Source organism: Canis lupus, chromosome 12, assembly GCF_048164855.1.
Source record: "Canis lupus baileyi chromosome 12, mCanLup2.hap1, whole genome shotgun sequence".
NCBI lineage: Eukaryota > Metazoa > Chordata > Mammalia > Carnivora > Canidae > Canis > Canis lupus.
The window spans coordinates 65931951-66004039 of record NC_132849.1 but is presented as its reverse complement, the minus strand read 5'-3'; positions in this window follow the sequence as shown (position 1 = coordinate 66004039).

The following is a 72089-nucleotide window of genomic DNA, read 5'->3' as shown; positions in this document are numbered from 1 at the left end:
GGGTTATGTCTGTGTATGGTTAGAGTTTGGGTCTTGGCATGTGCCTCACTGGGACTCCTAGTGTCTTGGGCAGTTTAGTTTTATGCACTCTATTTAGGTTTTGGGTTCAAAGATAGCCTGACTCCACCAAGTCAGTGGCCTCCCCAGAGAATCAAAATCCAGGCTTCTGCTGGGGTCAGAATAGACAGGGCAGGCTTCTCCCGAGCTGAGCTAAGGAGGGGATTTGTGCCTCTAAATACTCTATTTGGATTTTCAGTTGCCTTTCTGATTTTATCTCTTGTGTGCACATGTTTCATCAATCATACCAATTATCATTTTAAAATTTTACTTGAATTCCTGTTTGTAAACACAGTATGATATAGTTTCAGGTTTACCACATAGTGATTCAATCCTTGGATACAACTCCTGGTACTGGTCACAGGTGCCCTCCAGTATCCCCATCCCCTGATTCCCCATCTCCCCCACCTTCCTTTGGTGTTGATTAGCTTATTCTCTGTGGTTAAGAGTGTGTATCTTGGTTTGCTTCTCTCATCCCCCCTCTGCCCCTTTGCCAGTTTGTTTGTTTTTTTAAAATTCACATGTGAATGCCATTGTATGGTATTTGGTATCTTTCTCTGAGTGACTGAGTTCATTTGGCATAAGTCCTTTCTACTTTTCCCACGTCATTTTAAATGGCTTCATTTCATCCCTTCTGATGACCCAGTGATGTCACAGTGTGTATATTTAGCACATCGTCTCTGCCCATTCTTCTGTCGATGGACATCTGGGCTGTATCCACTGATTGGCTTTTGTTGATAACACTGTTAGAAACACTGGGCTGCGTGTTCCTCTTCCAATCTACTAAACTACTTTTGTATCCTCGTGGAAAATACCTAGCTGTGCAATTTTGGAATCGTAGGGTAGCTCTATTTTTAACTTCTTTTTATTTTATTTTTATTTATGATAGTCACAGAGAGAGAGGCAGAGACGCAGGCAGAGGGAGAAGCTGGCTCCATGCACCAGGAGTCCGACGTGCGATTCGAACCCGGGTGTCCAGGATTGTGCCATAGGCCAAAGGCAGGTGCCAAACAACTGTGCCACCCAGGGATCCCCGATTTTTAACTTGTCGAGGACCCTCCAAACTGTTTTCCACAGTGGCTGCACCTGTTCGCATGCACACCAGGAGTGTAACAGGGCTCCCTCTTCTGCATAGCCTCACCAACACCTGTTGTTTCTTGTGTTGTTAATTTTAGCCATTCTGATGGCTGTCAGGTGACATCTCATTGTGGTTTGCATTTCCCTGATGATGGGTGACGCTGAGTGTCTCTCCGTGTGTCTGGTGGCCATCTGGATGTCTTGTCAGAGACAAAGTCCATTCACCTCTTCTGCCCATCTGTAGTTGGATAATTTGTATTTAGGATGCTGAGATTTATATTTGCTTTATGTATTTTGCATACTAACTGTTTATTGGATGTGTTGTTTACAAATATCTCCTTTCATTTTGTATGTTGCCTTTTAGCTTTGGTTGTTTCCTTCACTTTGCAGAAGCTTTTAAATTTGATGAAGTCCCAATAGTATTTTTGCTTTTGTTTCCCTCACGTCAGAGGCATATCTAGAAAGAAGACCCAATGGCCAATATCAAAGATGTTGCTGCCTATCTTTTCTTCTTTGTATATGGTTTCAGGTCTCACATTTAGGTCTTTCATCCATTTTGAATTTATTTTATATATATATGGTGTAAGAAAGTGGTCCAGTTTGATTCTTCTGCATTTGGCTACCTGGTTTTCCCAACACCATTTGTTCTTATCCTGGGGTCAGGGTTAGGGTTTGTTGAAGAGACTGTCTTTGTGCCATTGGATATTCCTTCCTGCCTTGTTGTCGATTAATGCATCATAGAGTTACAGGTTTGTATCTTGTTTTGGCTTTCCATTCTGTTCTATTGATCTAAGCGTCTCCTGTTGGGAGATTCTTGATTGATGATTCAATTTCTTTGCTGGTTATCTGCCTGTTCAAGTTTTTTATTTCTTCTTTTTCATTTTTGCTATCTTATATATTTCTAGGAATTGATCTATTTCTTCCAGGTTCGAGGTTGCTGGCATATAATTTTTCTTAATGTTCTCTTATAATCGTTTGTATTTCTGTAGTGTTGGTTGTTATTTCTCTTTTCTCATTTGTGATTTTATTTGGGTCCTTTCTCATTTTTTATATTTTTTCTTTTTAAAATATTTTATTTATGTATTCATGTGAGACACAGAAAGGCAGAGGTAAAGGCAGAGGGAAAATGAGGCTCCAGCTGGCCCTGATGGTGGACATGATTCCCCAGGACCCCGGGATCATGATCTGAGCCAAAGCAGATGCTCAACCCCTGATACACCAAGGTACCTTGCTGATTCAATTCCTTTGCAAATTATGGGTCTGCTCACATTTTCTATTTCTTCCCATTTCAGTTTTGCTCATTAGCACATTTCTAGGTATTTGTCCATTTCTTCCAGGTCCCCCAGTTTGTTAGCGTATAATCATTCATAGTATTCCCTTATAATTGTCTAATTTTTCTGGTGTTGATTGTGATCTCTTCTCTCATTTGTGATTTTATTTATTTAGGTCTTTTCTCTTTTCTCGTTGATAAGGCTGGCTAGAGCTTGATCCATTTTATTAATTATTTTGAAGAACCATGTCTTTGTTTCATTATTCCATTCTACTGCTCTGTTGTTTCTGTATTGTTTATTTCTGCTCTCATCTTTATTTTTCCCTTCTTCTGTAGGCTTTAGGCTTTTTTTGCTATTCCTTTTCCAGACTCTTTAGGTGTAGTGTTAGGTAGTGTATTGGAGACTTCTTGTTTCTTGAGGTAGGCCTGTATTGCTATTCTACTTCCCCCTTAGGACTGCCTTTTCTACATCCTAGAAGTTTGGAGAAACATGTTTTCATTTTAATTTGTTTTAAATTTCCTCTTTAATTTCCTGTTTGCTCCATTCATTCTCTAGTAGGATGTTCATAATCTCCACGTATTTTTGGTCTGTCCAAATTTGTTCTTACTGTCGACTTCGAGTTTCATAGCGTCGTGGTCGAAAATGTACAGGGTGTGATATCAACCTTCTTGTACCTGTTGTACCTGTTGAGGGCTGATTTGTGGCCCATGATATGACCTGTTCTGGAGAATGTCCCATGTGCACTTGAAAGGAATGTGTATTCTGCTTTAGGTTGAAATGTTCAGACTATATCTGTTGAGTCCCTGTGGTCCAGTGTGTCAAGGCTATTGTTCCCCTGTTGATTTAATGCATAGATGATCGGTTCATTGATGTAAGTGGGTGTTAACATCTCCTGTCATTGTATTATTATCAGTGAGTTCCTGTATGTTTGTTGTTAATTGGTTTGTATATTTAGGTACTCCCATGTTGGCAGCATAAATATTTATTTGTTGGAACTTTTTTTTAAAATAAATTTATTTTTTATTGGTGTTCAATTGACCAACATACAGAATAACACCCAGTGCTCATCCCGTCAAGTGTCCCACTCAGTGGCCGTCACCCATTCACCCTCTCTTCCCGCCCTCCTCACCTTCCAGCACCCCTAGTTCATTTCCCAGAGTAAGGAGTCTTTATGTTCTGTCTCCCTTTCTGATATTTCCCACAGGTTTCTTCTACATTCCCTTATATTCCCTTTCACTATTATTTATATTCCCCAAATGAATGAGAACATACACTGTCGTTCTCCGATTGACTTACTGCACTCAGCATAATACCCTCCAGTTCTATCCACGTTGAAGCAAATGGTGGGTATTTGTCGTTTCTAATGGCTGATTAATATTCTATTGTATACATAAACCACATCTTCTTTATCCATTCATGTTTAATGGACACCAGGCTCCTTCCACAGTTTGGCCATTGTGGACATTCCTGCTATAAACATCGGGGTGCAGGTGACCCGGCATTTCATTGCATCTGAATCTTTGGGTAAATCCCCAACAGTGCAATTGCTTGATTGTAGGGAAGGTGTGTTTTTTCTTTTTTTTTTCTTTTTTAAATTTATTTATGATAGCCACACTGAGAGAGAGAGAGATAGAGGGGGGGGGCAGAGACATAGGCAGAGGGGAAGCAGACTCCATGCACTGGGAGCCCGACGTGGGATTCAATCCCGGGTCTCCAGGATCGCGCCCTGGGCCAAAGACAGGCGGCAAATTGCTGCGGCACCCAGGGATACCTTAGTTCTAATTTCAAGGCATTATGGTCTGAGAATATGCAGGGGACAATCCCAATCATTTGGTATCGGTTCAGACCCGATTTGTGACCCAGTATGTGGTCGATTCTGGAGAAAGTTCCATGTGCACTTGAGAAGAATGTGTATTCAGTTGAGTTTGGATATAAAGATCTGTAGATTTCTGTGAAATCCATCTGGTCCAGTGTATGATTTAAAGGTATCGTTTCTTTGGAGATGTTTTGCTTAGAAGACCTATCGAGGGTAGAAAGAGCTAGATTGAGGGGATCCCTGGGTGGCTCAGCGGTTTAGCGCCTGCCTTCAACCCAGGGTGTGATCCTGGAGTCCCGGGATCAAGTCCCACATCGGGCTCCTTGCGTGGAGCCTGCTTCTCCCTCTGCCTGTGTCTCTGCCTCTCTCTCTCTCTGTGTCTATCATGAATAAATAAAATCTTTTAAAAAAAAGAGCTAGATTGAAGTAACCAAGTGTAAGTGTATTATTATCTAAGTATTTCTTCACTTTGTTTATTAATTGGTTTAAATATTTGGCAGCTCCCACATTCGGGGCATTTATATTGAGGATTGTTAAGTCCTCTTATTATATAGATCGTTTAAGTATGATTTAGTGTCCCTCTTCATCTTTCTCTACAGTCTTCGGGGTAAATTTTAGATTATCAGGTATAAGAATGGCTACCCCTGCTCTCTTTTGAGGACCCTTTGAATGGTAAATTTTTCTCCAACATTTCATTTTCAGGTTGTAGGTGTCCTTCTGTCTAATATGAGTCTCTTGTAGACAGCAAATAGATGGGTCCTGCTTTTTTATCCAGTCTGAAACCCTACGCCTTTTGATGGGGTCATTAAGCCTGTTCACGTTCAGAGTTACTATCGACAGATATGAGTTTAGTGTCATCAAGATATCTTTTCAGCTCTTGTTTTGTGGATTGTTCCACTGAACTTCTTCTTAAAGGGGAATTTTAAGAGTCCCCCATAAAATTTCTTGTAGAGCTGGTTTGGAGGTCACATATTCTTTCAGTTCCTGCCTGTCTTGGAAGCTCTTTATCTCTCCTTCCATTTTAAATGAGAGCCTTGCTGGATAAAGTATTCTTGGTTGCATGTTCTTCTCATGGAGGACCCTGAATATATCCTGCCAGCCCTTTCTGGGCTGCCAGGTCACTGTGGAGAGGTCTGCTGTTACCCTAGTGCTCCTTCCCATAAAGGTCAGGATTTTCTTGTCTCTTGCTGCTTTAAGGATCTTCTCTTTATCTTTGGAATTTCAAGCTTCACGATTAAATGTCGAGGTGTTGGACAGTTTTTATTGATTTTAGGGGGGATCTCTCTATTTCCTGGATCTGAATGCCTGTTTCCCTTCCCAGATTAGGAATGTTTTCAGCTAGGATTTGTTCAAATACATATTCTGGCCCTCTGTCTATTTTGGCACCATCGGTAACCCCAATTCCACGTAGGGTTTTCTTCCTCAGGCTGTCGTTTATTTCCCTTAATCTGTCTTCCTTGTCTTTTAATTGTCTGTCTCTTTTTTCCTCAGTTTCTCTCTTTGCCATCAACTTGTCTTCTATGTCACTCACTCGTTCTTCCACCTTGTTATCCCTCGTCGTTAGGACTTCTAGTTTGGATTGCATCTCATTCAATTGATTTTTCATTTCGGCCTGATTGGATCTAAATTCTGCAGTCATGAAGTCTCTTGAGTCCTTTATGCTTTTTTCTAGAACCACCAGTAGCTGTATAATAGTGTTTCTGAATTTGCTTTCTGACATTGAATTGTAATCCAGATTTTGTAACTGTGGGAGAGACGACTGTTTCTGATTCTTTCTTTTGAGGTGAGGTTTTCCTTCGAGTCATTTTGCTGAGTGATGAGTGGCCAAGACAAATTGTATTGGGAAAAGGAGAAAAAGAGAGGAGAGAAGGAAGGAAAGAAAAGAGAAAAACGAAAAAGAATAAAGGAAGAAAGAAGGAAAAAAGAATAAAAAGAGAAAGAAAAAGAAAGAAAGGGAGGAAGTGGAGGGCGAAGCAATCATAAATAAAAAAAACATGGGGGGTATCTTCTGATTCTGTATACTTTAAGTTCCTTGACTTCCCCTGGAACTTGTCCGTCTAGCCGGTCTTCTGGGGTAGGGGCATGTTGTGCTGATTTTCAGGTGTTAGCACGTGGGGGAGCTGCTCTGTCCCCTGCCTGGTGCAGGGCTCAGTGGGGGTAGTTTACCCCGTGAGACCCCAGGAGGAACAACCCCAGTGTCAGCGACCAGCTCTGGAATCCTGTATTCAGCCCCCTCAGTAACACGGGAGCAGTCCATCTGCAGGTCCTGGAGGCTCTGGGGCTGGGCCGCTGATCTGCTCAGCTCTGGACAGGAGCGTCCTTGGTGTCCTAGGCCCTCTGGGCCTCTGTCTGTACCGGGGGAGACCGAATCCTGGGCTGTGTCCGGCGCCCCGTGCTCCGGGGCCTGCACTGTTGGATTCTCGCTCCCAGTTGTACAGCCACCTCACTGTGGAGCCACCGCCCGAGCTCCTCCAAGTTGCTCCCAGAGCTCCAAATCCCCCTCTGAATGGAGCCTCTTCCGTTGCAGGAGGCGCCGCTGCCAAGCTGCTCCTGGGCCGTGCAAACACCTCTGTGCAGAGCTGCCACCTGAGCCCCTCAGAGCTGCTCCCCAGTCAATGCATGTGCCCTGCAGCCCTTAGGGAGCTCGCTGCACTCTCCTGGGAGTGCATGTTTCTATTAGTGTCCCAGGGTGCCCTAGGGCATCCCCGCCTTCCTGGGGTCCTGCTCTGACTCCTTGAAGGGGCCATTCTGCCCTGGAAGATTGGTGAAGCTCCTCCTTCTCCCAGGACAGAGCTCTTCTGCCCTGTGAGCACTCACCCCGGCCATAGCGAGGCTCCTCACAGGGCCCCTCACCCTTGGATGCCTTTTGTTTCTTTATTTCTTTTTCCTGTCTTCCTACCTTTATAGAATCACGAACTTTTCCACTGTAGCATTCAAACTGGTCTCTGTTTAAATCTCAGGCTGAATTCGTAGATTTTCAGGATGATTTGAAGGTTATCTAGGTAATTTCGTGGGGACAGGTGATTTGGGGACCCTACAACTCCGCCATCTTGCCCCTCCTCCTGTATGTTGCCTTTTAGCTTTGGTTGTTTTCTTCATTGTGCGGAAGCTTTTCAATTTGATGAAGTCCCAATAGTATTTTTGCTTTTGTTTCCCTCACCTCAGAGGCATATCTAGAAAGAACATCCAATGGCCAATGTCAAAGACGTTGCTGCCTATCTTTTCTTCTTTGTATGGTTTCAGGTCTCACATTTAGGTCTTTCATCCATTTTGAATTTATTTTTTATATACATGGTGTAAGAAAGTGGTCCAGTTTGATTCTTCTGCATGTGGCTGCCTGGTTTTCCCAACACCATTTGTTCTTATCCTGGGGTCAGGGTTAGGGTTTGTTGAAGAGACTGTCTTTGTTCCTTTGGATATTCCTTCCTGCCTTGTTGTCGATTAATGGATCATAGAGTTACAGGTTTGTATCTTGTTTTGGCTTTCCATTCTGTACTATTGATCTAAGCATCTCCTGTTGGGAGATTCTTTTTTTTTTTATGATAGTCACACACACACAGAGAGAGAGAGAGAGAGAGAGAGAGAGAGAGAGAGAGAGGCAGAGACACAGGCAGAGGGAGAAGCAGGCTCCATGTACTGGGAGCCCGACGTGGGATTCAATCCTGAGTCTCCAGGATCACGCCCTGGGCCAAGGCAGGCGCCAAACTGCTGCGCCACCCAGGGATCCCCCTGTTGGGAGATTCTTGATTGCTGATTCAATTTATTTGCTGGTATTCTGTCTGCTCAAGTTTCTTATTTCTTCCTTTATCATTTTTGCTATGTTATATATTTCCAGGAATTGATCTATTTCTTCCAGGTTCTAGGTTGCTGGCATATAATTTTTCTTTTTTTGGCATATAATTTTTCATAATGTTCTCTTATAATCGTTTGTATTTCTGTAGTGTTGGTTGTTATTTCTCTTTTCTCATTTGTGATTTTATTTGGGTCCTTTCTCATCTTTTTATCTTTTTCTTTTTTAAAGATTTTATTTATGTATTCATGAGAGACACAGAGAGGCAGAGGGATAGACAGAGGGAAAATGAGGCTCCATGCGGGGAGCCTGATGTGCGACTTGATCTCCCAGGTCCCCGGGATCATGACCTGAGCCAAAGCAGATGCTCAACCCCTGAGGCACACAGGTGCCTTGCTGATTCAATTCCTTTGCTAGTTATGGGTCTATTCACATTTTCTATTTCTTCCTATTTCAGTTTTGCTCGTTTGCACATTTCTGGGGATTTGTCCATTTCTTCCAGGTCTCCCAGTTTGTTAGCGTATAATTTCTTTGTATTCCCTTATAATTGTCTAATTTTTCTGGTGTTGATTGTGATCTCTCGTCTCTCATTTGTGATTTTATTTATTTAGGTCATTTCTCTTTTCTCATTGATAAGGCTGGCTAGGGCTTGATCCATTTTATTAATTATTTTGAAGAACCAGCTCTTAGTTTTGTTATTCCATTCTACAGTTTTGTGGTTTCTGTACTGTTTATTTCTGGTCTCATCTTTATTTTTTCCCTTATTCTGTAGTCTTTAGGCTTTGTTTGCTATTCCTTTTCCATCTCCTTTAGGTGTAGGGTTAGGTTGTGTATTGGAGACTTCTTGTTTCTTGAGGTAGGCCTGTATTGCTATGTATTTCCCTCTTAGGACTGCCTTTGCTACATCCCAGAGGTTTGGAGAAACATGTTTTCATTTTCATTTGTTTTTTTTTTATTTTTATTTATTTATGATAGTCACAGAGAGAGAAAGAGAGAGAGGCAGAGACACAGGCAGAGGGAGAAGCAGGCTCCATGCACCGGGAGCCCGATGTGGGACTTGATCCCGGGTCTCCAGGATCACGCCCTGGGCCAAAGGCAGGCGCCAAACCACTGCGCCACCCAGGGATCCCCCTCATTTTCATTTGTTTTAAATTTCCTCGTTAATTTCCTGGTTGCTCCATTCATTCTCTAGTAGGATGTTCATAATCTCCACGTATTTTTGGTCTGTCCAATTTTTTTTTCTAACTGTCGACTTCAAGTTTCATAGCGTCGTGTTCTGAAAATGTACATGGTGTGATATCACCCTTCTTGTACCTGTTATACCTGTTGAGGGCTGATTTGTGGGACATGATATGATGTGTTCTGGAGAATGTCCCATGTGCACTTGAAAGGAGTGTGTATTCTGCTTTAGGATGAAATGTTCAGACTATATCTGTTGAGTCCCTGTGCTCCAGTTTGTCAAGGCTATTGTTCCCCTGTTGATTTTCTGCGTAGACGATTGTTCCATTGACATAAGTGGGTGTAAAAATCCCCTTTCATTGTATTATTATCAGTGATTTCCTGTACGTTTGTTGTTAATTAGTTTCTATATTTAGGTACTCCCATGTTGGCAGCATAAATATTTAGTTGTTTGATCTTGATAGAGAGTCTTTTTAATTATGAAAAAATGCCCTTCTTCATCTCTTGTTACACTATTTGTTCTTTCTTTTTTGAAATGTAAATGTTTTATTTATTTATTCGTGAGAGATACACAGAGGAGCAGAGGAAGAAACATAGCAGAGTGAGAGGCAGTCTCCCCTAAGGGAGGCCGATGATGACTCGATCCTGGGATCCCAGGATCACACCCTGAGCCGAAGGCAGATGCTCAAACACTGAGCCACCAGGTGTCCCCCAGGGTTTGGTTTCAAATCTCGTTTGTTTGATATAAGTATGGGTCCTCCACCTTTCTTTTGATATCCATTAGCGTGATAGACGATTTTCCATCCCCTGACTTTCAATCTGTTGGTGTCTATAGGTCTAAGGTGAGCATCTTGTTGGCAGCGTACAGATGGATGTTGTTTTTTTAATAATAATTTTATTTATCAGAGAGACAGAGAGAGAGAGGCAGAAAATTATGCAGAGAGAGAAGCAGGCTCCCCACCAGGAGCCCAATATGGGACTCGATCCCAGACTCCAGGATCACACCCTGAGTTAAAGGCAGAGGCTCAACCCCTGAGCCACCCAGGCATCCCGGATCCTGTTTTTTAACTGCTCCATACCCTATATCTTTTTTTTTTAAAGATTTATTTATTTATTTATTCATGATAGTCACACAGAGGGAGACAGAGAAGCAGAGACACAGGCAGAAGGAGAAGCAGGCTCCATGCACCGGGAGCCCGACGTGGGACTCGATCCAGGGTCTCCAGGATCGCGCCCTGGGCCAATGGCAGGTGCCAAACCGCTGCGCCACCCAGGGATCCCACCCTATATCTTTTTATTGGAGCATTTAGTCCATCATCATTCAGAGTGACTATTCAAAGATATGAACTTTGTGCCTCTGTGTTACTGGAAGAGTTGGTATTTCTGGTGACGTTCTCTGGTCCTTTCTCATATTTGTTGCTTTTGGTCTCTTTTTTCTCCCACTAGAAGAGTCCCTCTTAAAATTCCTTACTGGACTGGTTAAGTGGTCATGAACTCCTTTATATGTTGCCTGTCTGGGAAATCTTTATCTCTCCTGAATGACACCCTTGCTGAAGAAAGAATTCATACAAATTGGATGGCAATAAAAAGAAATTTAAAAACATAAAGTAAATTCTTGCTAATATAATTGAGGAAAATGTATTTAGGATGAAAACCAGAAGCAGAAAGAGAGGAGGACGGATTTCACCCTCCGTAGCCTTCACAGGGACCTGGTTTCCTTTCTTAGGAGTGGCCCCCCCTCAGGATGATGCTTCCTGCCCCTCTGCCCTCCTTGTTGGAACACAGCCGGTACAGCTCCAGCACCTCTACAGTCGTGGTTTATAGCGTTTTCCATGTATCCTATTGGGGACCACAGCGTTGTGTATGTAACCATCTGGCTGCTGTCTGACAACATTGGGGGGATTCTGACTTTTGTTGCTTTTGAGGTGTGTGTGTCTCTATCACATGCAGCTATCCCGTGCAACAATCGGATCCTCTGGCTGGGTCACCAAAAAACCCCGAAATGGTTGGCACAAAATCATTTCTGGTCCTGTCTCTGGGCAGTTAGCTGGGCTCTCCTGGCAGTGCCGGGGCTCGCTCGTGCAGTGACTTTCAGCTGGAGGGTCAGCTGAGCTTGAAGTTCCAGCTCGGCCACATTTCCATGTCTGGCAGTGGGTCTGGCCACTCCTGGAAGGTACGTGGGGACTTCAGCTGTGTGTGCCTGGTGGCGCCCCTGCAGGGGCTTGTTGGGGCCAAGGTGGTGCCCCCTCCTCTCTCTGGGGGTCTCTACACGCTCCGTGCACAGAGTTCTGGGAGACACAGAAACGGGCTGGCAATGCATTTTGGCACCACAACACTTTATTGACTTTCTACAGCAAACGGGCTCAGAGCCGTGGTTTTGTGTCTTCCCCTGGGGAGGGAGACCTTTCTGTCCTTTAAGGGGAGGGCAAGAATCACACAGGGTGGGGGGGCAGGTGCTGGAGTCCCCCACCTGGGAGCATGTGTGGACTCCGGGTGGGGGCATGTGTCCTGAGGTTTCAGCCTGAGTGATGGTACTGAGGATATCAGAGCTGACCTGAACCTGCAACTCATGGGCTCCTGTGCTGGGTCCCTGAAGGGCAGCTGGATCCCGGCCTTGGAGCCTCTTTGGGCCCCAGCACCTGGAGGAGCCTGCCTCCTGGTGTGTGTGTGGGTGGGGCCCACCAGCTTGCCCCTCCTCTCCCCACACTGGGGTGTCCCAGGATCCCCAGGGCTTCCCTAGATAAGCGACCTGTATCTGTGGGGCACGCCCAGGGCCCTGCAGGCCACATCCAGCTGTGAGAGGGCTTGCTCAGCCTGGGGCCAGAATCCAGGGCTGGCCAGGGCCATGGGGACCTGATTCCATTAGTCTTTGTGTTGAGACTGGTGGGGGCTCAAGTCAACCCAGCCCCCACAGAGCCTGGGCCCAATCAGCCCAGGTACCTCTGGTTTAGGGCCTGGTGTCCTGTGCAGGGTGTCCTGCCCTCTAGGAGTGACAGTGGGTGGAGGCAGGGCACAGTGGTTCCTCTGATTCACTCATCTGCTCACACACTGTCAGGGGCTCCCTGCCGTCCCTCCTCCCTGCAACCCCTGGGTACTCTATGGGACACCCGGGATTCTGATGGGAGCAGGGTATCCAGAGAACCCCAGGGAGGCTGATCATGTCCCACAGGGGACAGCTAGATTGGGTCCTTGCTCGGGGCCGATGGTGTGGTGGTGGATGGTGTGGGGGCATGGGTATGATGGTGCTGGAATGTGGGGAATGATGTAGGGGGGATGGTGTTGGGGTATACTGTGGTTGGGTATTGTGTGAGGCTGTGTGTGTTTGAGGGGGATGGGGTAGGGGCGATGCCATGGGGGATGATGATGTTAGGGGATGGTGTGGGTCTGGGGAATGGGGGGATGGCGTGGGGGCCGGCAGACAAAGGGCATCCCCTTTCTCTAAGATGCACACAGAGACGTCTACAAATAAAGGCGACCCCATTCTGGGGTTTGTTGTAACACCTGCCCCTGTGGCCCCATGTGGTGAGTGCAGGGCCCTGGCTGTACCAGGGGCATTATCTGGGGGTCATCATAATATGTATGTTTTCAAATTGCAAATTGTCTCAAATTAAATGCACAGAATTTTGAAATATATAAAACACTGAGAGTGGGTGTCACTCTGAACCGTCCGACCCTCATGGGATCGATGTGTGTCCTGCTCCAGCCGCGGACATGCCGCTCAGACCCCAGGTCCGGTTCCTATCCCCCATGTCTCCCACCCCATCCCCTGCTTCTCAGGGGGCTGTCCCTCTCCCCTTTGGTGTTCAGCTCCCATGGGTACCCCTGGAGGCCACATCCTTGTGGCCTCCTCATCCCTGAGGCCCCGGAGGTGTGGTCATCCCCATCACCCTACCATGGAGTTGTGTGTTGTTGGCTGCTATTGCTCCCCCTGGCCTCAGAGGCCCCATTTACCTTACCCAAAAGCCTCTGAGGCCCGGAAGCCCCCTGGCCCAGCAGCCTCACCCGTCCGCCTAGCAGTCCTAAAACATTATGTGGCTGCTGAACTTCCTGATGACGTCCAGGTCTACCTGCGTGATGTCCCTGGAGGAGACCAGGGCATCCTGCTTCATTTCCTGTGGGAAAACCGGGGAGGAGGAGCAGGCGTCAGGAACAGAGACCCGACCTGTCACGAGGTGCCGTGCTGGGCAGGGAGCCCTGGGGCCACCATGGGAGTGTGTCCGGCCGAAACCTCCTTCCTTCCTCTGGGAGGCCAGGGAAGGTGGGAGTGCCCACCGTGCCCGTGGGACCTGTGTGACGGCCTGTGCCCAGCTGTTGTAGGCAGGGAGGTGACTGAGTTTCACCCTGGGTGGGAGGGGATAGGGGTTCAGTCAAGGTGGGAGGGAACATGGAGGTGTTGTGCCCAAGATTGCGAATCCGAGAAACCACTAAGGAGCTGACACCAATGCAAACACACAAGGGTTGATTTCCAAACTCGAGCTTGCGACCAAGTACACCCAACACAGCGGAGCAGGGACTTGGACCCCGAGGTTGGTTTTAACTTAGTTTTAAGGGCTTGTCTTGGGGTCCTCCAAAAGAGCTGGAGCGATTCCTCAAGTTCTGTTTACATTTTGATATGGGGCCTTCAAGGGTATTAAGCTCTGCTCTCATTCTAATAGGCACTTCCAACCCTTGGCAGGGGCTCGGTTTCATTCTGTTGTGGGGCTTTCAAAGACATTAAGCTGTAAACTTTGTTTTTTTCCTGTAACTGAAATAATGTAAATTTCAGCTCTTCTTCACAGGGGCCTGGGATGGCTGGACTTGTTCGAACACTGAACTTAAAGTAGAAAGGCCTTCATTTTCTCGGCCTTTTTGCATTCCGTCCCATCCTATCTAGCTCTTTCCCCCTTCCCCGGAGCTCCTAAGAGAGCAAATGACCTCAGCTTGGCAGCGTGTGTTGGGGGACAGGCCCAGGGATTTGGGATCAGGAAGACCTGGCTCGTGGGCGTCCCAGCTGTGCAGCGGGATTCCATGCTGCAGACTCTTATTCCCTAAGGCTATCTTGACAACTGACTTTGTACATAGAAAAGTTCTCCCTTGTCTTTAAAAGATGAGGAGCGAGTCAAAGCGTTTTTACTCTGGCCATCTAATTGCTCAGATTCCAATCTGAGACATATTTCCTGTTAATAAGGATAATTTACTATCCGTAGTACTATGGTTAAAATATTCTGACACAAGTAATTCAGAAGGATGAGGGTTTCTCATCTCTTTCTTCACAGCTCAGTCACTCCTCAGGAAATGCATCTTTATGGATTTGGAAAGAACTGAGAGTCATTATTACCAATGGTCCAATTATTGTGTGAAGGATTCTTCCCTGAGATTCTTCCCGTTTCAACTGACACTGAAACACTGTGAACTCTTTGGAAGACAAATGTCAAGGAAATAAATGTTATGCATTGCTAATTTTAAATTTTTTTTTAATTTTTTATTTATTTATGATAGTCACAGAGAGAGAGAGAGAGAGGCGCAGAGACACAGGCAGAGGGAGAAGCAGGCTCCATGCACCGGGAGCCCGACGTGGGATTCGATCCCGGGTCTCCAGGATCGTGCCCTGGGCCAAAGGCAGGCGCCAAACCGCTGCGCCACCCAGGGATCCCTGCATTGCTAATTTTAAATGCAATTGCAATATGGTTTCTATTATACTAGAAGTATTTTTATCTGATTTTTGCTATTTATTATCTGTTCCTGCTTTTCAGGTTGAGGAGGCATTATACGTGTTCATAATTGTCTTTCTTTCCTTCTGATATGAAATTCTTACTTTGTTTCCATCAAAGGAACTCTTTAAGAATAAGGCAAAAGTTAATTCAACGATTCTTTTTTTTTTTTTTTAAATTTTTTTTTTTTATTTATTTATGATAGTCACAGAGAGAGAGAGAGAGAGAGGCAGAGACACAGGCAGAGGGAGAAGCAGGCTCCATGCACCGGGAGCCCGACGTGGGATTCGATCCCGGGTCTCCAGGATCGCGCCCTGGGCCAAAGGCAGGCGCCAAACCGCTGCGCCACCCAGGGATCCCTAATTCAACGATTCTTAAAATGTCTTCACACTTGGAGCCTGATTCATTTAAGTCGATTTTCATAATAAATCTTATTAATTAGGAAAAAAAACAAAGATTTATAGAGAAATTGAGAAGATATTACAGTGCATTCACATGCACTTGCTCTCAATTTCTCCAATTATTGATATCTTATATTACTACAGTACAAATATTACCTAAGGAATCAAATTTAAAATAGTCGCATTAACCAAAGACCATAGTTTATTCAGATTTCCTTAGTTTTTGCTAAGTTACCATCCCTCATATCACATTCCATTTGTCCTCCTGTTTTCTTAGGCTCCTCTAGATTGTGACAGTCTTTCAGCCTTTCCTTGTTGTTGTTGCACTGGAACACTTTGAGAAGTAGAGTATTTTGTAAACTTTCCCTCAGTTGGGACATGTCTGTCATTTCTCTCATAATTGAACTGTTTTGTGGATTATATACAGAGATATACTGCCATTTTCATTATATTATATAAAGGATAGATACTATCAACATGATTTAGCAGTCTTGGTATCAATCTGGTCACCTTGCTGTGGTAGTGTTTGTCAGCTTCCTCCACAGTAAACTGATTCTTTATTATTATTAATTATTATTTTTATTATTATTATTATATTATCAATATTATCAATATTGATCATATATATTGATCAATATATCAATATCAATATAATATATTATCAATATTATTTTAACTTTTTCATATTATATTTTGTAGAAGGAAGTTACTATGTGTATTCCACACTTAAGAGTGGGAAGCTATGCTCATGAACTTGACGGTGCAATGTCTGCACAAATTGTTTAAAATTCTTCTACATGGGAGATTTCTCTTCCTTGTGGGTTTGTTTCTTCTGCAAAGATGTTTTTTATTTATTTGAGAGAGAGAGAGGAGAGAAAAAGCATAAGCGAGAGGGGCAGAGGGAGAGAGAAAAGCATGTTCCCTTCTGAGCCTGCCTTGGGACCTGGATCATGATCTGAGTTTAATGCAGAAGCTTAACTAACTGAGCCACACAAGTGCCACTCCTTTCTTTCTTTCTTTCTTTCTTTCTTTCTTTCTTTCTTTCTTTCTTTCTTTCTGCTTTTTATAATAATTTTATTCTTGAATTGGTGTTCAATTTGCCAACCTACAGAAAAACACCCAGTGCTCATCCCGTCAAGTGTCCCCCTCAGTGCCCATCACACATTCACCCCCACCCCAGCCCTCCTCTCCTTCCATCACCCTTAGTTCGTTTCCCTAAGTTAGGAGTCTTTATGTTCTGTCTCCCTTTCTGATATTTCCCACACATTTCTTCTCCGTTCCCTTATATTCCCTTTCACTATTATCTATATTCCCCAAATGAATGAGAACATACAATGTTTGTCCTTCTCTGATTGACTTACTTCACTCAGCATAATACCTTCCAGTTACATCCACTTTGAAGCAAATGGTGGGTATTTGTCGTTTCTAATGGATGAGCAAGGCCCACCTGTTCTCTCTCTTCATCTTCTGAGTCTCCTATGGTATGAATGTTACTGTTTTAATAAGTGACTGACTTCCCTACTTCTGTGTCTGTGGTCCAGAACCTTTCTTGTTTTTAAGGCTTCCACTTGGAACTGCATCTCAGTTATAGCATTTTTAACATTGGCCTGACTAGATTTTAGTTGTTTTATTTCTACAGGAAGGGATTCTCTAGTTTTCTTCTGTGCTCTTTTTCCAGCCCAGATGCTATCTTTATAATCATTGTTTTAAACTGTAGTTAGACATCATATATGTGTATTGATGAACTTCCTGGCTGTGAGTAGAACCTCATGTTATTTTATGGAGGTGAATTTCTCCATCTCATTATTTCTTCCAGAAAAGAAAGAAGGAAGAAAAAGAAAAACCAAGAAAAACAATAACAACTGCCCTCCCCCCCCCACAAGAAAACCAATAGATTATTTTGGCCTGCTTGTTAAAAGATTCTAAATCCCAAAATAGAAACAATTAAGGTGGTCCGTGGGTGGCGCAGCGGTTTAGCGCCTGCCTTTGGCCCAGGGCATGATCCTGTAGACTCTGGATTGAATGCCACGTCGGGCTCCCAGTGCATGGAGCCTGATTCTCCCTCTGCCTGTGTCTCTGCCTCTCTCTCTCTCTCTCTCTTTTTCTCTCTGTTTGTGACTTTCATAAATAAATTGAAAAAAATTAAAAAAAAACACAATGAAGTACCATGAAAGTAAAAATTAGAAATATCTAAGGTACATACATAAAAATTAAAATAAGGCAATTAATAAAAAAAGTCAAAGAAAATGATTGAAAATAGAGCACAAAGTACAAAGGAATCTAGACCCTACTTTCCAGGCAGAGCTGAAGCTCAGCAGCCTCTGTGGTCCGACAACTTGGTGGCAGCGAATGGTCTGTGTGGGTGTGCAGATGGGCCGTGGTGTTGATTGTCAGGTGCACATCTCCCTGGGAGTTGCACCTGCGGGGGCAGAGGCGTGGTGGGCATCAGCGTCTCTGGGCTCCAGCAGACAGCGCTGTGCTGCTCCCTGAGACCCGGCCCTGATGTGCGGGATGCGGGTGGGGACGCTGGGTCCTCTAGCTCTGGGGCTGAGCATCCCGCCCCCCAGTCTGCTGGGGCCTCCACAGAAGAGCCCCCAAGCCCCCGGGTCTCCGCCTCTTCTCTCAGAACCCTGCATTCACTCGACTTGTGTCCGAGCTTCTTTTTTTTTTTATCTCAGACTGTTGAGCCCAAGATTGCGAATCCGAGAAACCATCGAGAAGCCAACACTGATGCAAACACACAAGGGTTTATTTACAAGCTCGAGCTTGTGTCCAAGTATACCCGACACAGTGGAGCAGGGACTTGGACCCCCAGGTGGGTTTTAGCTTAGTTTTAAGAGCTGGTCTCGGGGAACTCCTGAAGGGTGGATCAATTACTAAAGTTCTGTTTACATTTTGATATGGGGCCTTCAAGGGCATTGAGATCTGTTCTAATAGGGCCTTCCTGCCCTTGGCCTGGGCTCAATTTTTATTCTACTGTTGGGCTTGCTGTGTCCTGACAATGAGCACTCAGGAAGGAAATGACGGACATGACTCCCTTCTCAGGAGCATCACAGAGAATAAATAATGAGACTGAACCAAAGGAGCACAAGACTTGTGAACTGAGCCACACCAGGCTCTGGGAGGCCGTCCTGGGCTCGTGGGTTGGGAGCCTCATCTTGTGAAAATGTCGGTAGTTCCTAAGGCACCCTCAATTTCAATGTCATTCCTGTAAAATCATGGTGGCAGATCTTATAAATAGGAAAAAAAAAAAAACCTGTGACATCCATCCGCCCCCACAAATGACCCCGGACAGCAAATCAGTATTGGAGAAGCAGGACAGAGCGGGACGCAGCACTTTCCTATTTCAAACGATGTCACAGAGACACAGGATAAAGCAGTGTTGTCCTCGGGATCCCACCTGGCTCTGTAAGTTAAGCATCCGGCTCCTGACCTCACCTCCGGTCCTGATCACGGGGTCGTGAGTTCTAACCCTGGGCTGGTCCATGGATGAGGCCTGATGCCTACTTAAACAAACTAGACCCACGAGGGTTGGTCCCAGCATAAGCTGAAGGAGCAGAACAGAGAGTCCAGAAGGAAACGTGCTCTGATACAACTGATTTTTTAAAATTAATTTAATTTAAACCAAATTAATTAACGTATAGTGTATTATACTTTCAGAGGAAGAATTCAGGGATTCACCAGTTGGAGATAACCGCAGTGGTCGTGACATCACATGCCCTCCTTCATGCTGGTCCCCTGTTATCCCCTCCCCCATCCCCTCCCCTGCAGCAACACTCAGTTTGTTTCCTATAATTAAGAGTCTGTATTTCCTGCATCTGTGTTCATCTTATTTGTTTTTCCTTCCCTTCACAGATGTTCTGCTTTGCTTCTTTAATTCCACCTATGAATGACACCACAGGGTCATTCTGTTTTCCAAATGACCTATTTCACTTAGGATGATCCCTCTAGTTCTATGCATGACATTGCAAATGGCAAGATTTCCTTCTCTTTGATAACTGAGTACCATTCCTTTCTCTATGACCATCATCTATCTCCCATCCTCTTTATCCATCATCTGCCACAGGGCACCGAGGCTCCTCCCACAGTGTGGCAATGTGGACCCCGCTGCTGTGGACATTGGGGTGCAGTTGTCCCACATCTCACTGCATCTGTATCTTCGGAGTGAGCTCCAGGCCGTACACCTGCTGGTCGCAGGGCGGCTCTATTTGCAACTTCCTGAGGAGCCTCCACACTGTTTCCAGGGTGCCTGCAGCAGCCAACGGTCCCGCCCACAGTGGAAGAGGGTTGAGTGAGTTTTACAGGACATGGTAAAAGTCTGGTCCACATTTCGTTTCACGTCCTTTGGGCTCCAATTCTTTCTCCTTAAGTATTTTTGGGGAAGCCGGGTGTTGGGCTCTTTTTCAGGCAGATGTTTCCGAAGATAACAGGCCACAGCTAGAGCCTGGAAGGAGGCAGAGGTGGGCCCAGAGACGGGCACGCTGCCTCCTGCACAGCCTCCTGTAGCGACTGAGCATCCCGCAGTGGGTGCCCAGCCCAGGCACCGCCCAGGGGGCATGCATGTGCAGTAGGCCTCCTTTGCCTGCACTAACAGGAGCCAGCCTGTGCTGGGGAGGCCTGAGGAAGACGTGGGGACATGTCCACGTGGATGAGCCACAGCCTCCTCAGAAACTACGCAGAGTCTTCAGGGGGATATTGGGCAGCGTTCATGATGACAGGAGCCTCAGTCTCTTCAGGACACACGGTGAGGCTTCAGGAAGATGTGGGCCAACATCCACCCTGACAAGAGACCCTGGGCCGCTTCCGGCCCTGCGGGGAGGCTTCAGGAAATTGTGGGCCTGCACCCACCCTGACAGGAGCCCCTGGGCTGCCTCAGGACCCGCGGGGAGGCTTCAGTAAGATGTGGGCCTGCATCCACGCTGACAGGAGCCCCTGGGCCACCTGAGGACATGCCTGGAGGCTTCTGAAAGATGTGGCGCTGTGTCCACTCTGGCAGGAGCTAACTCGTTCCTCAGGTCATAAGTTGAGGCTTCTGGAAGCTGGGGGCAGCATCCACAGTGACAGGAGCCCCAGCCATTCAGAACCTGTGGTGTCGCTTTGGGAGGACGTGGGGCCACGTCCACACAACAGACACTGATGTCCTCAGGACACCCGGTGTAGTCTTCAGGAAATATGGAGATGCGTCCATGCAGACAGAAGACCCCAGCCTTGTCAGAGCCTGTGGTGAGGCCTAAGGAAGATGTGGATGCTGAATCCACACTGACAGGAGTCTCCAGCCTCCTCAGGATGCACTGTGAGGATCGGGATGATTTGGGGCCACGTCCGTGCTGACAGGAGCTCCCAGGCTCCTCAAGTCTTATGGTGAGGCAGAGGAAAATGTGGGGCCATGTCCTCCTCAGGACCTGCACTTTGGCTTCGGGACACATGAGGCTGCGTCTAGGCTGACAGGAACCCACAGCCTCCTCAGGACCCACTGTGAGTTTTCTGGGGGACGTGGGTCCATGTCCAGGCTGACAGGAGCCTCCAGCATCCTGAGAACCTGCTGTGAGGCTTCCAGAGTATGTGAGGCATAATCCAGGTTGACAGGAGACCCGGGTCCTCAGTACCCGCTGACTATGACTCAGGAACACGTGGGGCCATGTCCCCACTCACAGGAGCCCGGCTTCCTCAGGACCCCCTGGAGGACTCTGGAGGCGCCGTTGGGGGCCACGTCCATGTCAGAAGGGACTCCTCAGAACTCTGGGTAAGTGAATGGGTAGAATGAATGGTAAGACAGGGGAGGGGAGGCAGTTGGTGGTTAGTCTTAGGTTAGATGTTAGGGGTTAGTGATTATGCTTATGGTTATGGATTAAAGGTTAGGGTGAGGGATAAGGGTAAGGTTCAGTTGTTAGGAGTTAGGATCGGGGTTTGGATTAGGGACAGGAGTTAGACTTAGGGTTAGGGTTTAGAATTTAGGGATTAGGGCAGGAGGTTACGAGTTGGAGTTTGGGTTATGGTTAGAGTTAGGTTTAGGCTAGGTTTGCAGTTGGGGTTAGGGGTTAGGGTGTGAGTTAGGGTTAGGGGTTAGTTTTAGGGTTCAGAGTTAAAGTTAGGGCTAGGTTTAGGGTTAGGGCGAGGGTTAGTTTTAGGGTAGGGGTTAGGGCTAGGGTTAGGGTTAGTGTTTGATTAGGGGTTATGGTTAGGGTTAGGTCAGGGTCAGGGCACGGTTTTGGAAAAGGGTAAGAGGGTTAGGCAGTGGGTTAGGGATTTCTTTTAGGGTAGGGTTAGGGTACACTTTGGGATATGAGATAGGATTAGTATTAGAGGGTTAGGGTTAGGGTACAGGTTAAGGTTAGGAATAGGATTTGAGTACATTAAGATAAGGTTAGGGTTAGAGGTTAGGGTTAGGGTTAGATTTAAGGTAAGGGTCAGGGTTAAGGGTTTAGAATAGGTTTAGGAGTTAGGGTGAGGGTTGGCGTGGAAGGTTCAGTGAATGTGTTTCGGTCTTGGGGTTTGTGTTTGGTTTTTGATTAGTGATATTTCTTGTTTAAGGGTTAGGTTAACATTAGACTTAAGTGGAGGGTTAGGCTTATGTCTGTGTATGGTTAGAGTTTGTGTCTTGGCATGTGCCTGCACTGGGACTCCTAGCATTTGGGCAGTTTAGTTTTATGCACTCTATTTAGGTTTTGAGTTCAAAGATAGCCTGACTCCACCAAGTCAGTGGCCTCCCCAGAGAATCAAAATCCATGCTTCTGCTGGGGTGAGAATAGGCATGGCAGGATTCTCCTGAGCTGAGCTAAGGAGGGGATTTGTGGCTCTAAAGATTCTTTGTTTGGATTTTCAGTTGCCTTTCTGACTTTATCTCTTTTGCGCACATGTTTTCTCTATACTACCAATTATTATTTTAAAGATTTATTTGAATTCCTCTTTATAAACACAATATGATGTAGTTTCAGGTTTACACATAGTGATTCAACCCTTGAATCCAACGCCTGGTTCTGGTCAGGGGTGACCTCCACTATCCCCATCCCCTGATTCCCCATCCCCCCCTCCTTCCTCTGGTATTTATTAGTTTATTCACTGTGGTTAAAATGTGTTCCTTGGTTTGCATCTCTCATCCCTCCCTTGGCCCCTTTGCCAATTTGTTTGGTTTCTTAAAATTCACATGTGAATGCAATTGTATGGTATTTGGTATCTGACTTTCTCTGACTGACTGAGTTCATTTAGCATAGGTCCCTTCCACTTCTCCCACGTCATTGTAAATGGATTCCTTTCATCCCTTCTGATGACCAAGTGATGTCGCAGTGTGTATATTTACCACATCGTCTCTGCCCATTCATCTGTCAATGGACATCTGGGCTGTATACACAGTTTTGCTGTTGTTGATAACGCTGCTACCAACACTAGGCTGTGTGTTCCTCTTCAAATCTACTAAACTACTTTTGTATCCTCAGGGTAAATACCTAGCTGTGCAATTTTGGTATCGTAGGGTAGCTCTATTTTTAACTTCTTTTTTTTAAGTTTTTTTATGATAGTCACAGAGAGAGAGGCAGAGACACAGGCAGAGGGAGATGCAGGCTACATGTACCGGGAGTCTGATGTTGGATTTGATCCCGGGTCTCCAGGATCACGCACTGGGCCAAAGGGAGGTGCCATACGGATTCGCCACCCAGGGATCCCCTATTTTTAACTTCTCGAGGACCCTCCAGACTGTTTTCCACAGTGGCTGCACCTTTATGTATTCATGAGAGACACAGAGAGGCAGAGGTATAGGCAGAGGGAAAATGAGGCTCCATGCGGGGAGCCTGATGTGGGACGTGCTCCCCCAGGACCCCGGGATCATGACCTGAGCCAAAGCACATGCTCAACCACTGAGGCACCCAGGTGCCTTGCTGATTCAATTTCTTTGCTAGTTATGGTTCTGTTCATATTTTCTATTTCTTCCTATTTCAGTTTTGCTCGTTTACACATTTCTAGGGATTTGTCCATTTCTTCCAGTTCTCCCAGTTTGTTAGCGTATAATCTTGCATAGTATTCCCTTATAATTGTCTTATTTTTCTGGTGTTGATTGAGATCTCTCTTCTCTCATTTGTGATTTTATTTATTTAGGTTTTCTCTTTTCTCGTTGATAAGGCTGGCTAGGGCTTGATCCATTTTCTTAATTATTTTGGAGAACCAGCTCTTAGTTTCGTTATTCCATTCTACTGTTTTGTTGTTTCTGTATTGTTTATTTCTGCTCTCATCTTTATTTTTTCCCTTCTTCTGTAGGCTTTAGGCTTTGTTTGCTATTCCTTTACCAACTCCTTTAGGTGTAGGATTAGGTTGTGTATTGGAGACTTCTTGTTTCTTGAGGTAAGACTGTATTGCTATGTACTTCCCTCTTAGGACTGCCTTTGCTACATCCCAGAGGTTTGGAGAAACATGTTTTCATTTTCATTTGTTTTAAATTTCCTCTTTAATTTCCTGGTTGCTCCATTCATTCTCTAGTAGGATGTTCATAATCTCCACGTATTTTTGGTCTGTCCAAATTTGTTCTTACTGTCGACTTCGAGGTTCATAGCCTCATTGTCCAAAAATGTATATGGTGTGATACCAACCTTCTTGTACCTGTTGTACCTGTTGAGGGCTGATTTGTGGGCCATGATATGATCTGTTCTGGAGAATGTCCCATGTGCACAGGAAAGGAATGTGTATTCTGCTTTAGGAATAAATGTTCAGACTATATCTGTTGAGTCCCTGTGGTCCAGTGTGTCAAGGCTGTTGTTCCCCTGTTGATTTTCTGCATAGACGATCGGTCCATGACATAAGTGGGTGTTAAAATCCCCTATCATTGTATTATTATCAGTGTGTTCCTGTACTTTTGTTGTTAATTGGTTACTATATTTTGGTACTCCCATGTTGGCAGCATGAATATTTAGTTGTTTGGTCTTTTTTTTAATAAATTTTTTTTATTTTTATTTATTTTTATTTACTTATGATAGGCACACAGTGAGAGAGACAGAGAGAGAGAGGCAGAGACACAGACAGAGGGAGAGGGAGAAGCAGGCTCCATGCACTGAGAGCCTGATGTGGGACTCGATCCCAGGTCTCCAGGATCGCGCCCTGGGCCAAAGGCAGGCACCAAACTGCTGCGCCACCCAGGGATCCCAAATTTATTTTTTATTGGTGTTCAATTGACCAACATACAGAATAACACCCAGTGCTCATCCCGGCAAGTGTCCCCCTCAGTGCCCGTCACCCATTCACCCCCACCCCCCGCCCTCCTCCCCTTCCAGCACCCCTAGTTCATTTCCCAGAGGTAGGAGTCTTTATGATCTGTCTCCCTTTCTGATATTTCCCACACCTTTCTTCTCCATTCCCTTATATTCGCTTTCACTATTATTTATATTCCCCAAATGAATGAGAACATACAGTTTGTCCTTCTCCGATTGACTTACTGCACTCAGCATACTACCCTCCAGTTCCATCCACTTTGAAGCAAATGGTGGGTATTTGTCGTTTCTAATGGCTGAGTAATATTCCATTGTATACATAAACCACATCTTCTTTATCCATTCATCTTTCGATGGACACCATGGCTCCATCCGCAGTTTGGCTATTGTGGACATTCTGCTATAAATATCGGGGTGCAGGTGTCCCAGCGTTGAATTGCATCTGAATATTTGGGATAAATCCCCAACTGTGCAATTGCTGGGTCGTAGGGCAGGTCTATTTTTAACTCTTTGAGGAACCTCCACACAGTTTTCCAGAGTGGTTGCACCAAATCACATTCCCACCAACAGTGTAAGAGGGTTCCCTTTTCTCCGCATCCTCTCCAACATTTGCGGTTTCCTGCCTTGTTAATTTTCTCCATTCTCACTGGTGTGAGGTGGTATCTCATTGTGGTTTTGATTTGTATTTCCCTGATGGCAAGTGATGCAGAGCATTTTTTCATGTGCATGTTGGCCATGTCAATGTCTTCCTCTGTGAGATTTCTCTTCATGTCTTTTGCCCATTTCATGATTGGATTGTATGTCTCTTTGGTGTTGATTTTAAGAAGTTCTTTATCGATTTTGGAAACTAGCCCTTTATCTGATACGTCTTTTGCATATATCTTCTCCCATGCTGAAGGTTGTTTTTAGTTTTGGTGACTGTATCCTTTGCTGTGCAAAAGTTTCTTATCTTGATGAAGTCACAATAGTTCATTTTTGCTTTTGTTTCTTTTGCCTTCATGGATGTACCTTGCATAAACTTGCTGTGGCCAAGTTCAAACCGGGTGTTGCCTGTGTTCTCCTCTAGGATTTTGATGGACTCTTGTCTCACATTTAGATCTTTCATCCATTTTGAGTTTATCTTTGTTTATGGTGAAAGAGAGTGGTCTAGTTTCATTCTTCTGAAGGTGGATGTCGAATTTTCCAAGCGCCATCTATTGAAGAGACTGTCTTTCTTCCAATGGATAGTCTTTCCTCCTTTATCGAATATTAGTTGACCATAAAGTTCAAGGTCCACTTCTGGGTTCTCTATTATGTTCCATTGATCTATGTGTGTTTTTGTGCCAGTACCACACTGTCTTGATGACCACAGCTTTGTAGTACATCCTGAAATCTGGCATTGTGATGCCCCCAGATAGGGTTTTCTTTTTTAAAAACCCACTGACTGGGCAGCCCCAGTGGCGCAGCAGTTTAGTGCTGCCTGCAGCCCAGGGCGTGATCCTGGGGACCTGGGATCGAGTCCCACATCAGGCTCCTGCATGGAGCCTGCTTCTCCCTCCTCCTGTGTCTCTGCCTCTCTCTCTCTATGTCTATCATAAATAAATAAATCTTAAAAAAATAAAATAAAATCCCACTGACTATTCGGGGTCTTTTCTGATTCCACAGAAATCTTAAAATAATTTGTTCTAACTCTCTGAAGAAAGTCCATGGTATTTTGATAGAGATTGCATTAAACGTGTACATTGCCTGGGTAACATTGATATTTTCACAATATTAATTCTGCCAATCCATGAGCATGGAATATTTTTCCATCTCTTTGTGTCTTCCTCAATTTCTTTCAGAAGTTTTCTATAGTTTTTAGTGTATAGATCATTTACCTCCTTGATTAGGTATATTCCTAGGTATCTTATGCTTTTGGGTGCAATTGTAAATGAGATTGACTCCTTAATTTCTCTTTCTTCAGTCTCATTGTTAGTATATAGAAATGCCATTGATTTCTGGGCAGTGATTTTGGTATTCTGCAACGCTACCAAATTGCTATGAGTTATAGCAATCTTGCGGGGGAGGGCTTCGGGTTTTCTAGGTAGAGTATCATGTCATCGGTGAAGAAGGAGAGTTTGACTTCTTTGCCAATTTGAATGCCTTTAATGTCTTTTTGTTGTCTGATTGCTGAGGCTAGGACTTCCAATACTACGTTGAATAGCAGTGGTGAGAGTGGACATCCCTGTCTTGTTCCTGATCTTAGGGGAAAGGCTCCCAGTGCTGCCCCATTGAGAATGATATTTGTAGTGGGCTTTTCATAGATGGCTTTTAAGATGTCGAGGATTGTTCCCTCTACCCTACGCTCTGAAGTGTTTTGATCAGGAATGGATGCTCTCTTTTGTCACATGCTTTCTCTGCATCTAATGAGATGATCATAGGGTTCTTGGTTTTTCTCTTGCTGATATGATGATCACATTGATTGTTTTACGAGTGTTGAACCAGCCTTGTGTCCCGGGGATAAATCCTACTTTGTCATGGTGAATAATTTTCTTAATGTATTGTTGGATCCTATTGGCTAGGATCTTGTCGAGAATTTTTGCATCCATGTTCATCAGGGCTATTGGTCTGTAATTCTCCTTTTTGGTGAGGTCTTTGTCTGGTTTTGGAATTAAGGTGATGCTGGCTTCATAGAACGAATTTGGAAGTACTCCATCTCTTTCTATCTTTCCAAACAGCTTTAGTAGGATAGGTATGGTTTCTTCTTTAAACATTTGATAGAATACCCCTGGGAAGCCATCTGGCCCTGGACTTTTGTGTCTTGGGACGTTTTGGATGACTGCTTCAATTTCCTTCCTGGGTATTGGCCTGTTTAGTTTTTCTATTTCTTCCAGTTCCAGTTTTGGTTGTTTGGGGCTTTCCAGAAATGCGTCCATTTCTTCTAGATTGCCTAATTTATTGGCGTATTGCTGTTTATAATATGTTTTTAAAATCGATTGTATTTCCTTGGTGTTGGTAGTGATCTCTCCTTTTTCATTCATGATTTTATTAATTTGAGTCTTCTCTCTATTCTTTTTAATAAGACTGGCTAATGGTTTATGTATGTTATTAATTCTTTCAAAGTACCAACTCCTGGTTTTGTTGATCTGTTCCACATTTCTTCTGGTCTCGATTTCCTTGAGGTCTGCTCAAATTTTCATTAACTCTCTTATTCTGTTGGGTGTAGGATCTAGCTGCTGTTTTTTTCTCTAGCTCCTTTATGAGTAAGGTGAGCTTTTGTATTTGAGTTCTTTCCATTTTTTTTTTTTTTTTTTTTTCTTTCCAGTTTTTGAATGGATGCTTGTTTTGTGATGTATTTACTCATTAGGACTGCTTTTGCTGCATGCCAAAGATTTTGAACGTTTGTGTCTTCATTCTCATTAGTTTCCATGAATCTTTTGAATTCTTCCTCAATTTCCTGGTTGACCCTTTCATCTTTAAGCAGGATGGTCCTTAACCTCCAATGTGTGAAGTCCTTCCACACTTCTTGTTGTGATTTAGTTCTAATTTTAAGGCATTATGGTCTGAGAATATGCAGGGGACGATCTGAATCTTTTGGTATCGGTTCAGATGCGATTTGTGACCCAGGATGTGGTCTATTCTGGAGAAAGTTCCATGTGCACTTGAGAAGAATGTTTATTCAATTCAGTTTGGATGTAAAGTTCTGTAGATATCTGTGAAATCTATTTGCTCCAGTGTATCATTTAAAGATCTCCTTTCTTTGGAGATGTTGTGCTTAGAAGACGTATCGAGGGTAGATAGACCTAGATTGAAGTCACCAAGTATAAGATAATAATTATCTAAATATTTCTTCACTTTCGTTATTATTTGGTTTAAATATTTGGCAGCTCCCACATTTGGGGCATATATATTGAGGATTGGTAAGTCCTCTTGTTGGATAGATCCTTAAATATGATTTAGTGTCCATCTTGATCTCTCACTACAGTCTTCGGGGTAAATTTTAGTTTATCTGATATAAGGATGGCTAACCCTGCTCTCTTTTGAGGACCATTTCAATGGTAAATGGTTCTCCGACACATTATTTTCAGATTGTAGGTGTCCTTCTGTCTAATATGAGTCTCTTGTAGACAGCAAATAGTTGGGTCCTACTTTTTTATCCAGTCTGAAACCCTGCGCCTTTGAAGGGGTCATTAAGCCCATTCACGTTCAGAGTTACTATCCACAGATATGAGTTTAGTGTCATCATGATATCCATTCAGTCCTTGTTTTTGTGGATTGTTCCACTGAGCTTCTTCTTAAAGGAGAATTTTAAGAGTCCCCCTTAAAATTTCTTGCAGAGCTGGTTTGGAGGTCACATATTCTTTCAGTTCCTGCCCTTCCTGGAAGCTCTTTATCTCTCCTTCCATTTTGAATGAGAGCCTTGCTGGATAAAGTATTCTTGGTTGCATGTTCTTCTCATGGAGGACCCTGAATATATCCTGCCAGCCCTTTCTTGCCTGCCAGGTCGCTTTGGAGACATCTCCTGATACCCTAATTCTCCTCCCCATAAAGGTCAGGATTTTCTTGTCTCTTGCTGCTTTAAGGATCTTCTCTTTATCCTTGGACTTTGCAAGCTTCACGATTAAATGTCGAGGTGTTGGATGGTTATTATTGATTTTAGCGGGGGATCTCTCTATTTCCTGGATCTGAATGCCTGTTTCCCTTCCTTGATTAGGAAAGTTTTCAGGTATGATTTGTTCAAATACACATTCCGGCCCGCTGTCCCTTTCAGCGCCCTCAGGAAACCCATTTACACATAGGTTTTTCTTCCTCAGGCTGTCGTTTATTTCCCTTAATCTGACTTCCTGGTCTTTTAATTGTCTGTCTCTTTTTTCCTCAGTTTCTCTCTTTGCCATCAACTTGTCTTCTATGTCACTCACTCGTTCTTCCACCTCGTTATCCCTCATCATTAGGACTTCTAGTTTGGATTGCATCTCATTCAATTGATTTTTAATTTCGTCCTGATTGGATCAAAATTCTGCAGTCATGAAGTCTCTTGAGTCCTTTATGCTTTTTCCTAGAGCCACCAGTAGCTGTATAATAGTGCTTCTGAATTGGTTTTCTGACATTGAATTGTAATCCTGATTTGTAACTCTGTGGGAGAGAGGACTGTTTCTTTCTTTTGAGGTGAGCATTTCCTTCTAGTCATTTTGCTCAGTGCACAGTGGCCCAAAACAAGTTGTATTGAGCTTAAGAGAAAAAGAGAGGAGAGAAAGAAGGAAAGAGAATAGAAAAAGAAAAAAGTAAAAAGGAAGAAAAAAAGCAAAAAAGAATAAAAGGAGAAATTATAGAAAGAAAAGGGGAGAAAAAGGGTGGGGGAAACAATCAGAAATAAAAAAAAAACATGGGGGAATATCTTCTGATTCTGTATACTTTACGTCCCTTGACTTTCCCTGGAAGTTGTACGTCTAGCTGGTCTTCTGGGGGAGGGGCCTGTTGTGCTGATTTTCAGGTGTTAGCCCTTGGGGGAGCTCCTCTTCCCCTGCCTGGTGAAGCACTCAGTGGAGGTTGTTTACCCCGTGAAGCCCAAGGAGGAACGACCCCAGTGGCAGTGGCCAGGTCTGAAAACCGGTATTCAGCCCTGCAGTAACTCCGGAGAAATCCATCTGCAGGGCCTGGAGGTTCCAGGGTGGGCTGCTGGTCTGCTGAGCTCTTGGCAGGAGCGTCCTTGCTGTCCTGGGCCCTCCGGGCCTCTGCCTGTACCGGGGGAGGCCGAATTCTGGGCTGTGTCTCGGCGCCCTGTGCTCCGGGGCCAGCGCTGTTGGATTCTCGCTCCCCGCCGTGCAGCCACCTCTCCACAGAGCCGCCGCCCTAACCCCTCTGAGCTGCTCCAGGAGCCGCGCAGCCCCCTCCACACGGCGCCTCTTCCTTTGCCTTAGGTGCTGACACCTAGCTCCTCCCAGGGACCCACAGCCCCCTCTGCACAGAGCCGCCACCCGAGCCCCTCAGAGCTGCTCCTGGGTCAATGCATGTGCCCTGCAACCCTTAGGGAGCTCGGTGCACTCTCCTGGGGGTGCAGGTGTCTGTTAGTGTTCCATGGACCCCAAGGGTTCCCCATCCTCCTGGGGTCCTGCTCTGAATTGTTGCGAGCGCCATTCAACCCTGGAAGATTGGTGCAGCTCCTGACTCTCTGGGACAGAGCTCTCCTGACCGGGGGACACTTGCCCTGGCCTTAGCCCGGCTCCTCGGTGGCCTCTCCCCCTTAGATGCCTTTTGTTTATTTCTTTTTCCCATCTTCCTACCTTCATAGAAGCACAAACTTTTCTCACTGTAGCATTCCAGCTGGTATATGTTTAAATCTCAGGTCAAATTCCTAGATTTTCAGGATGATTTGAAGGTTATCTAGGTAATTTGGTGGGGACAGGTGACTTGGGGACCCTTCTCTTCCGCCATCTTGCCCCTTCTCCTGTATGTTACCTTTTAGCTTTGGTTGTTTCTTTCACTTTGCAGAAGCTTTTCAATTTGATGAAGTCCCAATAGTATTTTTGCTTTTGTTTCCCTCACCTAAGAGGCATATCTAGAAAGATGATCCAATGGCCAATGTCAACGACGTTGCTGCCTATCTTTTCTTCTTTGTATGGTTTCAGGTCTCACATTTAGGTCTTTCATCCATTTTGAATTTATTTTTTATACAGATGGTGTAAGAAAGTGGTCCAGTTTCATTCTTCTGCATGTGGCTGCCTGGTTTTCCCAACACCATTTGTTCTTATCCAGGGGTCAGGTTTAGGGTTTCTTGAAGAGACTGTCTTTGTGCCATTGGATATTCCTTCCTGCCTTGTTGTCCATTAATGGATCATAGAGTTACATGTTTTTATCTTTTTTTGCTTTCCATTCTGTTCTATCGATCTAAGCATCTCCTGTTGGGAGATCCCTTATTGCTGATTCAATTTCTCTGCTGGTTATCTGTCTGTTCAAGTTTCTTGTTTCTTCCTTTTTCATTTTTGCTATGTTATATATTTCTAGGAATTGATCTATTTCTTCCAGGTTCTCAGTTGTTGGCATATAATTTTTCATCATATTCTCTTATTATCGTTTCTATTTCTCTAGTGTTGGTTGTTATTTCTCTTTTCTCATTTGTGATTTTATTTGGGTCCTTTCTCATCTTTTTGTCTTTTTGTCTTTTTTAAAGATTTTATTTATGTATTCATGAGAGACACAGAGAGGCAGAGGTATAGGCAGAGGGAAAATGAGGCTCCATGCGGGGAGCCTGATGTGTGACTTGATTCCCCAGGACACCGGGATCATGACCTGAGCCAAAGCACATGCTCAACCACTGAGGCACCCAGGTGCCTTGCTGATTCAATTCCTTTGCTAGTTATGGGTCTGTTTATATTTTCTATTTCTTCCTATTTCAGTTTTGCTCGTTTGCCCATTTCTAGGGATTTGTCCATTTCTTCCAGGTCTCCCAGTTTGTTAGCGTATAATCTTGCATAGTATTCGCTTATAATTGTCTTATTTTTCTGGTGTTGATTGTGATCTCTCTTCTCTCATTTGTGATTTTATTTATTTAGGTTTTCTCTTTTCTCGTTGATAAGGCTGGCTAGGGCTTGATCCATTTTATTAATTATTTTGAAGAACCAGCTCTTAGTTTCGCTATTCCATTCTACTGTTTTGTTGTTTCTGTATTGTTTATTTCTGCTCTCATCTTTATTTTTTCCCTTCTTCTGTAGGCTTTAGGCTTTGTTGCTATTCCTTTACCAGCTCCTTTAGGTGTAGGGTTAGGTTGTGTATTGGAGACTTCTTGTTTCTTGAGGTAGGCCTGTATTGCTATGTACTTCCCTCTTAGGACTGCCTTTGCTACATCCCAGAGGGTTGGAGAAACATGTTTTCATTTTCATTTGTTTTAAATTTCCTCTTTAATTTCCTGGTTGCTCCATTCATTCTCTAGTAGGATGTTCATAATCTCCACGTATTTTTGGTCTGTCCAAATTTGTTCTTACTGTCAACTTCGAGTTTCATAGCCTCATTGTCCGAAAATGTATATGATGTGATACCAACCTTCTTGTACCTGTTGTACCTGTTGAGGGCTGATTTGTGGGCCATGATATGATCTGTTCTGGAGAATGTCCCATGTGCACTTGAAAGGAATGTGTATTCTGCTTTAGGATGAAATGTTGAGACTATATCTTTGAGTCCCTGTGGTCCAGTGTGTCAAGGCTGTTGTTCTCCTGTTGATTTTCTGCATAGACGATCGGTTCGTTGCCATATGTGGGTGTTAAAATCCCCTGTCATTGTATTATTATCAGTGAGTTCCTTTACATTTGTTGTTAATTGGTTTCTATATTTCGGTACTCCCATGTTGGCAGCATAAATATTTAGTTGTTTGGACTTTTTTTTTTAAATTATTTTTTATTGGTGTTCAATTTACCAACAAGCAGAGTAACACCCATGCTCATCTAGGCAAGTGCCCCCCTCAGTGCCCATCACCCATTCACCCGCACCTCCTGCCCTCCTCCCCTTCCAGCATCCTTTGTTTCTTTCTCAGAGTTAGGAGTCTTTATGTTCTGTCTCCCTTTCTGATATTTCCCACACATTTCTTCTCCATTCCCTTACATTCCCTTTCACTGTTATTTATGTTAACCAATTGAATGAGAACATATGTTTGTCCTTCTCCGATTGACTTCTCTCAGTGTAATACCCTCCAGTTCCATCCACGTTGAAGCAAATGGTGGGTATTTGTCGTTTCTAATGGCTCAGTAATATTCCATTGTATACATAAACCACATGTTCCTTATCCATTCATCTTTCAAAGGACTCCAAGCCTCCTTCCACATTTTGGCTATTGTGGACATTGCTGCTATAAACATCGGGGTGCAGGTGTCCCTGCGTTTCATTGCATCTGAATCTTTGAGGTAAATCCCCAACAGTGCAATTGCTGGGTCGTAGGGCAGGTCTATTTTTTACTCTTTGAGGAACCTCCACACAGTTTTCCAGAGCGGTTGCACCAGTTCCCATTCCCACCAAAAGTGTAAGAGTCTTCCCTTTTCTGCGCATCCTCTCCAACATTTGTTTTTTCTTGCCCTGTTAATTATCCCCATTCAGTAGTGTGAGGTGGTTCTCATTGTGGTTTTGATTTGTATTTCCCTAATGGCAAGTGATGCAGAGCACTTTTTCATGTTCATGTTGGCCATGGCAATGTCTTCCTCTGTGAGATTTCTCTTCATGTCTTTTGCCCATTTCATGATTGGATTGTTTGTCTCTTTGTTGTTGATTTTAAGAAGTTCTTTATTGATCTTTGAAACTAGCCCTTTATCTGATACGTCATTTGCAAATATCGTCTCCATTCTTTAGGTTATCTTTTAGTTCTGTTGACTGTATCCTTTGCTATGCAAAAGCTTCTTATCTTGATGAAATCACAATAGTTCATTTTTGCTTTTGTTTATTTTGCCTTTGTGGATGTATCTCCAAGAAGTTACTGTGGCCAAGTTCAAAAAACTTATTGCCTGTGTTCTCCTCTAGGATTTTGATGGACTCTTGTCTCACATTTAGATCTTTCATCCATTTTGCGATTATCTTTGTGTATGCTGAAAGAGAGTGGTCTAGTTTCATTCTTCTGCATGTGTATGTCCATTTTCCCAGCACCATTTATTGAAGAGACTGTCTTTCTTCCAATCGATAGTCTTTACACCTTTATTGAATATTAGTTGACCATAAAGTTCAGGGTCCACTTCTGGGTTCTCTCTTCTGTTCCATTGATCCATTTGTCTGTTTTTGTGCCAGTACCACACTGTCTTGAACCAGAGCTTTGTCGTACACCCTGAAATCTGGCATAGTGAAGCCCCAGATATGGCTGTCTTTTTTAAAATTCACCTCGCTATTCAAGGTCTTTTCTGATTCCACACAAGTCTTTTTTTATTATGATAGTCACACACACACAGAGAGAGAGAGAGAGGCAGAGACACAGTCAGAGGGAGAAGCAGGCTCCATGCACCGGGAGCCTGACATGGGATTCTATCCCAGGTCTCCATGATCGTGCCCTGGGCCAAAAGCAGGTGCCAAATGGCTGCACCATCCAGGGATCCTGATTACACACAAATATTAAAACAATTAGTTCTAACTCTCTGAAGAAAGTCCATGGTATTTTGATAGGGTTTGCATTAAAGGTGAACATTGCCTTGGTAAAATTGACATTTTCACAATGTTAATTCTGCCAATCCATGAGCATGGAATATTTTTCCATCTCTTTGTGTCTTCCTCAATTTCTTCCAGAAGTGTTCTATAGTTTTTAGGGTATAGATCCTTTAACTCCATCGTTAGGTTTATTCCTAGGTATCTTATGCTTTTGGGTGCAATTTTAAATGAGATTGACTCCTTAATTTCTCTTTCTTCAATCTCATTGTTAGTGTATAGAAATGCCATTGATTGCCAGGCATTGATTTTGTATCCTTGAATGCTACTAAATTGCTGTATGAGTTCTAGCAACCTTGGGGTGGAGGCTTTTGGGTTTTCTATGTAGAGTATCATGTCATCGGTGAAGAGGGAGAGTTTAACTTCTTCTTTGCCAATTTGAATGCCTTTATTTCTTTTTGTTGTCTGATTGCTGAGGCAGGACTTCCAGTACTATGTTGAATAACCGTGGTGAGAGTGGACATCCGTGTATTGTTCCTGATCTTAGGGGAAAGGCTCCCAGTGTTGCCCCATTGAGAATGATATTTGTAGTGGGCTTTTCATAGATGGCTTTTAAGATGTCGAGGAATGTTCCCTCTATCCCTATGCTCTGAAGTGTTTTGACCAGGAATGGATGCTCTATTTTGTCAAATGCTTTCTCTGTATCTAATGAGATGATCACATGGTTCTTGGTTTTTCTCTTGCTAATGTGATGAATCACATTGATTGTTTTACGAGTGTTAAACCAGCCTTGTGTCCCAGGGATAAATCCTACTAGGTCATGGTGAATAATTTTCTTAATGTACTGTTGGATCCTATTGGCTAGTATCTTGTTGAGAATTTTTGCATCCATGTTCATCAGGGCTATTGATCTATAATTCTCCTTTTTGGTGAGGTCTTTGTCTGGTTTTGGAATTAAGGTGATGCTGGCTTCATAGAATGAATTTGGAAGGACTCCATCTCTTTCTATCTTTTCAAACAGCTTTAGTAGGATAGGTATGGTTTCTTCTTTAAACGTTTGATAGAATTCCCCTGGGAAGCCATCTGGCCCTGGACTTTTGTGTCTTGGGACGTTTTGGATGACTGCTTCAATTTCCTTCCTGGTTATTGTCCTGTTTAGGTTTTCTATTTCTTCCTGTTGCAGTTTTGGTAGTTTGTGTCTTTCCAGGAATGCGTCCATTTCTTCTAGATTGCCTAATTTATTGGCGTATGGCTGTTCATAATGTTTTTAAAATCGTTTGTATTTCCTTGGTGTTGGTAGTGACCTCTCCTTTCTCATTCATGATTTTATTAATTTGAGTCTTCTCTCTCTTCTTTTTAATAAGGTTGGCTAATGGTTTATCTATCTTATTAATTCGTTCAAAGAACCAACTACTCGTTCTGTTGATCTGTTCCACAGTTCTTCTGGTCTCGATTTCCTTGAGTTCTGCTCGAATTTTAATTAACTCTCTTCTTCTGTTGGGTGTAGGATCTATCTGCTTTTTCTTCCTCTAGCCCCTTTATGTGTAAGGTTAGCTTTTGTATTTGAGTAGTTTCCTGTTTCTGAATGGATTCTTGTATTGTGATGTATTTTCCCCTTAGGACTGCTTTTGCTGCATCCCAAAGATTTTGAATGGTTGTATGTTCATTCTCATTAGTTTCCATGTATCTTTTTAATTCTTCCTTCATTTCCTGGTTGACCCTTTCGTCTTTTAGCAGGATGATCCTTCACCTCCACATGTTTGAGGTCCTTCCAAACTTCTTGTTGTGATTTAGTTCTAATTTCAATTCATTATGGTCTGAGAATATGCAGGGGACGATCCCAAACCCTTGGTATTGGTTCAGACCCTATTTGTGACCCAGTATGTGGTCTATTCTGGAGAAAGTTCCATGTGCACTTGAGAAGAATGTGTATTCAGTTGAGTTTGGATGTAAAGTTCTGTAGATTTCTATGAAATCCATCTGCTCCAGTGTATCATTTAAAGCTCTTCTTTCTTTGGAAATGTTGTCCTTAGAAACCTATTGAGGGTAGAAAGAGCTAGATTGAAGTCACCAAGTATAAGTGTATTATTATCTACGTATTTCTTTACTTTGGTTATTAATTGGTTTAAATATTTGGCAGCTCCTACATTCTGGGCATATATTGAGGATTGTAAAGTCCTCTTGTTGGATAGATCCCTTAAGTATGATTTAGTGTCCCTCTTCATCTCTCTCTACAGTCTTCTGGGTAAATTTTAGTTTATCTGATATAAGGATGGCTCCCCCTGCTCTCTTTTGAGGACCCTTTGAATGGTAAATTTTTCTCCAACATTTCATTTTCAGGTTGTAGGTGTCCTTCTGTCTAATATGAGTCTCTTGTAGACAGCAAATAGATGGGTCCTGCTTTTTTATCCAGTCTGAAACCCTGCGCCTTTTGATGGGGTCATTAAGCCTGTTCACGTTCAGAGTTACTATCGACAGATATGAGTTTAGTGTCATCATGATATCTTTTCAGCTCTTGTTTTGTGGATTGTTCCACTGAACTTCTTCTTAAAGGGGAATTTTAAGAGTCCCCCATAAAATTTCTTGCAGAGCTGGTTTGGAGGTCACATATTCTTTCAGTTCCTGCCTGTCTTGGAAGCTCTTTATCTCTCCTTCCATTTTGAATGAGAGCCTTGCTGGATAAAGTATTCTTGGTTGCATGTTCTTCTCATGGAGGACCTGAATATATCCTGCCAGCCCTTTCTGGGCTGCCAGTTCACTGTGGAGAGGTCTGCTGTTACCCTAGTGCTCCTCCCCATAAAGGTCAGGATTTTCTTGTCTCTTGCTGCTTTAAGGATCTTCTCTTTATCTTTGGAATTTGCAAGCTTCACTATTAAATGTCGAGGTGTTGGACAGTTTTTATTGATTTTAGGGGGGATCTCTCTATTTCCTGGATCTGATTGCCTGTTTGCCTTCCCAGATTAGGAATGTTTTCAGCTAGGATTTGTTCAAATACATATTCTGGCCCTCTGTCCATTTTGGCACCCTCGGGAACCCCAATTACACGTAGGTTTTTCTTCCTCAGGCTGTCGTTTATTTCCCTTAATCTGTCTTCCTTGTCTTTTAATTGTCTCTTTTTTCCTCAGTTTCCTTCTTTGCCATCAACTTGTCTTCTATGTCACTCACTCGTTCTTCCACCTCGTTGTCCCTCGTCGTTAGGACTTCCAGTTTGGATTGCATCTCATTCAATTGCTTTTTAATTTCGGCCTGATTGGATCTAAATTCTGCAGTCATGAAGTCTCTTGAGTCCTTTATGCTTTTTTCTAGAGCCATCAGTAGCTGTATAGTAGTGCTTCTGAATTGGCTTTCTGACATTGAATTGTAATCCAGATTTTGTAAATTTGTGAGAGAGACGACTGTTTCTGATTCTTTCTTTTGAGGTGAGGTTTTCCTTCTAGTCATTTTGCTGAGTGCAGAGTCGCCAAAAACAAATTGAATTGGGAATAGGACAAAAAGAGAGGAGAGAAAGAAGGAAAGAAAAGAAAAAAAGGAAAAAGAATAAAGGAAGAAAGAAGGAAAAAAGAGAATAAAAAGAGAAAGAAAAGAAAGAAAGTGGAGAAAGAGGGTGGGGGTAGCAATCAGAAATAAAAAAAAACATGGGGGAGTATCTTCTGATTCTGTATACTTTAAGTCTCTTGACCTCCCTTGGACTTGTCCGTCTAGCTGGTCTTCCAGGGGAGGGGCCTGTTGTGTGGATTTACAGGTGTTAGCACGTGGGGGAGCTGCTCTGTCCCCTGCCTGGTGCTGGGCTCAGTGCAGTTAGTTTACCCCGTGAGGCCCCAGGAGGAACAACCCCAGTGGCAGCGGTCAGCTCTGGAAACCTCTATTCAGCCCCCGCAAAACTCGGGAGCAGTCTATCTGCAGGGCCTGGAGGCTCTTGGGCAGGGCCGCTGATCTGCTCAGCTCTGAGCAGGAGCGTTCTTGCTATCCTGGGCCCTCCGTGCCTCCGCCTGTCCCAGCAGAGGCCAAATCCTGGGCTGTGTCCTGGCGCCCTGTGCTCCAGGGCCTGCGCTGTTGGATTCTCGCTCCTGGCCATACAGCTGCCTCACTGCAGAGCCACCACCCAAGCCCCTCCGAGTTCCTCCTGGAGCCGCGCAGCCCCTCCACATGGCGCCTCTTCCTTTGCAGGAGACGCCACCGCCAAGGTGCTCCCGGGGCCGCTCAAATCTCTACACACAGAGCCACTGCTGGAGCCTCTCAGTGCTACTCCCTGGTCAATGCATGTGCCCTGCAGCCCTTAGGGAGCTCGGTGCACTCTCCTGGTAGTGCAGGTCTCTGTTAGTGTCCCAGGGAGCCCTACGGCATCCCCGCCCTCCTGGGGTTCTTCTCTGACTCCTTGAAGGTGCCATTCCGCCCTGGAAGATTGGTGCAGCTCCTCCTTCTCCCAGGACAGAGCTCTTCTGTCCTGTGGACACTCACCCCGGCCTCAGCCGGGCTCCTCTCAGGGCCCTTCACACTTGGATGCCTTTTGTTTCTTTATTTTTTTCCCCGTCTTCCTGCCTTGATAGAATCACGAACTTTTCTCACTGTAGCATTCGATCTGGGCTCTGTTTAAATCTCAGGCTGAATTCATAGATTCTCAGGATGATTTGAAGGTTATCTAGGTAATTTGGTGGGGACAGGTGATTTGGGGACTCTACACTTCCGCCATCTTGCCCCTCCTCCTGTATGTTGCCTTTTAGCTTTGTTTGTTTCCTTCACTTTGCAGAAGATTTTCAATTTGATGAAGTCCCAATAGTATTTTTACTTTGTTTCCCTCACCTCAGAGGCATATCTAGAAAGAAGATCCAATGGCCAATGTCAAAGACATTGCTGCCTATCTTTTCTTCTTTGTATGGTTTCAGGTCTCACATTTAGCTCTTTCATCCATTTTGAATTTATTTTTTATATAGATGGTGTAAGAAAGTGGTCCAGTTTCATTCTTCTGCATGTGGCTGCCTGGTTTTCCCAACACCATTTGTTCTTATCCTGGGGTCAGGGTTAGGGTTTCTTGAAGAGACTGTCTTTGTGCCTTTGGATATTCCTTCCTGCCTCGTTGTCGATTAATGGATCATAGAGTTACAGGTTTGTATCTTGTTTCGGCTTTCCATTCTGTTCTATTGATCTAAGTGTCTCCTGTTGGGAGATTCTTGATTGCTAATTCAATTTCTCTGCTGGTTATCTGTCGGTTCAAGTTTCTTATTTCTTCCTTTTTTATTTTTGCTATTATATATTTCCAGGAATTGATCTATTTCTTCCAGATTCTAGGTTGCTGGCATATAATTTTTCTTAATGTTCTCTTATAATCGTTTGTTTTTCTGTAGTGTTGGTTGATATTTCTCTTTTCTCATTTGTGATTTTATTTGGGTCCTTTCTCATCTTTTTATCTTTTTTCTTTTTTAAAGATTTTATTTATCTATTCATGAGAAACACAGAGAGGCAGAGGTATAGGTAGAGGGAAAATGAGGCTCCATGCAGGGAGCCTGATGTGTGATGTGATCCCCTAGGACCCTGGGAACATGACCTGAGCCAAAGAAGATGCTCAACCACTGAGGCACCTAGGTGACTAGGTGCAATTCCTAGCTAGCAATTCCTTTGCTAGTTATGGGTCTGTTCACATTTTCTATTTCTTCCTATTTCAGTTTTACTCATTTGCACATTTCTAGTTATTTGTCCATTTCTTCCAGGTCTCCCAATTTGTTTGCGTATAATTTCATAGTATTCCCTTATAACTGTCTAATTTTTCTGCTGTTGATTGAGATCTCCTCTCATTTGTGATTTTATTTATTTAGGTCTTTCTCTTTTCTCATTGATAAGGCTGCCTATGGTTTGATCCATTTTATTAATTATTTTGAAGAACCAGCTCTTAGATTCGTTATTCCATTCTACTGTTTTGTTGTTTCTGTATTGTTTATTTCTGCTCTCATCTTTATTTTTTCCCTTCTTCTGTAGGCTTTGTTTGCTATTCCTTTTCCAGCTCCTTCAGGTGTAGGGTTAGGTTGTGTATTGGAGACTTCTTGTTTCTTGAGGTAGGCCTGTATTGCTATGTACTTCCCTCTAAGGACTGCCTTTGCTACATCCCAGAGGTTTTGAGAAACATGTTTTCATTTTCATTTGTTTTAAATTTCCTCTTTAATTTTCTGGTTGCTCCATTCATTCTCTAGTAGGATGATCATAAACTCCAAGTACTTCTGGTCTGTCCAATTTTTTTCTTACTGTCGACTTCCAGTTTCATAGCGCTTTGGTCCGAATATGTACAGCATGTGATATCAACCTTCTTGTACCTGTTGAGGGCTGATTTGTGGGCCATGATATGATCTGTTCTGGAGAATGTCCCATGTGCACTTGAAAGGAATGTGTATTCTGCGTTAGGAAAAAATATTCAGACTATATGTGTTGAGTCCCTGTGGTCCAGTGTGTCAAGGCTATTGTTCACCTGTTGATTTTCTGCATAGACGATCGGTCCATTACCATAAGTGGGTGTTAAAATCCCCTGTCATTGTATTATTATCAGTGAGTTCCTGTATGTTTGTTGTTAATTGGTTTCTATATTTAGGTACTCCCATGTTGGCAGCATAAATATTTAGTTGTTAGATCTTTGTTTTAAATAAATTTATTTTTTATTGGTGTTGAATTGACCAACATACCGAATAACACCCAGTGCTCATCCCATCAAGTGTCCCCCTCAGTGCCCATCACCCATTCACCCCCACTTCCCGCCCTCCCCCCCTTCTACCACCCCTAGTTCATTTCTCAGAGTTAGGAGTCTTTATGTTCTGTCTCCCTTTCTGATATTTCCTACACAATTCTTCTCCATTCCCTTATATTGCCTTTCACTATTATTTATATTCCCCAAATGAATGAGAACATACACTGTTTGTCCTTTTCCGATTGACTTACTTCACTCAGCATAATACCTTCCAGTTCCATCCATGTTGAATTAAATGGTGGGTATCTGTCATTTCTAATGGCTGAGTAATATTCCATTGTATACATAAACCACATCTTCTTTATCCATTCAATTTTCAATGGACACCGAGGCTCCTTCCACAGTTTGGTTATTGTGGACATTCCTAATATAAACATCGAGGTGCCAGTGTCCCGGCGTTTCATTGCATCTGAATCTTTGGGGTAAATCCCCAACAGTGCAATTTCTGGGTCGTTATGCAATTTTATTTTTATCTCATTGAGGAACCTCACAGAGTTTTCCAGAGTGGCTACACCAGTTCACATTCCCACCAACAGTGGTTTCTATATTTAGGTACTCCCATGTTGGCAACATAAATATTTTGTTGTTTGATCATGATAGAGAGTCTTTTTAATTATGAAATAATGCCCTTCTTCATCTCTTCTTACAGTATTTGTTCTTTCTTTTTTGAAATTTAAAATCTTTATTTATTTATTCATGAGAATTACACAGAGAAGCAGAGAAAGGAACATAGAGTGAGAGGCAGGCTCCCCAAAGGGAGGCTAATGTGGGACTTGATCCTGGGATCCCAGGATCACACCCTGAGCTGAAGGCACATGCTCAACCACTGAGCCACCAGGTGTCCCCCAGGGTTTGGTTTCAAATCTCATTTGTCTGATATAAGTATGGGTCCTCCAGCTTTCTTTTGATATCCATTAGCTTCATAGATTATTTTCTATCCCCTGACTTTCAATCTGTTGGTGTCTATAGGTCTAAGGTGAGCATCTTGTAGTCAGCGTACAGATGGATGTTGTTTTTTTAATAATAATTTTATTTATGATAGTGTGAGAGAGAGCGAGAGAGAGAGAGAGAGAGGCAGAAAATTAGGCAGAGAGAGAAACAGGCTCCCCACCAGGAGCCCAATATGGGACTCGTTCCAAGACTCCAGGATCACACCCTGATTCAAAGGCAGAGGCTCAACCCCTGAGCCACCCAGACATCCCGGATCCTGTTTTTTAAGCCCCTCTGATACCCTATATCTTTTGATTGGAGCATTTAGTCTATCAGCATTCAGAGTGATTATTCAAAGATATGAACTTTGTGCATTTGTGTTCCCAGAAGAGTTGGTGTTTCTGGTGATGTTCTCTGGGCCTTTCTTGTCTTTGTTGGTTTTGGTCTCTTTTTTTCCCCCACTAGGAGAGTCCATCTTAAAATTCCGTACTGGACTGGTTAATTGGTCATGAACTCCTTTATATGTTGCCTGTCTGGGAAAATCTTTCTCCCTCCTTCTCTCCTATATGACACCCTGGCTGAAGAAAGAATTGATACAAATTGGACTACAATAAAAAGAAATTTAAAAACATAAAATAAATTTTTGCTATTTTGATTGAGGAAAATGGCATTTAGGTGGAAAAGCAGAAGCTGAAAGAGAGGAGGAAAGATTTCACCCTCCGTAGCCTTCATAGGGACCTGGTTTCCTTTCCTAGGAGGGCCCCCCACCTCCGGAGGATGCTTCCTGCCCCTCTGTCCTCCTTTTTAGAACACAGCAAAGACATCTCCGTACCTCCAACACCTCTGCAGTCATGGCTTATAGCGTTTTCCAAATATCCTATTGGGGACCACATTGTAGTGTATGTAACCATCTGGCTGCTGTTTGACAACATTGGGGGGATTCCGACTTTTGTGGTTTTGAGCTGCGTGTGTGTCTATCACATGCAGCTATCCCGTGCAGCCATCAGATCCTCTGGCTGGGTCACCCAAAACCCCGAAATTGTTGGCAGAACATCATTTCTGGTGCTGGCGCTGGGCGGCTAGCTGGGCTCTCCTGGCCATGCTGGGGCTCATTACTGCAGGAACTTTCAGCTGGAGGGTCAGCAGAGCTGGAAGTTCCAGCTCAGCCACATTCTCATGTACAGCAGTGGATCTGGCCTCCCCTAGAAGGCACGTGGGGAGGTCAGCTGTGTGTGCCTGGAGGTGCCCCTGCAGGGGCTGGTTGGGGCCTAGGTGGTGCTCCCTCCTCCTTTCTGGGGGACTCTCCATGCCCCGTGCACATAGTTCTGGGAGACACAGAAATGGGTTGGCTCTGATTTTTCACACCACAACACTTTATTGACTTTCTACAGCAAAGGCTCAGAGCCATGAGTTCGTGCCTTCCCCTGGGGAAGGAGACCTTTCTGTCCTTTAAGGGGGGGCAAGAATCACATGGGGTGGGGGGGCGGGTGTTGGAGTCCCCCACCCGGGAGAAAGTGTGGACTCCGGGTGGGGGCAAGTGTCCTGAGTTTCACCCTGATTGACGGTTCTGAGGACAGCAGAGCTGACCTGGACCTGTCACTCATGGCCTCCTGCTCTGGGTCCCCGCAGGGCAGCAGGACCCCGGCTTCAGGCTCTCTGGCGCTGGAGCACCTGGAGGAGTCTGCCTCCTGGTGTGGGTGTGGGTGGGCCCCACTGGCTTACCCCTCCTCTCCCCACACTGGTGTGTCCTGGGATCCCCAGGGCTGCCCTAGATCAGCGACCTGTATCTGTGGGGCACGCCCAGGGCCCAGGAGGCCACACCCAGCTCTGAGAGGGCTCACTCAGCCCAGGGCCAGAATCCAGGGCTGGCCAGGGCCATGGGGGCCTGATTCCATTAGTCCTTGAGTTGGGACTGGTGTGGGCTCAAATCAACGCAGCCTCCAAAGAGCCTGGGCCCAAGTCAGCCCAGGTCCCTCTGGGTTAGGGGCTGGTTTCCTGTGCAGGTTATGCCGCCCTCCAGGAGGAAGAGTAGGAGGAGGCAGGGCACAGTGCTTCCTCTGCTCCATGCACCTGCACCCACCCTGTCGGGGGCTCCCTGTCTTTCCTCCTCCCTGCAACCCCTGGATACACTATGGGACACCGGGCTTCTGATGGTAGCAGGCTGTCCAGAGAACCATGGGAAGGCTGACCATGATCCACAGGGGGCAGCTGCACCGGGTCCTTGCTGAGGGGCGGTGGTGTGTGAGTGGATGGTGAGGGGGCAGGGGTATGATGGTGTTGGATTGAGGGGGATGGTGTAGGGGGGATGGTGTTGGGGTATAGTGTGGGTGGGGTTTGTTTGGGGTTGTGTGGGTTTGAGGGGGATGGTGTAGGGGGGATGCCATGAGGGATAATGATGTAGGGGGATAGTGTGTGGGTGGGGAATGAAGGAGATGGCGTGGGGGGCCTGCGGACACAGGGCATCCCCTTTCTCTAAGATGCACACCGAGACATCTACAGATAAAGGCGACCACAGTCTTAGGTTTATTGTGACACCTGTCTCAGGGGCCCCGTGTGGTCAGTTCAGGGCCCTGGCTGGACTGGGCGCATTATCTGGGGGTCATCATACTATGTATGTTTACAAATTGCAAGTTGGCTCAAATTAAATGCATAGAATTTAGAAATATATAAAGCACCGAGGGTGGGTGTCACTCTGACCCTTCAGACCCTCATCGGATCAATGTGTGTCCTCCTCCAGTCACAGCCATGCAACCTGCCCCCAGGTCCCCTTAATGCCCCCCATGGGCCCCACCCAGGCACCTGGTTTCAGGGTGCCGTCCGTCACCCCTTTGGGGATCAGCTCACATGGCAACCCCTGGAGGCCCCATCCTAGTGGCCTCCTCATCCCTGAGACACCAGAGGTAGAGACACGGAGGTCATCCTCAACACCCTACCATGCCGCTGTGTTTTGTTGGCTGCTGTTCTTCCCCCGGCCTCAGAAGCCCCATGTTCCCTTCCCAGAAGCCACCAGTCCTCCCCCGGGTCCCAATCCCCCCTGGCACCTCAGCCTCACCCTACCCCGTAGTAGTCCCAAAATATGATATGACTGCTGAACGTCATGTTGATGTCCAGGTCCACATGCTTGATGTCCCTGGAGGAGACCAGGGCCTCTTATTTCATTTCCTGTGTGAATACCATGGAGGAGGAGCCAGCGTCAGGGACTCAGACCCCGACATGTCACCAGGTGCCATCCTGGGCAGGGAGCCCAGGGGCCACCACGGGATTGTGTCCTGCCGAATCCTCCTTCCTTCCCCTGGGAAGCTGGGGATGGCGGGAGTGCCCAACATGCCCATGGACCTGTGTGAGGGCCTGTGCCCAGCTGTTGTGTGCGGGGAGGTGACTTAGGGTCAGCCTGGGTGGGAGGGGACAGGGGGTCAGTCCAGGTGGGAAGGGGACATGGGGGTGTTGTGCACAAATGGCAAATCCGAGAAACCACTAAGGAGCTGACACTGATGCAAACGAGGGTTGTTATACAAACTCGAGCATGGGTCCAAGTATACCCCACAGAGTGGAGCAGGGAGTTGGACCCCGAGGACGGTTTTAACTTAGTTTTAAGGGCCTGGTCTCGGGGACCTCCAGAAGGGCTGGAGCAATTCCTCAAGTTCTGTTCACTTTTTGATATGGGGCCTTCAAGGGCATTGAGCACTCTTCTCATTCTAATAGGGGCTTCCAGCCCTTGGCTTCGGCTCAGTTTTTATTCTATTCTGGAGCATTCTGGACATTAAGCTGTAAATTTTTGTTTTTTTCCTGTAACTGAAGTAATGTAAATTTCAGCTCTTCTTCACAGGGGCCTGGGATTGCTGGACTTGTGCAAATGCTGAACTTAAAGTGGAATGGCCGTAATGTTCTCGGCTTCCACGCGTCCCGTCCCATACTCTCTAGCTCCTGCCGCCCTCCCCGGAGCTCCTAAGAGAGCAATTGCAAATGACCTCAGCGTGGCAGCCTGTGTTGGGGGACAAACCCAGGGATTTGGGATCAGGAAGACCTGGAGATCGGGCATCTCGGCTATGCAGCGTGATTTGATGCTGCAGACTCTTATTCCCTAAGGCTATCTTGACAACTGACTTTGTACATAGAAAAGTTCTCCTTTGCCTTTAAAAGATGAGGAGCAAGTCAAAGCGTTTTTTCTCTGCCCATCTGATTGCTCAGATTCCAATCTGAGACGTATTGACTGTTAATATGGATAAAGTACTATCCGTAGTAGTATTGTTAAAATATTCTGACACTAGTAATTCAGAGGGATGATGCTTTCTCAACTATTTCTTCACAGCTCAGTCACTCATCAGAAAATGCATCTTTATGGATTTGGAAATAACTGAGAGACTTTATTACCAATGGTCCTATTATTATGTGAAGGATTCTTCCCTGAAATTCTTCCCCTTTTTCAACTGACACTGAAACACTGTGAACTCTTTGGAAGACAAATGTCAAGGAGATAAATTTTATGCCTTGCTAATTTTAAATGCACTTGCAATATGGTGTCTATTATAATAGAAGTTTTTTAATCTGATTTGTGCTATTTATTATCCTTTCCTGCTTTTCAGGTTGAGAAGGCATTGTACGTGTTCATAACTGTTTTTCTTTCCTTCTGATATAAAATTTTTACTTTGTTCCCAACGAAGGAACTCTCTAAGAATAAGGCAAAAGTTACTTCAACTATTCTTGAAATGTCTTCACACTTGGAGCCTGATTTATTTAACTCAATTTTCAAAATAAATCTTATTTATTGGAATAAAAACAAAGATTTATAGGGAAATTGAGAAGATAGTAAGAAAATTCTCATTCACTTGCACTCAATTTTTCCAATTATTGATATATTAGTATGGTTCAAATATTAGCTAATAAATCAATATTAAAATATTTGCATTAACCAAGGACAATGCTTTATTCAGATTTCCATAGTTTTTGCTAAGTTACCATTCCACATATCACACTCCATTTGTCCTCATGTTTTCTTAGGCTCCTCTGGATTGTGACAGTCTTTCAGCCTTTCCTTGTTGTCATTGAATTGGAATGCTTTGAGAAGTAGAGTAATTTGTAAAATTTCCCTCAGTTGGGACCTGTCTGTTGTTTATCTCATGATTGAACTGTTTTTGTGGATTATATACAGAGATATACTGCTTTTTTATTATATCATATAAAGGATAGATACTATCAACATAATTTATCAGTCTTGGTATCCATCTGATCATCTTGCTGATGTAGTGTTTGTCAGCTTTCTCCGTAGTAAAGTGATTCTTTATTGTTATTGTTATTATTATTATTAATATTATATTATCATTATTTTTTAAGTTTTTCATAATATATTTTGTAGAAGGAAGTTACTATGTGTATTGCACACATAAGAGTGGGAAGCTATGCTCATGAACTTGAGGGTGGAATGTCTGCACAAATTGTTTGAAATTCTTCTACATGGGAGATTTCTCTTCATTCTGGGTTTGTTTGTGTCTTTTTCAAAGACGCTATTTAATTAATTGAGAGAGAGAGGAGAGAAAAACCATGAGCGAGAGGGACAGAGGGAGAAGGAGAAGCAGGTTCCCTGCTGAACAGGGAGTCTTCCTTGGGACCTGGATCATGATCTGAGTCTAAGTCAGAAGCTTAACTGTCTGAGCCACCCAGGTGCCACTTTTTCTTCCTTCTTTTTTTTTTCTTAATAATAAATTTATTTTTTTGTGTGTGTTCAATTTGCCCACAAACAGAATAACACCCAGTGCTCATCCCATCAACTGCCCCCCTCAGTGCCCATCACACATTCACCCCCACCCCAGCCCTCCTCCCCTACCATCACCCCTAGTTCGTTTCCCAGAGTTAGGAGTCTTTATGTTCTGTCTCCCTTTCTGATATTTCCCACACATTCCTTCTCCCTTCCCTTATATTCCCTTTCACTATTATTTATATTCCCCAAGTGAATGAGAACATACAATGTTTGTCCTTCTCTGATTGAGTTACTTCACTCAGCATAATGCCTTCCAGTTACATCCACGTTGAAGCAAATGGTGGGTATTTGTCATTTATAATGGCTGATCAAGGCCCACCTTTTCTCTCTCTTCATCTTCTGAGTCTCCTATGATATGAATGTTATTGCTTTAATAAGTGGCTGAGTTCCCTATGTCTGCCTCTGTAGTCCATAACCTTCCTTGTTTTTAAGGCTTCCACTTGGGACTGCATCTCAGTTATAGCATTTTTAACGTTGGCTTGACTAGATTTTACTTCTTTTATTTCTACAGGAAGGGATTCTCTAGTTTTCTTCTGTGCTTTTTCCAGCCCAGCTGCTATCTTTATAATCATTGTTTTAAACTGTATTTAGACATCATATATGTGAATGGATGAACTTCCTGGCTGTGAGTACTACCTCATGTTATTTTATGAAGGTGAATTTCTCCATCTCATTATTTTTTCCAAAAAAGAAAGAAGGAAGAAAAAGAAAAACCAATTAAAACAATAAATTTGCCCTCCTAAAAGAACACTAGATTATTTTGGCCTGCTTGTTAAAAGATTCTAAATCCCAAAATAAGAAACACAAAGTACCATGAAACTAAAGATAAGAAATATATAAGGTACATACATAAAATTTAAAATAAGGCAATTTATAAACTAGAATCAAAGAAAATACATGAAAATAAAGCACAAAGTACAAAGGAAGCTAGACCCTACTTTCCAGGCAGAGCTGAAGCTCTGCAGCCTCTGCGGTCCAACAACTTGGTGGCAGCAAGTGGTCTGTGTGGGGTCTGGGAATGGCCCGTGGCGCTGATTGTCAGGTGCACATCTGCCTGGGAGATGCACCTGTGGGGTGAGAGATGGGGTGGGCTTCAGCGCCTCTGGCCTCCAGCGGGTGGCACTGTGCTGCTCCCTGAGACTCCGTTTCTAATGGGAGGGATGCGGGTGGGGACACTGGGTCCTCTAGCTCTGGGGCTGAGCATCCCGCCCCCCAGTCTGCAGGCCCACCACAGAAGAGCCGCCAAGCCCCCGGGTCTCTGCTGCTCTTCTCAGAATCCTGCTTTCACTCTGCTCTCATCCGAGTTTCTTTTGGTTTTGTTTTTTATCTCAGTCTGTTGTGCCCAAGATTGCGAATTCGAGAAACCACTGAGAAGCCGACACGAATGCAAACACATGAGGGTTTATTTACAAGATCAAGCTAGTGTCCTAGTATACCCGACAGAGTGGAGCAGGGACTTGGACCCCGATGTAGGTTTTTGCTTAGTTTTAAGGGCTGGTCTTGGGGACCTCCAGAAGGGCTGGAGCAATTCCTCAAGTTCTGTTTACATTTTGATATGGGGCCTTCAAGGGCATTGGGCTCTGTTCTCATTCTAATAGGGCCTTCCTGTCCTTGTCCTGGGCTCAGTTTTGATTCTATTGTGGGTCCTTCTAGGACATTAAACTGTAATCAGCAAAGGTTCCACACCTGGAAGGGGGACGTACACTGTCCCTATATGCTGAAGATGCGGTGCTAGAAGAAGGAAACCCGAGAGCCTCCACCAAAACCTGTTAGAACTAAGGAGTGAGTTCAGTAAAGTCACGGACACAAACTGACCCTACAGAGCAGAGTAGCCTTGCTATGTCCCGACAATGAGCACTCAGGAAAAAAATGATGTGACTCCCTTCTCAGGAGCATCAAGGAGAATTAATAATGAGACTGAACCAAAGGAGCACAAGACTTCTGCACTGAGCCATACCAGGCTCTGGGAGGCCGTCCTGGGCTTGTGGGGTGGGAGCCTCATCTTGTGAAAATGTCCACAGTTCCTGAATCCACCCTCAGATTCAATGTCATTCCTATCAAAATCATGGTGGCAGATCTTCGAAATAGGAAAAAAAAAACCCATAACATCCATCCGCCCCCACAAATGACCCCGGACAGCAAATCAGTATTGGAGAAGCAGGAGAGAGCGGGACGCAGCACTTTCCTATTTCAAATGATGTCACAGAGACACAGGATAAAGCAGTGTGGTTCTCGGGCCCCCAGCTGGCTCTGTTGGTTAAGCATCTGACTCCTGACCTCACCTCCGGTCCTGATCTCAGGGGTCATGAGTTCTAGCCCTGGGCTGGGCCATGGATGTGGCATGAAGCCTATTTAGACAAACCAGACCCACGGTGGATGGTCCCGGTATAAGCTGAATGAGCAAAACTGAGAGTCTAGAAGGAAATGTGCTCTGATACAAATGGTTTTTTAACTTAATTTAATTTAAACCCAATTAATTAATGTATAGTGTATTATACTTTCAGAGGAAGAATTCAGGAATTCACCAGTTGGAGATAACAGCAGTGCACGTGACATCACGTGCCCTCCTTCATGCCGGTACCCTGTTATCCCCAACCTCCAGCGGCCCTCAGTTTGTTTCCTATCATTAAGAGTCTGTATTTCCTGCATCTGTTTTTATCATATTTGTTTTTCCTTCCCTTTACAGTTGTTATCTGCTTTGCTTCTTTAATTCCACCTATGAATGACACCACACGGTCATTCTCTTTCCCGACTGATTTATTTCACTTAACATGATCCTTCTAGTTCTATCCACATCATTGCAAATGGCAAGATTTCCTTCTCTTTGATAGCTGAGTACCATTCCTCTCTCTATGACCATCATCTATCTCCCGTCCTCTTTATCCATCATCTGCCTGAAGGCACCAAGGCTCCTCCCACAGTGTGGCTACTGTGGACCCGGCTGCAGTGGAAATTGGGGTGCAGGTGTCCTGAGTCTCACCGCATCTGTATCTCCGGAGTGAGCTCCAGGCCGTTCACCTGCTGGTCGCAGGACGGCTCTATTTGTAACTTCCTGAGGAGCCTCCACACTGTCCAGGGCGGCTACACTAGCCCGCAGTCCCACCCACAGTGGAAGAGTGTTGAGTGAGTTTTGCAGGACGTGGTAAAAGTCTGGTCCACATTTCATTTCGTGTCCTGTGGCTGCAATTCCTTGTCCTTAAGTATTTCTGGGGAATCCGGGTGTTGGGCTCCATTTCAGCGAGATGTTTCCAAAGCTAACAGGCCACAGCTGGAACCTGGATGAGGCAGGTGTGGCCTGTGGAGCACCCGACTCTTCCTGCATGGCCTCCTGCAGCGCCTGAGCGTCCCGCAGGGGGCGCCCGACCCCAGGCCCCACCCAGGGGTGTGCATGTGCAGTAGGCCTCCTCTGCCTTCACTAACAGGAGCCAGCCTGTGCTGGGGAGGCCTAAGGAGGACATGGGGACGAGTCCACGCTGATGAATCCCAGCCTCCTCAGGACCCGCGGGAAGTCTCATGGGGAAATTGGGCCACGTTCACGCTGACAGGAGCCCTGGTCTCCTCAGGACCAGCAGTGAGGTTCAGGAAGATGTGGGCCCGCATCACGCTGCCAGGAGCCCTGAGCCGCCTCAGGTCCTGCGGGGAGGCTTCAGGAAATTGTGGGCCCGCATCTACGCTGACAGGAGCCCCTGAGCTGCTTCAGGACCCAGGGGGACACTTCAGGAAGATGTGGCACCGCTTCCACTCTGGCAGGAGCTCCAGGCCCCCTCCGGACATAAGTTGAGGCTTCTGGAAGCTGGGTGCCCCATTCACAGTGACAGGACCCCCATCATCCTCAGCACCTGCACTTTGGCTTTGGGACGTATGGGGATGTGTCTATGCTGATAGGGGCCCTTCCTCAGGACTTGCGGTGAGTTTTCTGGGGGATGTGGGGCCATGCCCAGGCTGACAGAACCCCCCGGCCTCCTAAGGAGCTGCTGTGAGGGTTCCAGAGGATGTGAGGCATAGTCCACAGTGATAGGAGACCCAGCGTCCTCAGGACCTGCTGACTATGACTCAGGAACATGTGGGGCCACGTCCACACTCACATGATCCTGGATTACTCAGGACCCCGTGGAGGACTCTGGAGGCGTCATTGGGGGCCACGTCCATATCAGAAGGGACTACTCACAAGCATAGGGTAAGTGAATGGGTAGAATAAATGGTAGGGTCAGGGGAGGGGAGGCAGTTGGTGGTTAGGCTTAGGTTAGATGTTAGGAGTTATGATTATGCTTATGGTTACAGATTAGAGGTTAGGTGAGGCATAAGTGTAAGGGTCAGTAGTTAAGAGTTAGGATGGGGGTTAGGGTTAGGGTTTAGGCTCTAGGGATTAGGGCAGGAGGTTTGGAGTTGGGGTTAGGGTTATGGTTAGAGTTAGGATTGGGCTTAGGTTTGCATTTAAGGTTAGGGGTTAGGGTGTGAGCTAGGGTTAAGGGTTAGGGGTTAGAGTTAAAGAAGGGCTAGGTTTAGGGTTAGGGCGAGGGTTAGGGTTAGGATAGGGATTAGGGCTAGGGTTAGGGTTAGTGTTTGGTTAGGTGTTAGGTTTAGGTTCAGGTCAGGGTCAGGGTACGGATTTGGAAAAGGGTAAGAGATATGGTTAGAGAGTGGGTTAGGGGTTAGTTTTAGGGTACGGGTTAGGGTACAGTTTGGGGTATGAGATAGGCTTAGTATTAGAGTGTTAGGGTTAGGGTACTGGTTAAGGTTAGGAATAGTATTTGAGTATATTAAGTTAAGGTTAGGGTTAGAGGGTAGGCTTAGGTTTAGATTTAAGGTAGGGGTCAGGCTTAAGGGTTTAGGATAGGTTTAGGAGTTAGGGTGAGGGTTGGCAGGAAGGTTTAGTGAATGTGTTTCGGTCTTGGGGTTTGTGTTTGGTTTTTGATTAGTGATGGGTCTTGTTTAAGGTTTAGGTTAACATTAGGATTAAGTGTAGGGTTAGGGTTATGTCTGTATATGGTTAGAGTTTGGGTCTTGGCATGTGCCTCACTGGGACTCCTAGTATCTTGGGCAGTTTAGTTTTATGCACTTTATTTAGGTTTTGGGTTCAAAGATAGCCTGACTCCACCAAGTCAGTGGCCTCCCCAGAGAATCAAAATCCAGGCTTCTGCTGGGGTCAGAATACACAGGGCAGGCTTCTCCCGAGCTGAGCTAAGGAGGGGATTTGTGCCTCTAAATACTCTATTTGGATTTTCAGTTGCCTTTCTGATTTTATCTCTTGTGTGCACATGTTTCATCAATCATACCAATTATCATTTTAAAATTTTACTTGAATTCCTGTTTGTAAACACAGTATGATATACTTTCAGGTTTACCACATAGTGATTTAATCCTTGGATACAACTCCTGGTACTGGTCACAGGTGCCCTCCAGCATCCCCATCCCCTGATTCCCCATCTCCCCCACCATCATCTGGTGTTGATTAGTTTATTCTCTGTGGTTAATAGTGTGTATCTTGGTTTGCTTCTCTCAACCCCCCTCTGCCCCTTTGCCAGTTTGTTTGGTTTTTTAAAATTCACATGTGAATGCCATTGTATGGTATTTGGTATCTGTCTTTCTCTGAGTGACTGAGTTCATTTGGCATAAGTCCTTTCCACTTCTCTCACGTCATTTTAAATGGCTTCATTTCATCCCTTCTGATGACCCAGTGATGTCACAGTGTGTATATTTAGCACCTCGTCTCTGCCCATTCTTCTGTCGATGGACATCTGGGCTGTATCCACAGATTGGCTTTTGTTAATAACGCTGCTGCAAACACTGGGCTGCGTGTCCCTCTTCCAATCTACTAAACTACTTTTGTATCCTTGTGGTAGATACCTAGCTGTGCAATTTTGGAATCATAGGTTAGCTCTATTTTTAACTTCTTTTTATTTTATTTTTTTATGATAGTCACAGAGAGAGAGGCAGAGACAGAGGCAGAGGGAGAAGCTGGCTCCATGCAGCAAGAGTCTGAAGTACGATTCAATCCCAGGTGTCCAGGATTGCGCCATGGGCCAAAGGCAGGTGCCAATCTGCTGCGCCACCCAGGGATCCCCTATTTTTAAAATTTCGAGGACCCTCCACACTGTTTTCCACAGTGGTTGTACATTTTCGCATGCCCACCAGGAGTGTAAGGGGGCTCTCCTTCTCCATAGCCTCACCAACACCTGTTGTTTCTTGTGCTGTTAATTTTAGCCAATCTGATGGCTGTCAGGTGACATCTCATTGTGGATTGCATTTCCCTGATGATGGGTGACGCTGAGTGTCTCTCCGTGTGTCTGGTGGCCATCTGGATGTCTTGTCAGAGACAAAGTCCATTCATCTCTTCTGCCCATCTGTAGTTGGATAATTTGTGTTTAGGATGCTGAGATTTATATATGCTTTATGTATTTTGCATACTAACTCTTTATTGGATGGGTTGTTTATAAATATCTCCTCTCATTTTGTATGTTGCCTTTTAGCTTTGGTTGTTTCCTTCACTTTGCAGAAGCTTTTACATTTGATGAAGTCCCAATAGTATTTTTGCTTTTGTTTCCCTCATGTCAGAGGCATATCTAGAAAGAAGATCCAATGAACAATATCAAAGACGTTGCTGCCTACCTTTTCTTCTTTGTATATGGTTTCAGGTCTCACATTTAGGTCTTTCATCCATTTTGAATTTATTTTTTATATATATGGTGTAAGAAAGTGGTCCAGTTTGATTCTTCTGCATGTGGCTGCCTGGTTTTCCCAACACTATTTGTTCTTTTCCTGGGATCAGGGTTAGGGTTTGTTGAAGAGACTGTCTTTGTGCCATTGGATATTCCTTGCTGCCTTGTTGTCGATTAATGGATCATAGAGTTACAGGTTTGTATCTTGTTTCGGCTTTCCATTCTGTTCTGTTGATCTAAGCATCTCCTGTTGGGAGATCCTTGATTGCTGATTCAATTTCGTTGCTGGTTATATGTCTGTCCAAGTTTCTTACTTCTTCCTTTTTCATTTTTGCTATGTTATATATTTCCAGGAATTGATCTATTTCTTCCAGGTTCTAGGTTGCTGGCATATAATTTTTCATAATGTTCTCTTATAATCGTTTGTATTTCTCTAGTGTTGGTTGTTATTTCTCTTTTCCCATTTGTGATTTTATTTGGGTCCTTTCTCACTTTTTATCTTTTTTCTTTTTTAAATATTTTATTTATGTATTCATGTGAGACACAGAAAGGCAGATGTAAAGGCAGAGGGAAAATGAGCCTCCAGTGGGCCCTGATGTTGGACATGATTCCCCCAGACCCCGGGGTCATGATCTGAGCCAAAGCAGATGCTCAACCCCTGATGCACCCAGATACCTTGCTGATTCAATTCCTTTGCTCATTATAGGTCTGTTCACATTTTCTATTTCTTTCTATTTCAGTTCTGCTCGTTTGCCCATTTCTAGGGATTTGTCCATTTCTTCCAGGTCTTCCAGTTTGTTTGCGTACAATTTCATAGTATTCCCTTATAATTGTCTAATTTTGCTGGTGTTGATTTTGATCTCTCTTCTCTCATCTGTTACTTTATTTATTTAGGTCTTTTCTCTTTTCTCATTGATAAAGCTGGCTAGGGCTTGATCCATTTTATCAATTATTTTGAAGAACCAGCTCTTAGTTTCATTATTCCATTCTACTGTTTTGTTGTTTCTGTATTGTTTATTTCTGCTCTCATCATTATTTTTTCCCTCTTCTGTAGGCTTTAGGCTTTGTTTGCTATTTCTTTTCCAGCTCCTTTAGGTGTAGGGTTAGGTTGTGTATTGGAGACTTCTTGTTTCTTGAGGTAGTCCTGTATTGCTATGTACTTACCTTTTAGGACTGCCTTTGCTACATCCCAGAGTTTTGGAAAAACATATTTTCATTTTCATTTGTTTTAAATTTCCTGTTTAATTTCCTGGTTGATCCACTCATTCTCTAGTAGGATGTTCATAATCTCCACGTATTTTTTGTCTGTCCAAATTTTTTTTCTTACTGTCGACTTCGAGTTTCATAGCATCGTGTTCCAAAAATGTACAGCATGTTATATCAACCTTCTTGTACCTGTTGTACCTGTTGAGGGCTGATTTGTGGCCCATGATATGATCTGTTCTGGAGAATGTCCCATGTGCACTTGAAAGGAATGTGTATTTTGCTTTAGGAAGAAATGTTCAGACTATATCTGTTGAGTCCGTGTGGTCCAGTGTGTCAAGGCTATTGTTCCCCTGTTGATTTTCTGCATAGACGATCGGTCCATTGCCATAAGTGGGTGTTAAAACCTCTGTCATTGTATTATTATCAGTGAGTTCCTGTATGTTTGTTGTTAATTCATTTCTATATTTAGGTACTCCCATGTTGCAGCATAAATATTTAGTTGTTGGATCTTTTTTTTTTTTTAAATAAATTTATTTTGTATTGATGTTGAATTGACCAACATTCCGAATAACACCTAGTGCTCATCCCATAATATGTCCCCCTCAGTGCCCATCACCCATTCACCCACACTTCCACCCTCCTCCCCTCCCAGCCCCCCTAGTTCGTTTCCCAGAGTTAGGAGTCTTTATGTTCTGTCTCCCTTTCTGGTAATTCCTACACAATTCTTCTCCATTCCCTTATATTCCCTTTCAGTATTATTTATATTCACCAAATGAATGAGAACACACACTGTTTGTCCTTCTCCGATTGACTTACTTCACTCAGTATAATACCTTCCAGTTCCATCCACATTGAAGCAAATGGTGGGTATCTGTCATTTCTAATGGCTGAGTAATATTCCATTGTATACATAAACCACATCTTCTGTATCTATTTATCTTTTGATGGACAGCGAGGCTCCTTCCACAGTTTGTCTATTGTGGACATTCCTAATATAAACATCAGGGTGCAGGTGTCCCGGCGTTTCATTGCATCTGAATCTTTCCGGTAAATACCCAACAGTGCAATTTCTGGGTCGTTGTGCAGGTCTATTTTTTTCTCATTGATGGACCGCCACAGAGTTTTCCAGAGTTGCTGCACCAGTTCACATTGCCACCAACAGTGGTTTCTATATTTAGATACTCCCATGTTGGCAGCATAAATATTTAGTTGTTTGATCTTGATAGAGAGTCTTTTTAATTATGAAAAAATGCCCTTCTTCATCTCTTCTTACAGTATTTGTTCTTTCTTTTTTGAAATTTAAAATCTTTATTTATTTATTCATGAGAATTACACAGAGAAGCAGAGGAAGGAACATAGAGTGAGAGGCAGGCTCCCCAAAGGGAGCCTGATGTGGGACTCGATCCTGGGATCCCAGGATCACACCCTGAGCCGAAGGCACATGCTCAACCACTGAGCCACCAGGTGTCCCCCAGGGTTTGGTTTCAAATCTCATTTGTCTGATATAAGTATGGGTCCTCCATCTTTCTTTTGATATCTATTAGCATCATAAATGATTTTCTATCCCCTGACTTTCAATCTGTTGGTGTCTATAGGTCTAAGGTGAGCATCTAGTAGGCAGCATACAGATGGATGTTTTTTTTTAATAATAATGTTATTTATGATAGTGTGTGTGTGTGTGTGTGAGAGAGAGAGAGCGAGAGAGAGAGAGAGAGAGAGAGAGAGAGAGAGAGGCAGAAAATTAGGCAGAGAGAGAAACAGGGTCCCCACCAGGAGCCCAATATGAGACTCGATCCCAGACTCCAGGATCACACCCTGAGTCAAAGGCAGAGGGTCAAACCCTGAGCCACCCAGGCATCCCAGATCCTGCTTTTTAAGCCACTCTGATACCCTATATCTTTTGATTGAAGCATTTAGTCTATCAGCATTCAGAGTGATTATTCAAAGATATGAACTTTGTGCATTTGTGTTACCAGAAGAGTTGGTGTTTCTGGTGACGTTCTCGGCCTTTCTAGTCTTTGTTGCTTTTGGTCTCTTTTTTTCCCCCACTAGAAGAGTCCGTCTTAAAATTCCTTACTGGACTGGTTAAGTGGTTAAGTTATATGTTGCCTGTCTGGGAAAATCTTTATCTCTCTTTCCCTCCTGAATGACACACTTGCTGAAGAAAGAATTCATACAAATTAGACTCCAATAAAAAGAAATTTAAAAACAAAAAAAAATTCTTGCTAATATGATTGAGGAAAATGGCATTTAGGAGGAAAACCAGAAGCAGAAAGAGAGGAGGACAGATTTCACCCTCCGTAGCCTTCATAGGGACCTGGTGTCCTTTCCTAGGAGTGCCCCCAATCCGGAGGATGCTTCCTGCCCCTCTGCCCTCCTTGTTGGAACACAAGCAGGCACATCTACGTGCCTCCAGCACCTCTGCAGTCATGGCTTATAGCGTTTTCCATGTATCCTATTGGGGACCACAGCTTAGTGTATGTAACCATCTGGCTGCTGTTTGACAACATTGGGGGGATTCTGACTTTTGTTGGTTTTGAGGTGCGTGTGTGTCTATCACATGCAGCTATCCCATGCAGCTATCGGATCCTCTGTCTGGGTCACCCAAAACCCCAAAATGGTTGGCAGAATATCATTTCTGATGCTGGCGCTTGGCGGCTAGCTGAGCTCTCCTGGCTATGCCAGGGCTAACTCGTGCAGGAACTTTCAGCTGGAGGGCCAGCTGAGCGGAAGTTCCGGCTCGGCCACATTCCCATGTCCGGCAGTGGGTCAGGCCTTCCCTGGAAGGCTGTGGGGACGTCAGCTGTGTTTGCCTGGCGGTACCCCTGCAGGGGCTGGTTGGGGCCTAGGTGGTGCCCCCTCCTCCTCTCTGGGGGTCTCTTCACGCCCCGTGCACAGAGTTCTATGAGACACAAAAATGGGCTGGCTGTGCATTTTCGCACCACATCACTTTATTGACTTTCTACAGCAAACGGGCTCAGAGCCGTGGGTGCGTGCCTTCCCCTGGGGAAGGAGACTTTTCTGTCCTTTAAGTGGGGGCAAGAATCACACGGGGTGGGTGGGCTGGTGATGGAGTCCCCCACCTGGGAGCATGTGTGGACTCCGGGTGGGGGCGTGTTTCCTTAGGTTTCATCCTGAGTGACGGTTCTGCGGACAGCAGAGCTGACCTGGACCTGTAGCTCATGGGCTCCTGTTCTGGGTCCCCGCAGGGCAGCTGGACCCCGGCCTTGGGCCCTCTAGGGTCCCAGCACCTGGAGGAGCCTGCCTCATGGTGTGGGTGTGGGTGTGGCCCACCGGCTTACCCCTCCACTCCCCACACTAGTGTGTCCTGGGATCCCCAGGGCTGCCCTAGATAAGCGACCTGTATCTGTGTGACATGCCCAGGGCCCAGTAGGCCACATCCAGCTTTGAGAGGGCTCGCTGAGCCCGGCGCCAGAATCCAGGGTTGTCAAGGGCCATGGGGGCCTGATTCCATTAGTCTTTGAGTTGGGACTGGTGTGGGCTCAAATCAACCCAGCCCCCACAGAGCCTGGGCCCAAGTCAGCCCAGGTCCCTCTGGGTTAGGGCCTGGTGTCCTGTGCAGGGTGTCCCACCCTCCAGGAGGGACAGAGGGTGGAGGCAGGGCACAGTGTGTCCTCTGCACCACTCTCCTGTACACACACTGTCCGGGGCTCCCTGCCTTCCCTCCTCCCTGCAACCCCTGGTACTCAATGGGACACCAAGGCTTCTGATGGGGCAGTGTATCCAGAAAACCCTGGGGAGTCTGAGCATGTCCCACAGGGTGCAGCTGCACTGGGTCCTTGCTCGGGGCCGATGGTGTGGGGGTGGATGGTGTGGGGGCATGGGTATGATGGTGGTGGGGTGTGGGGGATGGTGTAGGGAGGATGGTGTTGGGGTATAGTGTGGATGGGGATTGTGTGAGGCTGTGTGTGTGTGAGGGGGATGGTGTAGGGGCTATGCCATGGGGGATGATGATGTTAGGGGATGGTGTGGGTCTGGGGAATGGGAGGATGGTGTGGGGGGCCGGTGGACACAGGGCATCCTCTTTCTCTAAGATGCACACTGAGACGTCCACAGATAAAAGCAACCCCAGTCTGGGGTATGCTGTGACACCTGCCCCTGGGGCCCCGTGTGGCGAGTACAGGGCCCTGGCTGGACCAGGGACATTATCTGGGGGTCATCATACAATGTATGTTTACAAATTTCAAATTGTCTCAAATTTAATACATAGAATTTAGAAATATATGAAGTCCTGAGGGTGGGTATCACCCTGACCCGTCCGACCCTCATCAGATCGATGTGTGTCTTCCTCCAGTCACAGCCATGCACCCTGCCCCCAGGTCCCCTTAATGGCCCGACGGCCCCCACCCCAGCCCCCTGCTTTTCAGGGGGCTGTCCCTCACCCTTTTGGGGTTCAGCTAACATGGCAATCCCTGGAGGCCGCGTCCTAGTGGCCTCCTCATCTCTGAGACCCCGAGGGTGGGGGCACGGTGTTCATCCCCAACAACCTACCATGCAGCCATGTGTTGTTGGCTGCTGTTCTTCTCCCAGGCTCTGGTGCCCCTTGTTCCCTACCCAGAAGCCCCAGGTCCTCCCGGGTCCCGATCCCCCTGGCCCCTCACCTTCACCCTAACCCATAGTAGTCCCAAAACATGACGTGACTGCTGAATATCCTGTTGACGTCCAGGTCCCCCAGCGTGATGTCCCTAGAGGAGACCAGGGCCTCTCCTTCATTTCCTGTGGGAAAACCGGGGAGGAGGAGCTGGCGTCAGGGACACAGACCCTAACCTGTCTGTCCTGGGCAGGGAGCCCTGGGGCCACCATGGAGTGGGTACTGCCAAAACCTCCTTCCTTCCTCTGGGAGGCCAGGGATGGTGAGAGTGCACACTGTGCCCATGGGACCTGTGTGACGGCCTGTGCCCAGCTGTTGTAGGGAGGGAGGTGACTGAGTGTCACCCTGGGTGGGAGGGGATAGCGGTTCAACCAAGGTGGGAGGGAACATGGGGGTGTTGTGCCCAAGATTGCGAATCCGAGAAACCACTAAGGAGCTGACACCAATGCAAACACACAAGGGTTGATTTCCAAACTCGAGCTTGCGTCCAAGTACACCCAACACTGCGGAGCAGGGACTTGGACCCTGAGCTGGGTTTTAGCTTAGTTTTAAGGGCTTGTCTCGGGGTCCTCCAGAAGGGCTGGAGCAATTCCTCAAGTTCTGTTTACATTTTGTTATGAGGCCTTCAAGGGTATTGAACTCTGCTCTCATTCTAATAGGTGCTTCCAGCCCTTGGCATGGGCTCAGTTTCATTCTATTGTGGGGCTTTCTAGGACATTAAGCTGTAAACTTTTGTTTGTTTGTTTGTTTGTTTTTCCTGTAACTGAAGTAATGTAAATTTCAGCTCTTCTTCACAGGGGCCTGGGATGGCTGGTCTTGTTCGAACACTGAACTTAAAGTAGAAAGGCCTTCATTTTCTCAGCCTCCTTGCATCCAGTCCCATCCTATCTAGCTCTTTCCCCTTCCCTGGAGCTCCTAAGACAGCAATTGCAAATGACCCCAGCTTGGCAGCCTGTGTTGGGAGACAGGCCCAGGGATTTGGGATCAGGAAGACCTGGCTCGTGGGCGTCCCAGCTGTGCAGTGGGATTCCATGCTGCAGACTCTTATTCCCTAAGGCTATCTTGACAACTGACTTTGTACATAGAAAAGCTGTCCTTTATCTTTAAAAGATGAGGAGCAAGTCAAAGTTTTTTTTCTCTGCCCATCTAATTGCTCAGATTCCAATCTGAGATGTATTTCCTGTTACTAAGAATAATTTACTATCCGTAGTACTATGGTTAAAATATTCTGACACAAGTAATTCAAAGGGATGAGGGTTTCTCATCTCTTTATTCACAGCTCAGTCACTCATCAAGAAATGAGTCAATTTTCAAAATAAATCTTATTTATTAGGAAAAAAACAAAGATTTATAGGGAATTGAGGGAATTTATAAGGAAATTGAGAAGATAGTACAGAGCATTCGCATGCATTGGCACTCAATTTCTCCAATTATTGATATCTTATATTAGTACGGTACAAATATGAGCTAATGAATCAATATTAAAATATTCGCATTAACCAAAGACCATACTTTATTCAGTTTTCCTTAGCTTTTGCTAAGTTACCATCCCTCATATCACATTCCATTTGTCCTCCTGTTTTCTTAGGCTCCTCTGGATTGTAACAGTCTTTCAGCCTTTCCTTGTTGTTGTTGAACTGGAACACTTTGAGAAGTAGAGTATTTTGTAAAATTTCCCTCAGTTGGGACATGTCTGTTGTTTATCTCATGACTGAACTGTTTTTGTGGATTATATACAGATATATACTGCCATTTTCATTATATCATATAAAGGATAGATACTATCAACATGATTTATCAGTCTTGGTATCGATCTGATCATCTTGCTGAGGTAGTGTTTGTCAGCTTTCTCCGTAGTAAAGTTATTCTTTTATTATTATTATTATTATTATTATTGTTATTATTATTATTATTATCATTATTATTTTAGGTTTTTCATAATATGTTTTGCAGAAGGAAGTTACTATGTGTTTTCCACACATAAGAGTGGGAAGCTATGCTCATGAACTTGAGTGTGGTATGTCTGCACGAATTGTTTGAAATTCTTCTACATGGGAGATTTCTCTTCCTTCTGAGTTTGTTTGTTTCTTTTTCAAAGATGTTATTTATTTATATGAGAGAGAGAGAGAGGAGAAAAAGCATGAGCGAGAGGGGCAGAGGGAGAGGGAGAAGCAGGTTCCCTGCTAAACAGGGAGCCTGCCTTGGGACCTGGATCATGATCTGAGCCTAATGCAGAAGCTTAACTGACTGAGCCACCCAGGTGCCACTCCTTCCTTCCTTCCTTCCTTCCTTCCTTCCTTTCTTTCTTTCTTTCTTTCTTTCTTTCTTTCTTTCTTTCTTTCTTTTATCTTTCTTTCTTTCTTTCATTCTATTTCTTTCTTCTTTATTTATTTATTTCTTTTATTTTAATAATAATTTTATTTTTTATTGGTGTTCAATTTGCCAGCATACAGAATAACACCCAGTGCTAATCCCGTCAAGTGCCCCCCTCAGTGCCCATCACACATTCACCCCCACCACCCGCCCTCCTCCCCTTCCATCACCCCTAGTTCATTCCTTGAGTTAGGAGTCTTTTTTTTAAATTTTATTTATGATAGTCACACACACAGAGAGAGAGAAAGAGAGGCAGAGACATAGGCAGAGGGAGAAGCAGGCTCCATGCATCGGCAACCCGATGTGGGATTCTATCCCGGGTCTCCAGGATCGCACCCTGGACCAAAGACAGGCGCTAAACCGCTGCGCCACCCAGGGATCCCCTGAGTTAGGAGTCTTTATGTTCTGTCTCCCTTTCTGATATTTCCCACACATTTCTTCTCCGTTCCCTTATATTCCCTTTCACTATTATCTATATTCCCCAAATGAATGAGAACATACAATGTTTGTCCTTCTCTGATTGACTTACTTCACTCAGCATAATACCTTCCAGTTACATCCACGTTGAAGCAAATGGTGGTTATTTGTCGTTTCTAATGTCTGAGCAAGGCCCACCTGTTCTCTCTCTTCAGCTTCTGAGTCTCCTAAGATATGAATGTTATTTTTTAATAAGTGGCTGACTTCCCTACATCTGTCTCTGTGGTCCATAACTTTTCTTGTTTTTATGGCTTCCACGTGGGACTGCATCTCAGTTATAGCATTTTTAACTTGGCCTGACTAGATTTTAGTTGTTTTACTTCTACAGTAAGGGATTCTCTAGTTTTCCTCTGTGCTCTTTATCCAGCCCAGCTGCTATCTTTATAATCATTGTTTTAAAATGTAGTTAGACATCATATATGTGTATTGATGGACTTCCTGGCTGTGAGTACTATCTCATGTTATTTTATGGAGGTGAATTTCTCCATCTCATTACCTTTTCCAGAAAAGAGAGAGGGAAGAAAAAGAAAAACCAAGGAAAACAATAATAACTGCTCTCCAAAAAAAAAAAAAAAAAAAAACACCAGATTATTTTGGCCTGCATTTCAAAAGATTCTAAACCCCAAATATGAAACACAATTAAAGTACCATGAAAGTAAAATTAAGAAATATATAAGGTACATACATAAAATTAAAATAAGAAATTAATAAAAAAATCAAGGAAAATAAATGACAGTAAAGCACAAAGTACAAAGGAAGGTATATCCTACTTTCCAGGCAGAGCTGAATCTCTGCATCCTCTGTGGTCCGACAACATGGTGGCAGTGAGTGGTCTGTGCAGGGTCTGGGGATGGGTTCTGGCGCTGATTATCAGGTGCACATCTGTGTGGTAGATGCACCTGCGGAGTCAGAGGTGGGGTGGGCATCAGCACCTCTGGCCTCCAGTGAGCAGCACAGTGCTGCTCCTTGAGACCCCCCCTGATTGGCCGGATGCGGGTGGGGTTTCTGGGTCCTCTGGCTCTGGGGCTGAGCATCCTGCCCCCCAGTCTGCATGGGCCTCCACAGAAGAGCTCCCAAGCCCCTGGGTCTCCACCGATTCTCTCAGAACCCTGCTTTTATTCTACCTGCGTCTGAGCTTCTTTTGGCTTTGTTTTTTTATCTCAGAGTGTTGTGCCCAAGATTGTGAATCCGAGAAACCACCAAGAAGCCGACACTGATGCAAACACATGAGGGTTTATTTACAAGCTAGAGCTTGTGTGCAAGTATACATGACAGAGTGGAGCAGGGACTTGGACCCCGAGGTGGGTTTTAGCTTAGTTTTAAGGGCTGGTCTCAGGGACCTCCAGAAGGGGTGGAGCAATTCCTCAAGTTCTGTTTACATTTTGATATGGGACATTCAAGGGCATTGAGCTCTGTTCTCATTCTAATAGAGGCTTCCTGTCCTTGGCCTTGACTCAGTTTTGTTTCTATTGTGGGGCTTTCTAGGACATTAAGTTGTAAACTTTTGCTTTTTCCAGTAACTGAAATAATGTTAATTTCAGCTGTTCTTCACAGGGACCTGGGATGGCTGGACTTGTGCTAACACTGAATTTAAATTGGTATGGCCTTAATTTTCTAGGCCTCCAGGCTTCCAGTCACATCCTATCTAGCTCCTTCCCCCTTCCCCAGAGCTCCTAAGAGAGCAATTGAAAATGACCTCAGCGTGGCAGCCTGTGTTGGGGGACAGGCCCAGGGATTTGGAATCAGGAAGACCTGGGGCACGGGCTTCCCAGATGTGCAGGGGGATTCCATGCTGCAGACTTTTATTCCCTAAGGCTATTTTGACAATAGACTTTGTACATAAAAAAGCTCTCCTTTGTCTTTAAAAGATGAAGAGCGAGTCAAAGCATTTTTTCTCTGCCCATCTGATTGCTCAGATTCCAATCTGAGACATATTTCCTGTTAATAAGGATAATTTACTATCCGTGGTACTATGGTCAAAATATTCTGACACAAGTAATTCAGAGGGATGAGGGTTTCTCATCTCTTTCTTCACAGCTCAGTCACTCATCAGGAAATGCATCTTTATGGATTTGGAAAGAACTGAGAGACATTATTACCGTGGTCCTATTATTTATGTGAAGGATCCTTCCCTGAGATTCTTCCCCTGTTTCAACTGACACTGAAACACTGTGAACTCTTTGGAAGTCAAATGTCAAGGAAATAAATGTTATGCATCGCTAATTTTAAATGCACTTGCAATATGGTGTCTATTGTACTAGAAGTATTTTTATCTGATTTTTGCTATTTATTATCCTTTCCTGCTTTTCAGGTTGAGGAGGCATTATACGTGTTCATAAGTGTTTTTCTTTCCTTTGATCTAAAATTCTTAATTGTTTCCATCAAAGGAACTCTTTAAGAATAAGGCAAAAGTCAATTCAACAATTCTTAAAATGTCTTCACACTTGGAGCCTGATTCATTTGTCAATTTTCAAAATAAATCTTATTTATTAGGAAAAAAACAAAGATTTATAGGGAAACTGAGAAGATAGTACAGAGCATTTGCATGCACTTGCACTCAATTTCTCCAATTATTGATATCTTATATTAATACGGTACAAATATGAGCTAATGAATCAATATTAAAAAATTCGCATTAGGGATCCCTGGGTGGCGCAGCGGTTTAGCGCCTGCCTTTGGCTCAGGGCGTGATCCTGGAGACTCGGGATCGAATCCCACATCGGACTCCTGGTGCATGGAGCCTGCTTCTCCCTCTGCCTATGTCTCCACCTCTCTCTCTCTCTCTGTGTGACTATCATAAATAAATTTAAAAAAATTTTAAAAAAAATTCGCATTAAACAAAGACAAAAAAAAAAAACAAAGACCATAGTTTATTCAGATTTCCTTAGTTTTTGCTAAGTTACCAATCCTCAAATCACATTCCATTTGTCCTCTTTCCTTAGGCTCATCTGGATTGTGACAGTCTTTCAGCCTTTTCTTGTTGTTGAACTGGAACACTTTGAGAAGTAGAGTATTTTGTAAAATTTCCCTCAGTTGGGACATGTCTGTTGTTTATCTCATGACTGAACTGTTTTTGTGGATTATATACAGAGATATACTGCCATTTTCATTATATCATATAAAGGATAGATACTATCAACATGATTTATCAGTCTTGGTATCGATCTGATCATCTTGCTGATGTAGTGTTTGTCAGCTTTCTCAGTAGTAAACTGATTCTTTATTATTATTCTTTATTATTATTATTAGTATTAGTATTATATTATCATTATTATTTTAAGGTTTTCATATTATATTTTGTAGAAGGAAGTTACTATGTGTATTCCACACTTAAGAGTGGGAAGCTAAAAAAAAAAAAAAAAAAAAAAAAAAAAGAGTGGGAAGCTATGCTCATGAACTTGAGGGTGGAATGTCTTCACAAATTGTTTGAAATTATTCTACATGGGCAATTTCTCTTTCTTGTGGATTTGTTTGTTTCTTTTTCAAAGATGTTTTTTATTTATTTGAGAGAGAGAGTAGAGATAAAGCATGAGCGAGAGGGGAAGAGGGAGAGGGAGAAGCAGGTTCTCTGTTGAACAGGGAGCCTGCCTTGGGACCTGGATCATGATCTGAGCCTAAGGCAGAAGCTTAACTGACAGAGCCACACAGGTGCCACTCTTTCTTCCTTCCTTCCTTCCTTCCTTCCTTCCTTCCTTCCTTCCTTCCTTCCTTCCTTCTTTTCTTTCTTTCTTCTCTTTCTTTCTTTCTTTCTTTCTTTCTTTCTTTCTTTCTTTTTCTTTCTTTCTTTTCTTTCTTTTCAATACAGCAACATCTAAGGAATTCCTCCCTCAGATGGGAGCTACATACTAACTTCCAAACCTGAGAACCTACCTGAAAGCTCACTCTGGGGAACTTCCCTCTCGGAGATGAGCTGAAACGTGGTGCTTCCCAGTTCCACACTGCCTGCAGATACACTTATAAACATCCTCACTAGACATGTTTGTTAGAAGCTCATGGGATGCAAGGGGCAAGCTGCAGGCTTCAAGGTTGTGTCTCCAGGTGCAGTAAAGCGGTATTCATGGAACATCCTGAATTACAATGCGGCCACGTTCTCATACCCATCAGAACGCAGTTAGTAGAAAGCTGGCCTCCAGGCATGCCTCCTTTGAAAGCTGAGCTCAGGGCAGGAGCCTCCCGCATCCTGCCTGCCCGTAGTCGTAGCTGCTAACATCCTTATATTAGGTGTTCGGAGAGGTTGGAGAAATGTCAGTGGAAGTGTCAGGACTGTACTCATATGTATCTGAGTTCAATAGAGCGATTTCCAACATCCATGTTCAATTAGAGTGTAGCCCCTGTATACCTCGTCTCGATAAGTGTCTAGCAGACATCGACCTGCAAAGCAAACACACTTCTGCGAGTTCAACTTATGGCCTGTACCTCCCCCATCCTGACTGCCTGTATGTTCCACGTCCACAGCATTTCGTTGTATCCGGGAGAGTAGCGGAGTGAAAATCACGTGTCTCCCTTGTCAATTTTGTGCGTAGCGGACAGCTGCCATCAAGGCATGCACGCTCCTTTGGATTGAGCTTATGGCTTGTACCTCCCACATGCTGACGGCCTGTATGCTTCACTTCCAAAGGATTTCGTCCGATACGGGACGCAAGTTTTGCAAGAGGCAAGTGTCTCTTAGTTCCATCCAGCGACTTCTGAGGAATTCCTCCCTCAGAGGGGTGCTACATACTAACTTCCAAACCTGAGTAACTAGCTGAAAGCTCTCTCTCTGCGGAATTTCCTTCTGCGAGATGAGCTTACACGCAGTTCTTCCCAGTTCCACACTTCCTGCAGATGCAGTTATGAACATCCTCAAGACAGGTTTTCAGAAGCTCATGGGACGCAAGGGCCAGCTGCAGGCTTCAAGGTTGTGTCTCCAGGTGCAGTAAAGCGGTATTCATTGTAAGTGTACCGCCTTACAATGCTGTCACATTCTCATGGCCATCAGAACAAGCTAGTAGAAAGCTGGCTTCTAGGCATGCTTCCTTTTGAGAGCTAAGCTCAGGTCAGGACCCTCCCTCATCCTTCAGCCTGTAGACGTAACTGCTAATATGCTTATGTTAGGTGCTGGGAGAGGGTGGCGAAATGCTTGTGGAAGTGTCAGGCCTATACTCTCGATTATCTGAGTTGAATACAGCGATTTCAAACGGGCTTCTTCAAAGAGTGTAGCCAGTTTCTAACTCCCATGTACGACTGGGTAGCAGTCATCTGCCTCCCAGGCGTACACACTTTTGAGAGTTGAGCTTATGGCCTGTATTTCTCACATCCTGCCTGCAGGTACCCTTCGCTGCAAACAGGCCTAGGCTCGAGGCGTGACTGAAGTGTTGTGAGAGGTAAGTGGAAAGTCCTGGCACACAAGACTAGTGCCTCCAAGCACAATCCAGCGATTTATTAGTAATTCCTGTCTTAGACAGGTGTTACCTACTTAGTTCAATACGTGAGAAGCTGGCTGAACCCTGAGTCCAAAAGCATCTCTCTTCTGAGAGTTGAATTCACACCCAGTCCCTCACAGTTCCACTCTGCCTGCAGAATGAGTTTTGAACATCTTCACCTGAGACGTTTGTCAGAAGCTTATGAGACGCAAGTGGAATAATGCTGGCCTGGAAGGTATCTCCAGGTGCAGGAGACCTGTATTCTTCGAACCTTCTGTGTTAGAAGACTGCTATGGTCTCACGGCCATTAGAATGAAGCTAGTGGAAAACTGGCTTCTAGCCTTGCTCACTTGTGAGATCTGAGCTCAAGGCAGGACCCTCCCGAATCCTGGCTGCCCATTGTCATAGCTGTTAACATCCTTAAGTGAGGTGCTGGGAGAGTTTGGAGAAATGCCAGTGGAAGTGTAAGGACTCTACTCACGTGTATCTGAGTTCAATACAGGGATTGCCAATGTCCTTGTTCAATTAGAGTGTAGCTCGGATATACCTCGCCTCGATAAGTGTCTAGCAGACATCGGCCTGCAAAGCGTACACACTTCTGAGAGTTGAACTTATGGCCTGTACCTCCCCCATCCTGACTACATGGACGTTCCACTTCCACAGCATTTCGGTGTATGCGGGAGAGGAGCGGAGTGAGAACCAAGTGTCTGCCTTGTCAATTTCGCTCCTAGGGACAGCTGCCTCCCAGGAATGCACACTCCTTTGGATTGAGCTTAGGACTTGAACCTCCCACAGGTTGACCGCCTGTACGCTATGCTTCTAAAGGATTTCGTTCGATATGGGATGCAAGTTTTGTGAGAGGCAAGTGTCTCTTAGCTCCATCCAGCGAATTCTGAGGAATTCCTCCCTCAAATGGGATCTCCATACTAACTTCGAAACCTGAGTACCTGGCTGAAAGCTCTCTCTCTGGGGAACTTCCCTTTCGGAGATGAGCTGACACGCGGTCCTTCCCAGTTCCACACTGCCTGCAGATGCAGTTACGAAAATCCTCACTAAACATGTTTGTCTGAAGCTCATAGGATGCAAGGGCCAGCTGCAGGCTTCAATGGTTGTGTCTCCAGGTGCAGTAGAGCAGTATTCATGGAACGTCCTGCCTTACAATGCTGCTACGTTCTCACGGCCATCCGAACGAGCTAGTAAAAAGCTGGGTTCTAGGCATGCTTCCTTCTGAGAGCTGAGCTCATGGAAGGACCCTCCCGCATCCTGCCTGCCCATACACGTACCTGCTAATATGCTTATGTTAGGGGCTGGGAGAGGTTGGTGAAATGCATGTGGAAGTTTCAGGCCCGTACTCCTGATTATCTGAATTGAATACAGCTATTTCAAACGACCTTCTTCAAAGAGTGTAGCTAGTTTCTAACTCCCATGGACGAGTGGGTAGCAGACATCTGCCTCCCAGGCGTACACACTTTTGAGAGTTGAGCTTATGGCCTGTATTTCCCACATCCTGCCTGCAGGTACACTTCGCTGCTAAAAGGCCTAGGCTCGATGCATGACTGAAGTGTTGTGGGAGGTAAGTGGAAAGTCCCGGCACACAAGACTAGTGCCTCCAAGCTCAATCCAGCGACTTCCTAGTAATTCCTGTCTTAGACAGGTGCTACATACTAATTTCCATAGGTGAGAAGCTATCTGAACCCCGAGTCCAAAAGAGTCTCTCTTCTGAGAGTTGAATTCACACCGAGTCCCTCACAGTTCCACACTGCCTGCAGAATGAGTTTTGATCATCTTCACCAGAGCCGTTTGTCAGAAGCTTGTGAGACGCAAGTGGAATAATGCAGGCCTGGAAGGTGTCTCCAGGTGCAGTAGAGTGGTCATCTTGGAACCTCCTGAATTAGAATACTGCTACATTCTCACTGCCATAAGAACGCAGCTAGTTGAAAGCTGACTTCTAGGCATGCTTCTTTGTACAAGCTGAGGTCAGGGCAGGACCGTCCCGCATCCTGACTGCCTGTAGACATAAGTCCTAGAATCTTTATGTTAGGTGCTGGAAGAGGTTGTGTGAAAAGCATGTGGAAGTGACAGGCCTGACTCACGTATATCTGAGTTAAATGCAGCGATTGCCAACGTCCTTATTTAATTAGAGTGTACCTCGGTTCTACCTCCCATAAATAAGTGTCTAGCAGACATCTGCCTGTAAAGCATACACACTTCTGAGAGTTGAAATTATGCCCTGTACCTCCCACATGCTGACTGCAGGTACACTTCGCTCCTATCAGGCCTAGGCTTGAATCGTGACAGAAGGGTTGTGAGAGGTTAGTGGAAGGTGCCGGCCCACACGCCTAGTGTCTCCAAGCCCAATCCAGAGATATGTGAGGAACTGCACTCTACGATTGGTGCTACATAGTAAGTACATGAGAAGCTAGTGGAACGCAGTGTCCAAAGGGTACTTTCTTCTGAGACTTGAGCTCACCTTCATGGCCTTCAGATGAAATTTCGAACATCTTCACTAGACGTGTTGGTCAGAAGCTCATAGGACAAAAGGAGCTAGCTGCAGGCTTCAATGTTTGTGTCTCTAGGTGCAGTAGAGTGGTATACATGGAACCTCCTGACTTACAATGTAGCTACATTCTCACGGCCATATGAACGCAGCTAGTGGAAAGGTGCATTTGAGGCATGCTGCTGAGGATCAGAGTCACCCGTTCCAGGTGAGGCCCAGGTGGGGCCAGAGTCACCTGGTACAGAAGAGGCCAAAGTGAGGACAAGAGTTACCGGGTCCAGGTGAGGCCAACCAGCAGGCCATGCAGAGGAACTGTATCCCGATGATGCCCAGGTACGGACCAGAGTTACCAGGTCCAGGTGAGGCCAACCTGCAGGCCATGCAGTGGAACCATGTCCCGATGATGCCCAGGTAGGGACCAGAGTCACCAGGTCCAGATGAGGCCCAGATGGGGAGCATATTCACTAGGTCCAGGTGAGGCCCAGTTGAGGACCAGAGTCACCAGGTCTGGTCGAGGCCTAGAGGGGTACCAGAATCACCTGGTCCAGGTGACATCCAGATGGGGACCAGAGTCACCAGGTCAGGGTGAGGCCCAGAGAGTTTCCAGAGTCATCATGTCCAGGTGAGGCTCAGGTGTGGAACAGAGTAACCAGGTACCTATGATGCCCAGGTGAGGACCAGATTCACCAGGTCCAAGAGGCCAACGTGGGGACCTGAGTTACCAGGTATGGGTGAGGCCCAGGTGGCAACCCCACTCACCAGGTCCAGGTGAGGCCAATCTGCAGACCAGAGTCACCAGATCCAGTTGAGGCCCTGGTGGGGACTGGAGTCACCAGGTAAATGTGAGTCTACAAGAACACCACAGTCACCAGGTCCAGGTGTGGTTCATGTGGGAACGAGAGTCACCAGGTCCA